The following is a 72,089-nucleotide window of genomic DNA, read 5'->3' as shown; positions in this document are numbered from 1 at the left end:
ATGGGTTGTTACTGAGATGAGGTGATGATTTCATGTCAATAGCGCCTTTAGAAATATATTTACTAAGAAAACTGGTGACGTATTCAATACTTGCACTTAGTTTTACCTGCTGTATGAAAAGATATGCTGTGTTTGGTTGTGATTGTCTCCACTACCTTACAAAGGTATCGACCTAATTAAAAGGAATGACAGTAACATCTCACATCCTCTGGAAAAAGAATGAGCAAACACGCATCCTTTTGCAAAGCTTTTATTTAGGTCTCTGCTGGACAGGTGGGATTTAGATTCTATGTAAATTTACAGGCTTGTGTCTGTTAATGTATATAAATATATAAATTTCCTCTTCTATGTGCAAACCAATAAGCACGCCAAAGCATGAAGAATAATTAGTCTCCAGGTCAGGCCTGAAAAGACAAGGAAACATTAACCATAATGTGTTATTCACACTATTTATATCCAATGAAAAGTAAAGCTGATATATAATGTTGGATCTGGAGACTTTGCTATGTCCAACTGTTTGTATTCACTAACCAGACACTTTATTAGATAAGCTTCCTCAACTGCACATGAAATCAAATATTTAATCAGCCAGTGACATGGCAGCAACTCAGTGACATGTAGGCATGTCAAAAAACCCTCAAGTTCAAACTGATCGTAATTTAAGTGATTTTGATAGTGGCTTTTAGTGCCATATAGGCTGGTCTGATTATTTCACAAAATGCTGATCTACTGGAATTTTCCCACATGATCACCTCGGGGGTTTACAGAGAAATAGCTGCAGTTCACTCTTTTGTTGATGGTTAGGCTGGTTAGACTTCTCTGACTTTCAAAGTGATAAGAAGAGAACAGTGCCTCAGAAAAACACTGAAAATGTAATGCTTCTTACCTGACTGATTCATTCCACCTGTTGGTGCTGAAGTAACAGAGTCTAGAGGAAAACAAATGCGCCTGGTTAGCATTAGAGCTGTTAACACTAACACAGTTGACTCCCTTTCTTTCAGGCCTCAGTTTGTGCCATGATCCCAAAAAGAAATGACTAATTCTCAGGTATGAATAAAAAAATAAACAAGTTTTCCTTTACAATAAACAGGATGGAAATTAAAATGAATACATCCTACCCTAATACTTAATACTTAAAATATTATATACAGGGTGGGCCATTTGTATGGATACACGGTAATAACATGGGAATGGTTGGTGATATTAAAGTCCTGTTTGTGGCACATTAGTATATGTGAGGGGGCAAACTTGTGACATTACCAATAAGTCTGATGTGTCACATGGCCCTCGTCCTATTGAAAAAACAAAAGTTGTTTCCAAGATGGCCGACTTCTAAATGGCCACCATGGTCACCACCCATCTTGAGGAGTTTGCCCCCTCACATATACTAATGTGCCACAAACAGGACTTGAATATCACCAACCATTCCCATGTTATTACGGTGTATCCATATAAATGGCCCACCCTGTAGTTTATATAGCCATTTAAAGTAAATGTATTTTAATGTAAAAATTAAATGAAAATAATAAACAGTGCAACATTTTTTCTAATGAACATCAGGGAATGCCTCCCTTGTGGCAACCCCCCCCCCCCCTTCCCAAAAAACAAACAAACAAAAAAAAAAAACTGTCACAATTATATAAATGAGAATAGTTACTGTGATGTTCACAAAGTCCTGTTTGAGATCAAGAAAAATGACGAGTGGGTCTGACTGTGAAACACTGCTTCTTCATTTGCTAATGAGGTGCCAGTCACAAGTAATTAGTCAGTGAGGAGCATAGAAAAATAATATGACAGATTTTCAAAATACACATGATTCATTTCATTCAACATGACCCTAAACTAGCGGCGAGCAAATGAAGCTTACTGAAGCTTGTATTTAAAAAAGGTTCATCACTCAAAGCTTCCCAATAGCTTTTGGTGCCACCTGGTGGGCAAAACTATGAAGAGCAGCTTGAATCTACAAATTAAAATGAACTGCTTCATTATGATTGCCCACTCTACAGAGCTAACAGCTAATAGCAATCTAATATTGGGCTGCCATTGTGGTGCTTTGAATGTGTATTTTGGGGGGTGCTGCCTGTATGTGCCTCAGGTCCTTGTTTCAAACTGTAACAGGGGATTTGAGGTTTTAATAAGATGGACAAGTGTCATAATGCTGGATGAGCTCATTAACCATTACAACTAAGTAAGATGCAATACAATAACTACAACTTGAAAAAATACTTTAAAACTAATGATAATACATTCAATTAACTTCAGAAGTGTCGGGATTCATCTTTCATGTAACACGTGATGCTCAGTGTCTGAGGTCACATCTGAAATCCAGCAAAGAAGCCGGCGCTCATCAAACAGCATGTTGATGTTGGTTCTATCACCACATTTTGGAGGCGACTGGAAGAGGGAAATAAGGTCTGTTAAGTCCACGCTCCAGGTCATCCTAAAGGATCAAATCAAATAGTGCCTGAAGAAGTCTTCTTCACAGCACTCACTAAAATGGAAGGGATCCTTAATGCTAAACCTCTTGGCTAAATATCATCTGATATTGCTGATCCTGACCCAATTGTACCCATTTTCATGGTCATGGGGCACCAGGATGCCTCGTTCCCACAGGTGGCATATGGACCAGGTTAACTTTATCGCCAGTTAAAGATGGAAACAAAGCCAGATCATTGCTGAACACTTCTGGACCCATTTCATTTCGAGATGCCTCCATGGCGTTCAGCTCAGACAGAAGTGGTGTGATGCCACCTGACCTTGCTGTAGATGAAGTCGTCATGATAGTGGACTCTCAGCTGCCCAGGGCCATGTGGCTAGTTGGGGAAAATCTCAAAATTGTTTCTTTGGGTGGATGGTATAGTGTGGTCAGTGGAAGGGCAAGTAAAAGATCACACTTACACACGACCAAGCTAGTTACCCTGCCTCAGATGCAAGATGGGAAAACCTTATAGACATTTTTTGCTATGATGTGCATTTGCAGTGTAAATACAGGGGTGGCTGTATATATGTCCCTGTTGGTATGGACTACATTACCCAGAACCCCTTGCCTAGCATCACAGGATTGATTAGCCCTTGTTCTAGCTGGTCTGACTCGCTCCTGGGCTGACGATGCAGGAAAGAGCTGTTGGGAACAAAGGCAATAACCCGTCCTTTGTTTGTTATGACTGGTGTCTGTCGCATAAATGTGAGATTATGTGGGTCATGTTTAGGATGCTTCTATTTTGACCTTTTCAAAATATTTGTTCTAGCTACCGTTGGGGCACGTGCTAGTTAGTGAGAACCATGGTGACCCGATTAAATCAGTTTCCGGTCCTGCTTCATCTTTATTTGTCACATCTACGTTCCAATGTGACTTGGAACAGTAGGTGTGTTACCCACTGGCTAACTGCCTCATTATACATATTTCCATCCCTTGTGTTGGAGTTCCATCTAGTGATACGTTTGGGAAATACTAAATGTGAGTGCTCCTGAAGAGCAGACTTTCCCCATATAAAACTGATCATTTAATTATATCTGGTGCAGGTTGGAGTCTTCCACGAACAGCATCAACATGCTGGTGCAGACGTTTTGTTTTGAAAATTACTTCACTACATTCTCGGCTAAAAAATATTTAAAAAGTGCAGGTGGTGACACACAAACAGGTTATTTTAAAACTTAGCTTACAGTTTAGAGTACCACCACCACTGCCGCTTGTGATTTGAAATGCTAGAGACTGCAGTGGCAACATTGGCCCCATCAGTTTGATGTGTGAGGTTTACATGTATTAATTAATTAGTTATTACATTAGGTTGTGTAATATAATAAGTTACATTTAATGTTCCTTGCTAGAAAGGTTTGGTGTCAGCTGGCAGGCTTGGTGCAATGAAGAAGGTGCCTAAAAAGTACAGTAGGCCGTCCAAACAGCCAAGCAAAGACTCACAGCCTCGGCCAGCTGCTTGAAGACGTACACCAGAGAGATAGAAGGCAGGAGAATAAACCAGCTGTTCTCCACAGAACCAGCCACGGTTTACTCTCAGTGGCAGGGGAACAATATGAGCACAGAACCACCGAGGCTGGAGATGGAGCGATACTGGAAGAGCATATGGGAGAAGGATGCAACTCAGTTTCTAGTGGATCTAAGAGCAGACCACAGCAACCTCCCTGAACAGGATCCAATAACCTTCACAGTGGCAGACATCCAAGAAAGCATCTCCAGTATGGAGAGTTGGACAGCACCAGGCCCAGACATGGTTAACGCCTACTGGCTGAAGAAGCTGACCGCACTATGACATCACAATGATGCCAAAACAGGCTGAGAGCAGCATTTTCTAATAAAAATATCCTAAAACAAAGTTTCATATCTCAGCATGGTGTGCAATGTTTCCTTTAAAAAATGAGGAACCTGGACAAGTGGAGGACAAAAACAAAAAGACCTGGCAGGCCGAAAAAGTCTAACTACAGTTGATAGACAATATCTGAAAGTTATATCCTTAAGAAATAAGGATAGGACCAGCGAGATACTCTATTGCCCATGTTTACTGCAGCAATTCAGTTCAATTCAATTTTATTTATAAAACCACCAAACCACCAATCACAACATTATTCCCCTCAATATACCTTACAATAAACCTTATATTGTGAGGTAAAGACCCTACAATAATATGTTAAAACTTCAACAATCAAATGACCCCTTTGAGCAATCACTTTGTGACACAAGCTACACATCTCACCTGTCAAACTCACCTGACATTCTGGCCAGCTCAATGCTGTAGTCAGAGAACTCATGCCGTTTGCTCACCGAGCAAACGTGAGTCCCAAAGTCCTCCAGTCTGGCCTGCAGGACGGTGAGCGTGATGTTGCCTGGGCTGTAGCTGATGGTGTAGCCAGCCGTGCAGTTCTGAAAGGCTTTGTGTTTGATATAGTGACACAGCAGCTCATTGAGAGGACTCCTCCACTGTATGGATAGCTGGAAGATATGCATCTGGTCCTCATAGTGGTATGAGCAAGGCAAAGTGGCACGCTGGCCCAGCAGGCAGAGCAGTTTCCCAGTGCTACCTTGAGACACAAGAACTCAGGGTTAATGTTTTTGAAGATGCTCAAATCAGCATTTTTTAATTTTATACACATACTGTGGTGGTTCATTTACAAACACAAGTCTAACTTACGTGTTTTTAATTAGAAATAATCAAATTGTTACATGCTTACATTTAGACAAAATGTCAGAAATCTGCACTGTCACGAATGTGTTTTTTACCAAAAATTGAAAACCAAATTTTTCATGATTTGTTGGGTTAACCCTTTGGGCTCCAGGATATAATTGGCCATTTTTGTTGAAATTTGGTGTTTTGGTTTTTTTTTTTTTTTATCAATGACTGGTTTCTTCCTGTTAAAAGGGAGTTTTTCCTTCCCACTGTTGCCAAAGTGCTTGCTCATAGGGGGTCATATGATTGTTGGGTTTTTCTCTGTATCTATTATTGTGCGATCTACTGTAAATATAAAGCGCCTTGCGGCGACTGTTGTTGTGATTTGGCGCTGTATAAATAAAATTGAATTGAACACACTCTATTAAGATAAGATAAGATAAGATAAGATAAGATAAGATAAGATAAGATAAGACTTTATTGATCCCACAACGGGGAAATTTTTGCGTCACACAATTGCATTAACACAATTTATCTGTAATCACACAAAAAACAAAAACTCTAGTACATAGGTGTCAAACTCTGGCCCGCGGGCCAAATTTGGCCCGCAGCCTAATTACATTTGGCCCGCGAAGCCAAACCAAATTACTATTAGAGCTGGCCTACTGTTAACCCTAGGATTCCCAAAGTCCAGCTGCTTTGGATTAAGGACTTTCTGACAAACACAAAGGGTAAGGGTGGACCCCCACATCTCCTCGACCATCAGCACTAGCTCTCCTGTGTGCTGAGCCCCCTGCTCTTCACGCTATACACACATGACTGTGCCCCCGCTCACCAAAGTAACACCATAGTCAAATCTACAGACGACTCCCCTTTGGTGTGGGTCATCTCTGGGGAGCATGAGTCCGCCTAAAGGGATGAACTGGAGTGGCTGACAATGTGGTGCAGGGACAACAACCTAATCCTGAACACATTTAAGGCCAAGACGATTAAGACCACATTAAACCACTTTACATCAATGGGGATGGGGTGGAGATGGTGTCGGAGCTCCTCTTCCTGAGAGTTCACATCATGGAGGACCTGTACTGGGGTGTGAACACGACGGAGATGGCAAAGAACTGAACACCCTCGCTGCCTCATGAAAAGCAGGAAATATTATAAAAGACATCGCTCATAATCTGTAACTGTCGCCATCAGGCAAAGATAGAGACGCATCAAAACAAAGACAAATAGACTGAATAGCAGTTTCTACTGTGTAACTGTCAGGGCGCTAAATGACATGTAATCACCTTCAATTTAACCTGACAAGTGCAGTGCAATGGATCACATCCTATGCAATAGTGTTACATGTGCAATAAGGTTTTATAATACTACCTTTGTTTTTATAGTATCCTTTTGTAATCATATTCTACCTCTACTTTGTGACACCACAGGGACTACATTTTGTTGTACTTGTTACAATGACAATAAAGATTTTCGGATCCTGATCACTTCCTGTTACAATGCACAGTGGTGTTTTTGTGCAGCTTATCTGTGTTTAACTAAAACTTACTCAGTGAAATAAGATGTTCTGTATAATCTTCACGTGTTTTATCCAAAGTACACTCTCTGTTGGCTCTGCAGGCAGAGCCAGGAAAACAGGATGGCTGGGTGACAACGAGGAGGACGTGTACTCTAAATAGAAGGCCGCAGTTCACTACCAACCCATCCATCTCCCAATTAATTTTTCCCACTTGCTAAGGAACAAACTCCAGTAACTGGTGATTCTGTTTTGAGACATGTGAAGCTAGAACACCAACAAACTGGAAAAAAACTGGTGTTGTTGGGAGACCGTCCATCCCACTTTGAATGGCGCAGCTCTCATTTCTAGAAATCTGGCCAAATTTATTTAACCCACCAAAACGTCACTATTCAGAGTTGAAACCAGAAAGCTGACCTACCTTTAAAAGCAGGCTCAGACCATCCCCAGCTCTTATTATGCTGCCTTGATGACATCAAACAGTGGATGTCCTTAAATTTTCTAAAGCTAAATGAAAATAAAACTGAAGCTGTCATTTTCAGCAACTTTGTCAATAATCCCATCGACAGCACTCTGGGCCTCCTTTCCTGCTACTGTCAAACACATGTAAAAAACCTCGGTCTCTGCCTTGATGGTTCTTTTAAATTGAATAAGCAGGTGAGTGCAGTAGTCCAATCCTGCTTCTTTCAGTTAAGACAGCTAGCTAAGGTAAAGCCAAACCTCCTAACATCTTTGAACGTGTTATTCACCTTTTCCTTACTTGCAGGTTGGACTACTGCAATTCATTGTGTTTTGGTCTCGATCAGGCCTCCATTCATCATCTTCACATGGTCCAAAATGCAGCTGCTCACCTGCTAACTGGTACCAAACGGAGAAAGCATATAACCCCAGTTTTAGCTTCTCTACACTGGCTTCCTGTCTCCTACAGGATCCAATTTAAATTTGTTTCTAAGTCACTTAACGCTCGAGCCCCTTCATACCTGTCTGAGCTCCTCTCTGTTTATGCTCCAATAAAAACTATGAGGTTTAGCTCAAAATGAATGCTGTCCATCCCACGGACTAATCTTAAATCTCGTGCCGATAGAGCTTTGTCTGTCCCAGACTTTGGAATAGTCTTGCCCTAAATATTAGATCTGCACAAACATTTGCAATTTAAATCACTACTAAAGAGACATTTTTATGCCCTGGCTTTTAACACACTATGACCCAAGCATTTTGGTCTTATTTGATAGTCTTAGTTATTGTTTTAATTCTTTTATTGTCTATCATTGTTTTATGTTGTTATTATTGTTGCACATTGTTTCTTTTTAATGGCATTTTTATATTGTTAAGCACTTTGTGCAGAATCGTCTGTCTGGAAATGTGCTATATAAATAAATTTGATCATTTCTTAATAACATTTGCAATAATGTAAATTATTGTAACATTACAATAACATAATGTTCCCTTACAGGGAGGAGGTCAGCGCCCTGACACACTGGTGCCAAGACAACCATCTCACCCTCAACGTCACAAAGACAAAGGAGTTGATGGTGGACTTATGGACTTCCAGAGTTGAAGAGAAGCACACTCCATTACCATCAACGGCGCTGCTGTGGAGAGAGTGAGCAGCTTCTGTTTCCTAGGTTTACATCTGGTGGGTGATCTCACATGGTCTGTTCACATGAACAGAACAGTGAAGAAGGCGCAGCAGCGCCTCTTCTTTCTCAGGAGACTGAAGAAATTCGGCATGAGCCCCCGCGTCCTCAGGACCTTCTACTACTGTGCCATTGAGAGCATCACTACCTGGTATGGCAACAGCACCGCCTACAACCGCAAAGCTCTCCAGAGGGGTGCGGTGTGACGAAAGGATAATTGGAGGTGAGCTTCCCTCCATCCAGGACATCTACAAGAAGCGGTGCCTGAGGAAAGCGGGGAGGACCATCGAAGATTCCAGTCACCCCAGCCATACGTGTTCAAACCACTTCCATCAGACAGGAGGGGCTGCAGTACCCGGTCCCAAACCAGCAGACTGAGGGACAGCTTTTTCCATCAGGCCACCAGACTGCTGAACACTTCATAGAAACCTCACTTTCACTTCCTGGAACTTTGACACTTATGCACTCCATATTGCACATATATACCATTTCTTTTGCACAATATTCATACTGCTGACCTCTGCATGTTTTATATATATGTATATCCATATTTGGAATACATATTCATTAATGTGGATACATTCTTATATTTGTACATATATTTATTCTTATAATTCTGATATTCCTGTTCTTATATTTGGCTTGTATCTTATGCTTCTTGTATCACTGTTGCTTGTGAAGCTCGCACACAACAATTTCACTCACATGTGCTGTACCAGTGTGCCAGTAATGTGATGTGACAATAAAAGGGATTTGATTTGGTTTAATGGATTGCACAGCAGTGGTGAATAGATCTGAACACAGTAGATGTCATTCTGAAAGTGCTGTTACTAAGTCTGTTATCTTCTTCAATGCCATGTGCCAGCACAGTGCAGAGCAGCTACTTGGATGCTACTCTGACAGAGGCTGATTACCTTGTAATTAATAATATTAATATGAATATTTACATCTTCACTGTGTATGACTGGATACTGTAGCTCCTCTGAAAAAGAGAGCCTCAAATTAGAACTCTCAATGCTCATCTTACAGCAGATAACTTATAAGTTGGAGAGGAAAGGGCGTCTCACTAAATTAGAAAATCGTCATTTAGCCTGGAAAAATAGTTTGCTGCTTTATTAAAAAGCCCTCTGTAAAACTAGAACGTCTTACTATTCAAAACTGATTGAGGAAAATAAGTTCAACACTGTAGGCAGACTGACCAAAAGACATAGCTTTGTTGAGCCAACCATGGTAAAAGACACATTGATGGTAAATGGACTGGTTAAGGTTTAACCTTAACCAGTCCATTTACCATCAATGTGTCTTTTAGACCCGATTTCTACAAGTCTGCTCCTAACATCTATGACCCCTATAATGCCCTTTGTATCATATACATGAGTTTCTGAGACCTCAGTCTCATCAACATGATCAATACTTACCATAATATCAAAATGTTATGGACAAAACTCTTTTTTGTCTAAAATTAACATTGTTGTTAACAGAAAGTTGCATTTTGTATCAAATGTGATACAAAAAAAATATAAAAAATATATAATTAAAATAATACACAACATGACATAGCAAAAAAAATGTGTGGATTTTGTTATAACGGTTATTAAACATCACAGCTCCAAAAAGTCTGAATTGTTTGATTGGGCTGGGTCTTACAGGGTTAATGCACTAATCCTAAATATGATCAGCCTATCTCTATTAATTAGTCTTAGCTAATTATAGGCCAATCTCAAACCTTCCTTTTATCTGATCATGTTTTTCAAGTTAAGTGATATTTGTTTGTGGCTGTGTGGTTAAACCTACCTCCTCCACCCACGTGTGACAGAATCAGTCCAAGGTACAGTGCAGCTGTCCTGCTCTGTTCGAGAGGTGTTCTCCACATTTGTTAACAGATTGACTCCACAAGTTCAAATACTTACAAGATTCTAACACAGAGAACCCTGAGCCCGAAGATGAAAAGTGTTATCATTTTTGTTTTTGCTGTGGTGTCAGTTTACAAGCTCTGGCTGTAGGAGTGCAGAATCTGAAGACTAGGTAGACGCAACGTAATCTGATTCTTCTGGATCACAGAAAAAAAAATCTTGTTGGTGTTTGTGAAAAAGGAAAAATGAACAGACTTTATACCGCATGTTTCAGTAGAATTCAAGAACAGTGTGTATGGACTACAAGATGGCAGAAAAACGTCCAAACTTCTAGTGGGAAGACCTTAAAGAAAAAAAACCCACTACATGAGCAATCCGGTTGTTCAGTGATGACGTGACGAATCCTACTTCCGGGTCTAAAGTAGTCTGCGTTTAATATGGCTTTTGTGTTGTTAACATGTTTAATGTTTTGTATTTTCTTCTATTTAATCTCAAAAAGCTCCTAAAACAGTCAGTGATCACTGTTGACCTCCCTCGGCTTTTATTACCGCTAATCATTTATTTAAGCTCAGTTTTTAAAACCTTAGGATGTAACTACAGCCCAGCCCATGCAGCTGTATATGAATGACTAACCTCGTATTGTGGATGGATTATCTCAGTTGTTCTCCTGGCTGAAGTTTGGTCCTTTTACAGCATCCTGCCATGCGATTAATTTGTTCCTGACCACCGAGAACACTCACGTTAACTTTTATCCAGTGGAAAAAAAGTTAGCTTGTTTATATTATGCTAACATAGCTGTGTCGCTAGCGGTCACGTAGCACATCATTATATACCAGCTAGCCCAACTTCAGTAACCCTACAAACGTCACTGCTGTTTAGTTTTCTGTCTTCATTTATGTTGGAAGTGATAACAGAGCTGTACGTTTTAATTTGTTTCCAAAACCCCGCAGTCAGGACATGCTATATTGTATTTAGATAGAAGCTAGCGAGCTAACTCCCTGCTAACTTCTAACTCCGTTAAATGTCATAAATTCCGTTTTCATGGATGCCTGGATGTTAAACTCAATTGTTACACCTGGTAGAGCAGAACGCTGATCATTTTATTAAAGATGAAAGACTTTAGACAGTTTTTCAACTCTCAGTAATGCCACAGTGATCGTTTGATATATGGACCTGCAGCGGAGTTTAGGCCCAGACACGGCTAGTGACGTCAGACTGAACAACCGGATAGAAACAGTCACCAAATCATACCACAGAAAATACATGAAAACTGCTACTAAACATTGTCCCAACAACTCTGCCACAGTAGAGGAATCATGTTTTGTCTTATGTCAATCCTTTACCCTTACTGTAGGTTTGCCAAGCTAAGAGAAAGGTCACCACTATTGGGCGAGGGCTCAAGTTCCTCAGAGTATGTTTTTCCCTGTCCTTGTGATCCTATGGCATTTCTGTACCATTGGTGTTTTCCTCATACGAGTTGTAAGAAGATCTTCAAATGGACCAGCCTATTTGTTCAGTGGTTATACTGACTTCATTGTTTGTAATGTGATCACTGTTGAGATGCCCAGGATCAGATGATATTTGATTTTCCTTTACAGGGTCAGGATTTGCAGGAATATAAAAAAATGGACTTCATTGAAATGTGAAATATGTCATCTTCAACTGTACCAGTGTAGACGAACATAGCATAGCCAGCAGATGGGCCTGAATACCTGGGAAAACAGGCTGGCTGGCTGACGGTGAAGAGGAAGTGTAGTCCTAAACAGAAGGCCCCAGTAAACTGTTCATGTCTCTAATCGTTTTCCCCCCACTCACCTGCCGAGGAACAAACGCTGGTATTTTCAATTCTGTTTTGAGGCATGTGAAGCTGGAAACACCAGCAACCATAGTGAAATGTCTTCCAGTCGCCAGACACTGAAGGAACCCTGAAACTACTGACTAAAGATACGTGTAAATGATGTCAAATTATCATTTTTGTCAGCATCACACTTGACACCTGGTTACGTCAATTGGAGTTCATTACAATTAATATTTAATCGGTGTGTAACTTTGTGAAAACAATGTCATAGTTTTCTCTTGTCCCCTTCCCAATCGGACCAGGAGGGACATGTTTAGCCACGTGCTCTCCTTAAATTACTGGCTGTCTGAGTGGTGTCCAAAAAATTATGTAGGCTTTATAGATAAAGACTGCATCTGCTCCCAGACCACCAAAAAAAAACCCCACTAACAAACCAAAAATGAAAAACAAATGATTTAAACATAAAAATTCACAAAGAAAAACACCATAATATCCTCAACTGCAGCAAAGAGTACAAAGCTTAAGTGTAAAACTTTTCTCTCTTCTTATCAGTAAATGATTTAATGATTGATCAAAAAATTGATTTACTCTGTGTTACAGAAACCCAGTTTTACAGGTTTACTGACCCAATCAGCACTTGCAAAACGATGGCTCTCTACTGAGACAATTCAAACTGATCAACACAACCACATCGACTGACGGATGACAAATTCTGAAGGATTGAAGGACCCCCTATGAGCAAACACTTTGGCGACAGTAGGAAGGAAAAACTTCCTTTTAACAGGAAGAAACCTCCAGCAGAACCAGGCTCAGGGAGGGGCGGGGCCATCTGCTGTGATTGGTTGGGGTGAGAGAAGGAAGACAGGATAAAGACATGCTGTGGAAGAGAGACAGAGATTAATAACAGATATGATTCAATGCAGAGAGGTCTGTTAACACATAGTGAGTGAGAAAGGTGACTGGAGAAGAAATACTCAATGTGTCAAGTCTACACCTATTGCAGCATAACTAAGGGAGGATTCAGGGTCACCGGATCCAGCCCTAACTATATGCTTTAGCAAGAAGGGAAGTTTGAAGCCTAATATAAAAGCAGAGTTAGTGTCTTTGACACACCACGGACCCACACAGCGTTCAATTATAGTTACACAGTTCATTTTTACAGCGTGTCAAAACACTAGATGCTTTTCTTCATGGCAGCTCAGCCACACAGCTTCCTGTTCGGTGCTTCGACTGCTCTCGACAGCTTTCCAGCTGTCTCTGCAAACACCCACACCTCCTCTGCAGTCACAGGTAATTCCTATTAACCAAAAGCTCAGGTGTCACATTGCTTGATAGAGTGCTTCATACCTTCCCCGTGTGCTCATACACCCTGTAGAATAGAATTTGGTGTGGATGAAGTGTTTGATAAAGATGGAAAAACAAAAGCAAAACAGTGGAGCTGAAAAGCTAAAAGAGAAAAAGAAAACAGATGAAATCGAAACAGATGGAGCAAACCTTGTCAAATTAACCAACATATGTCCGGGTAGCTGCTGCCGAATCACCATTCTCTTCTGTACTCTCTTCTGCTCATCGAGTTGTGGGGGCACTGGAGCCTATCCCATCTACCACAGGGCGAGAGGTGAGGTACACCCTGGATAGTTCACCAATATGATGCAAGAGTCATTCACACCGATGGGCAATTTAGAATCACCAAATAACCAATTTAGAAACATAACCCCCATTAATGACATGTTTTTATACTGTAGCGGGATGTAGAAGCACCCTGAGGAAACCCATGCAAACATGGACATGCAAAGAGAACTGAAAATAGATAGTGGAGTCAAACTCAGGACCTTATTGCTGTGAGGCAACAGTGAAAACCACTGCAGCAATAACATCAGTATCAGCAATGATTGGTACCAAACCCTGGCAGTTCCAGGAGATTGCTGTTATATAGGTGAGGAGGGTGTACTTAATGCGGCAAGAAACTAGACAGAGGGACAAGGAAGAGATTCAAGTGAAATCAATGTTTCCTTTGACCATGGGCCATTCCTCATGGCTTTTAATTGTAACAGTTTTACCATAATGGTTGTACCATTGAAAACATCCTGACACAAAGTTTGACATCTTGGTTTGTCCAATGAGAAGTGACAACTTAATAGGATTGTTAAGACTGCCAGGAGGATTGTTGGTGCCCCTCTCTCGTCTCTGGAGGAGATCTACAAACAGTGCTGCATACGCAGAGCTATCTCCATCATCAGAGACCCCCACCACCCCTGGCAAGAGGTACAGGAGCATCAGCTGCAGAACCACCAGGATGCTGGAAGCGTTCTTTGCACAAGCTGTGAGACTGATAAACACGGTGCCTTGGTTGTACCTCAGGAGGTAGAGCAGGTCATCAACTGATCAAAATATTAGTTGTTAAATCCCTGGCTGCTCCAGCTAACCCCAAGTTTTTCTCCAGTCCATCCATTGTAGCGTGTATGCTATAGAAAGCACTTAAGGAGAAGAGAAATAAAAGGCTGCTTGAATGAATGGGAGGATGAGGTATGTTATATAAAGCACTTTGAGTTATTAAACTATAGATTATGTTAATTTTACACATTAACTTCATATAATTTAAGACCAAAGAGTCTTGCTGACAGATTTCTTTCATTTACTACTGTATTTTTTTTTACCATGTAGGAAAAACTGGCCGAGGGCCGTTTTCCTATTCTCCTGATTGCTCCTATTTGCAATCAGGAGACGCCCCCTGCTGGTCATTAGAATGAATGCAGTCTTTTAGACTGCAGGATAAACTTATGTAGGTGCATAAACAGTCTAATCTAAGAACAACAGCCACAACAATGTTGTCAGAGATGAAGTTCTGAGTTAGAGACATTTAGAGAGCATGAAAAAAAATTTACACTACATTTAAAATATATATATTAACAACATCGTGAGCAACAAGGAATCACACTGAAGTACTGTAATCAGTTTATTGGCAAAATGAAATATGAATCCATTTGTGAGTACATACTTATGACACCAACAAGCTATAATTGAAGAAGGCCATGTACTTCTAAACAGATGTATCCTTTTGTGTCTTAGAAACCATTACAAGGTTAATGGGATGGTATTTATGCGACTGTAAACAAAACAAAACAAAAAACAGGCCACTGAGAAAACCACATACTGGCTTGAAATTAAAATTGTACACAAATGAATGCCAAGGATCCGTGCATCATGTCACACAGTTCACAAGTGGTTACAATTAATGTGCTACTCTTCTCAAACGTCTGGATTAAACAAGGTTCCATACTTCAACCTAAAAAGGCTCTATTTGCTTGTTTAAAAATGCCAATAGTAAACTGCAACACTTTTAGAAGACAAGTATCTTTTTAGTACCTTATTATTTCCTTTATTATTTTCAGACTTAAAAGCAATTAGGAGAATGGGAAAGAACATCGTTTAAAAATTGAAGGAGAGACCTGCTGCCATAGAAAATACTGGAAGGAATACTTTGGGGACTCAAATTCTTACAAATAAACACTTAAATTCCAGACAAACTACTATAACTTTACACAATAACTCAAAACACTGGCATATAAAAATAAAACAAAACATCCACCGAGTGGACTTTCCAGAGTCGTCAAAACTTTGCTTTTCTCGACATTTTTACAGTGCTGCAGGCATCTTATCATTAGAAGTAGATACAAACACAGGAATTCCTTTTTCTCTTTTTCTTTTTCAAATGGCCATCATGTGAGATACATGCATATATATTTTTGTGAATGATTTGCTAACAATAGTTTGTGTTTCATTCGAAATTCAGTCTTTTACAGTATATTGTCAAAAGCATTGGAATGATTAACCATAAAGGGTAAAATCTCTGAAATGATTCCATTGGTTGAATTTCTCACAGCTGTTTACCTAAAACGAACATGATGGCCAAACTGGAAAGTTTTAAAATTTTGAAATTTCAATGGCTAATTTTGCTCATTAATGCCTCCAAAGGAAAGGTGAATCCATTTTCACTTCACTATTACAGATGCACAGATGGTTTACTTTCAGATTTTCAAGGGAAACTAAAAGCATGCAGCAGCAAGTTGGCACTGTGGAAACCAGCAACACTGGCAGGGAAAGAAATCCTCCAGTACGACACCTTTCTTTATTAATCTCCTCTAACCCAGTGTCCTCTCAGCATTTTTCAGCTTTGCGCTTTGATCCAAAGTTCAAAACTATAAGTTTTTAAAATAAAACCAGACTGACAAAAAGCCTTAGAGGATAAAATCGAATAAAATCTAAGGAAAAAAATAGACATATTTCATTATTACCCTTGGATACAATTTCGCCAAATACTTTGCTCCCTATTTGTGTGTTTCTTGAGTTCAGTAATGTAACTTCCTCCGCTGAGCTTCAGTATTTTGGCACTTTGGTATAATCCTCCATGTGGACGTTCCCGCACAGGCAGATGGACAGGATCATCCCCAGCAGCTGTTGACCAGAGAAAGACACTTTGAAATTTCTCATTTTTAAGTTATTTATTCATAAACAACTCAGATTGTTCATCTTGAACAAACTCAATCTACAGTTTCAATACATTGGAATTACCAAGATTTCTCCAGTCTGATATGAGCTTATTCTTAGTAGCAAACATTAAAAAACACAGTAAACTAATAACACAAAGAGTCTTTATTCCACTCACTTTGCATCGAAGAACATAATTGTTGGTGAACTTTGCTTTTTTTTTCTTCTTCAAAACAAATATTTGTGACAAAAAATTGTCAGAAATTTGTGAAAAAGTTCTGCATAGCGTAACGCCACAGAAGTGTATGAAAGTGTGTGAGAGCAAAGAAAACATCAGAGCTTTGTGTCACAACACTGTAAATAGAGGAACTGCTCAGCCTTCACTGAGTGATTACTCGGTGTGTTCAACAATGACATGAAGGTGCAGCTGCTTGTTTTATTAAAATTGTATTTGACTTTAATTAACAACATTTTATGATTAACAAAGAATCCAGACACATCCAAAGGTTTCACAAAAAAAGCCACTTTAGTGATGTTGAACTGTAACAGGTATTATTTTGCATATTGTTTGTTTCTGTAAACTACTTTCATGGAAACCCAGCTAGTTATAGGTGAATGAGAGTTAATGACGTTGTACCTCAAGAAGAGTCACTCCAAGGCAAATGCCTAACACAACCCCAATGTTGGTGAGGAGCCACCTCTCCACGCTGGCGGCACATCCCTGATTAAGACAAGAACCTTATTGACTGGAAATGCATCTAAGAGACAGCAAGTATGTGAGATGAACGGAAAACACCATTTACCACATCGTATACAGGCCAGTCAGGTGTCTTAGCCTCACAGAATCCACTGTCAGAGAAGTTTCCAGAAATAAGTGAGATGTTCTGGCAGGAGCAGGGAAACAGCAGCTGCGAGCTGTTGACGATGACCATGTTACCACTCCAATCTGTACGATCAATCCAGCCACAACACTCCATCTACAGATGGGGAGAGTTAAGCACAGGTTTCATTTGTAACAGCCAATGTTTTACTCTCAAGGACGTTTGACTGGCACGGCTGATGAAGAGGTTGACACATATCATTTTATACTCATTCTGGAACAGCTACTTTTGGCCTGATTTCATGTTTTTCAATTTAACACCAATGTAAACATTTCTGAAGAAAATATCAAAGTATTTTATTTACAAATGTTATTAATCTACTTTCATATTTTGAAATGAAATGAAATTCCTGTTAATGTCAACATGTTGCCGGGGAGGTTCTGACATCACACAAACCTTAGTTCTAGTTACTGTTTCACTTTAAAACACTGGTGTGAACCAGGATTAGACAAGTTAAATGCTCAGTTTGCTCTCATGTAGTGTGAGAATTTTCTGTGATTACAGATGTCTGGAAGCCTTTAAGATCCACACAATGCAGTCAAATGGAGTATTTACAACATGCAGCTATCTTATATTAAACATTATATCGTAAGTGTGTTGAGATAAGGTGACTACACACTAACAGTGCAAAAATTTAAACTCAGGAAATCTGCTGATTAAAATAACTGAGGTTTAGATTACTGAAAATTAAAGGTTGATATTAAGTCATTTTTGCTTATCAAGACTGCAAAGCTATTTTGTCACAAGTGACCGAATCTGTTCATATAAAAATGAAATCTGATTATTTCAGAAGAAACTGGCTGAAAAGAGAAATCTAGAGAGCTATTTTAAGCTACATTACCTTCTTTTGGAAACACATTGATGGAGAAGTGGTAAAAGGCAAAAGTACTGGTCCTTTTATAACCCTTTACTACGTTACCTGAGCACCCTTCCAATGCCCTGCTCTACCTCCTGAGCTCAGTGGAAATTAAGATTGTTATTGCTCAGAGTACAAAATAAATTTTATAATATATTTCAGACAGATTCTTATTAGGATAAAAGATCTGATGTCTCAACAGGACCTGGAAAAACTAGTCCATGCATTCATCTTTAGTAGGCTTGATTACTGTAACAGCATCTTTACAGGTCTACCTAAAAAATCAGTCAGACAACTACAGCTCATTCAGAACTCTGCTGCTCGAGTCCTCACTAAGACCAAAAAAGTGGACCACATCAGTCCAGCTCTGAGGTCCTTACACTGGCTGCCTGTCCGTCAGAGGATAGACTTTAAAGTTCTGATGCTGGTCTATAAAGCTCTGAATGGTTTAGGACCAAAATACATCAATGACCTCCTGACCCAGTATGAACCTTCCAGATCCCTCAGGTCATCTGGATCCGGTCTTTTATCAGTTCCCAGAGTCAGAACCAGACACGGAGAAACTGCATTCAGCTTTTATGCTCCTTATATCTGGAACAAACTCCCAGAAAGCCTCAGATCAGCTGAAACACTCAGTTTATTTAAATCCAGGTTGAAGACTCACCTGTTCTCAGCTGCATTTGAATAAAGCACCAAATCCACACTTTAAGCTTAAATTTCAAAACTTACATTTAACTACTGATCTTATCTATTTCTGATTTTATCTGTTTTGATTGTTTGTTTGTTAATTAGTAATTTTGTTTGTTTGCTTGTTTTAATCAATTTTAAATCATGCTTTTTATTTGTTCTTGTTTCTAATGTCTCTGTAAAGCACTTTGAATCACCTTGTTGTTGAATTGTGCTATACAAATAAATTTGCCTTGCCTAGTCTCTTTAGAAAACGTAAATTCAAGTTAATTTGTCTTCTTTGTCTCATTTAGGTTTTCAATGCATTTTCCAGCATCAGCTGACAAGAACAAGTCTAACTGTATAGTTACAAAGTGTAAAGCATCAAATTCCCCCTGTTAAAAATGGACTTTCCTGTGCTTCTAGTTTCTAGCTAGGACATTTCTGCCATTTTGTACCACTGAAGATATTTTTATTGATGGGTTTGTATTTCAGGTCCATGCTTCCAACTCACGTTAGTCTGGATGAAGTCCCAGGCCTGCTCTGTGATTGAACTGTTTCCAGAGTATTTGTCCAGTACCTTAGTGATGACCTTGGAGATCTGCTCGTTGACCTGAAAGACAGCAGGCTGCCAGAGTTGGTGAAACATGTATTACCATAAACATATAGGCAGCGTAATATGCCCACACTGTATCCATGTTTGAGCCAATGTGTCTCTTTTGTGTCTTCTTTTTGTGAATATATTGTTGGATGGATACCATTCAAATGAACTAAATTAAAACGCCCTCACTACATGCTATGCCAGACGCTAAGTAAAATAAAAAATTTCTCGATGTGGCATGTTTTAAATCTTATTAATTAGAAGGACTATGTGAGTTTTTGTCAATCATAACAACAATATTTACAGCCCATCGTTGTATTTTTACTCAGTTGTATATAGTATTTGTATTCGTATTCTATTTTTATCTTATTGTATATTTATTTTATTTTATTCTACTGTATATAGTATTTTATTCTATTCTGTACAGTTGTGTACTGTATTTATTCTTATTGTATTCTAATTTTTGCCTCATAACTTTTGCACTGTCCACTTCCTGCTGTGACAAAACAAATTTCCCACGTGTGGGACTAATAAAGGTTATCTTATCTTATCTTCATTTATAATATGATGACTAACATATTGTGTAGGTCTTTCTTAGAAATATTGCAGTTCATTTGCAAGAAAGTACAAAAAAGGTTCTTCTGAGAATAATTGGAAAACATAGCTATACTTATTTTACACAAGTTCAAAAAGTTTATGAATGCAAAAAGACAAAAGAAAAAAGAGAAGGACTGTAGGAGCAGTCAGCTTCTTCAGGTCAGCAGATGTTTTATCTCAAAATAAGCCTCTTTTTTTTGTTCAGGCTGAACAGCAGACATTTGCATCCAAACTTTTCACCAGAATTTATATTAGTTTACACTCTTTGCTAACAGAATACAGTTTTGCTCCTGCACCCTACGAGCGTCTGCCAGCACAAATGAACCTGCTGCTAGTTGATCAGAGACATCGAAAAAGGCCAACTGAAGACCGGACAGTCCTGATCCTCAAGGACCCCCAGAAAGGGCCGGTCCCATCCAACTACCAGTCTCAATAACCTGCTTCAGCACCACATGGAAGCTCCTGTCAGGCATCATAGTGGCTAAGATGAACAGGCACATGGCTCAATACATGAGCGGGGCATAGAAAGGAAATGGCAAGAATACCAGAGGCGCGAAACACCAGCAACTGGTAGACCGAGCAGTTACCCAAGACTGCAAAACCAGACTGACCAACCTGTGCACTGCCTGGATTGTGACAAGAAGGCCTATGACTCGATGCCCCACACCTGGATCCTGGAATGACCTATACAAGAGCAGAAGAACCCTAAGAGAATTCATCAGGAACTCAATGGGGATGTGGCGGACAACACTGGAGGCCAACCTCAAGCCCATAGCACAAGTCACCATCAAGTGCGGGATCTACCAAGGAGATGCTCTGTCCCCACTGCTGTTCTGCATAGGCCTCAACCCCCTCAGTGAGATCACTGACAAGACTGACTACGGATACTGACTTCGGAGCAGTTGTCAGCCACCGGCTTCCTGGATGACAAAAAGCTGTATGCCAAGAGAGAGACATGGATTCGCTGATCCACACCACCAGGATATACCGCAACGACATTGCAATGTCATTCGGACTGGAGAAGTGTACTTGGATGATAACAAAGAGAGGGAAGGTAGTCAGAATTGAGGGGATCGAACTACCAGAAGGCAACATAAAGCGCCTTGAGGTGACTGTTGTTGTGATTTGGCGCTACATAAATAAAATTGAATGGAACTGAACATTGCAGACATTGAGGACAGCTACATGTTCCCACAGGCAAATGGGAACCATGAAGCTCCCCCTAGGAAAGCTGCAGTCACCAAGTACCTGCAGAGGACCAGGCAAAAGAACAAGATCCAGGCTATCTACACCTACACCCTGTGGGGTTAGGTTAATTGGTGATTCTTAATTGCCCATAGGTGTGAATGTGAGTGGTTGCCTGTCTCTCTGTGTCAGATTGGTGATCTGTCCAGTTTGAACCCTGTCTGTCACTATATGGCAGCTGGGATAGGCTTCAGTCACCCGATGACTACAAACTCCCAAGATGTGAAGTTAGTTCAAGTCTGATACATAAAGATTATGAGGAAGAATAAATCACCAACCAAAACAACGTCTGTAGAGACTGAACTGCAGAGGTAGCAAAAGTACAAAAATTCTGCACTTAAGTAGAAGTACAGATACCTAAAAAGTACTCCAGTAAATGTTGAAGTACTGAATGAAATGCACTCAAAGTAAAAAAGTAACTCTTTCAAGGATGTTTTTTTTAAACAGCTTATTTGTGTAAAGTTAACTGAACCTGTTATGTTAATGTAATAACAAAATAGCAAGTGGGAATACAAACTTTATTTTAGTCAGAGTTTTTTATTCTAATTGTCCTCAGCTTGAACCAATTAAATAGAAATGAGCAGAGAAAAAGAAGGAAATCTATTAAAATCTAAAATCTATTTTCTGCTGCCTACATTGTAGAGGGTGACTTTGCTTCTAAACAGGAAAATGAGTACAGGGTTAAAGTGGGATACAGCAGGTGGGGGAACCCTAAAACTGATTGTAATGGCTCAGTGTGGGGAAAACAACTCATAACTGACGATCATTTCTAATGTGAGCTCCAGTAAACTCTTGGCTCTGACGGAGGCGGTCGCATCTTTCCCCGTGTCCCTCACCTTATCTTTCCTGCTTGGCTTCTCATGTCCTTCTCTAGTCTCAACTAACTTTAAGAGAGAACCTCAGAGAGCTTCTCCATCTTGTTCTCTAAAACCTAAAGAATTATGGATTTGATTAACTGGTCCCTCAACCCAATTGACACCCTTTTGTCGACGAGAAGCCAGGATTCGAGAGAGCCTGATTGTCCTGGAGGGACATTTCCTGCCGGATAAACGATGGATGGGTGGCAGCATTGGCACAGCGTTTTCCTGGCGGGACTGTCGATTGAGGACATAGAAGATTTATACCTATTTGGAACCATGATAACAGGGTTCTTGCTGATCAGAGCTGGCTCGGCGCTGGCTTATCAAAGATTAAAGAAAGCGATTACAGCTGGTCAAAACCCCACAAGGCTGGCCACTATGATCGAAGCGACGGGAAATACCGCTTATGACCTGCAGTCATGCCAGCATTGTGCAAAAAACAAAAACAAAAAATCCCCCAAAAAATCAAAACTCTCAGCCACTTTCAACTCTAACTATAGTGCATGGTTTTGCCTCCTGTTATGTGACATCCTCTGGGATTTACACGTACAGCACTGCCTTTCATGTGTTGCTGTTTAGGATCAAATCGGTTTGATGTTTGAAGCCTTAAATCTGTCAAATCAAAATTAACGAGCCTGTTCTGAAAATGTAAAGAGTAGGAAATACAGATATTGGTTCAAAAATGTAGGGAGTCAATATAAAGAGAACTACTCAGTTAAAGCAGAGATACGTGAAAATTCAAAGTACAGTAACAAAGTATTTGTATGCCATTATTTAACACTTCACATCAGCTAAGCATTTATTGTTGGACCAATGACTGAAATAACTCATAGCAGGAAGGAGGTTTGGCCTGGACTTGAGCAGCAGACAGTGGCTGAGAAGACCTTCCAGCAGAAGTTCAGATACAGTAAAAGCTGACGTCCTTTTTCTTGTAGTGTTCTGCTTTCATTTGTCTGTGTGAACACAATCTCCTGGCTCTCTGAGCAAAAGTATAAAACGCTTTGACACCCAGTACCCAGCTCGTATTTGGCAAAAGGACTGACTTTGCAGTTGATATAAACTAAAGAAAACCTCAACCCTCATCTCTCAAAATAAACCAAGAAAAAACAAATAGTAAACACTTTAAAAACTATTCTTAACCATGAAGCTTTCACTGTGTTTTACTTCTGGCTGAAATACCTCAAACTAAATAACTAAGTCTGAACACTGCTACTGTAGATTTTTTTCTTTGCATGGTGGGTACATTTATCACAGCATGTGGATGAACTCAAGCTTGCAATATTTGAAATGCCATCACTCACCACATCCTTCTGAAAGTAGATGAGGGCACCAGCTGCAAACTGAGTGATGAGGATGAGCAGGATGACGCTGAAGTACTGAGGAGGATCACAGAGAACAGTGAATACAAAAATTTAGGGGCATGTGAACAGCTGTATAAATAAAACTGAATTGAATTAAATTGAAATTGAACAGTCAGACCCACCTCTATATGTTAGTTAGTGGTACATACACAAGCATATCCCTCTATTATGTTTTACTGTTGTCAAGAGGGAGAGCAGCAAATAAACTCCATATCCAAATGCAGTTTTCCCCAGGCTGCCAGCCGTGCCAGCGCCATCTTACCCTCCGACCATACATACATTACACAAACATCACATGGGGAAGACAGGTCAGAGAGGTATAGCAAAGGAAACGCACGAGGAAAGACGAGGAGAAGAAAGAACTCCCCCCAGACTGAGCTCCAACAGGGAGATCAGTTTGAGAACAGAAAAAGAGAGAAAGTGTCCCTTCACCCGGTTAAGCAAAAGTCAACAATCTTCGATCAACGCGGACGGCCTTAAAGGAGGAACAAAGAGTCCTGACAACAATCCTGTTATCATGGAGATTTTTGTTGTTCCAGTCAGCTTAGACCTTGGCAGGTCTTCAGCTGGCGCCAGTGGGATAGCCGCATGAGTGAAGATGAATGAGTTCAAGTTCAAGTTCAAGGTTCAAGGTTCTTTATTTGTCACATGCATAGTTATACAAGTATAACACACAGTGAAATGTAGCCTGACACGCTCCTCGACATGTGCAAAAATTGGGGGGGGGGGGGTGTAGAGGAAGAACATTATATATATATATACATATATAGTATATACACTGGGTGAATGTGCAGTAGTAGCAGCAAGCAGGTGAATTCTGTACATTAATATGAATAGACATCTGACTATTTTACAGAATATTATACAATGATTGGGTTTAGTGCAAACAACTGCATCCAATTTTTACAATTGGTCTAATGTCCGTCACTGGTCACCAATTCTCTCAATTCTTTTTGTTCTTCTCCAAGATCTTATCTATATTGCGTTCAAAACACAGTCTGAGCACTCACAGTCCTGCCAACCGTCTGTCATGTCGGCCAGCCTTGTGGGATTTTAAACAGCTGTAGCCGCTTCTTGTTCTTCGATAAGCCGGGTCCGAGCCAGCTCCAATCAGCCAGAACTCTGTTATCATGGTTCCGAATTGGTAGATGTCGTTCAATGTCCTCCATCGAGAGCGTCACCAGACACACGACGCAACCGACCATCCAGTATCCGGCAGCAAACGTCTCCGCAGGACACTCGGGCTCTCCCAAGCCCAGGAAGGTGTCAATTCCGTTACGGGACCAGTTGATCAAATCCATAATTCTTTAGGTTTTAGAGAACAAGACTGAGAAACTCTCTGAGGGTCAGAGAATAAGCAAGACTATACAAAAGATGAGAAGCCAAGCAGGAAAGATAAGGGAGAGGGAGAAGGAGAAAAGTGCGACCGCCTCCGTCAAGAGCCAACAGAGAAAAGAGAGCTCAGAGAGAGCTTTTGTGCTCAGAGCTGTTTGTTTGTTGGTCTGAGGCAGCCATTCTTTAAGTTAAGAGCGCTGTGGCTCACTTTAAAAAAAACAGAATATGAAGATAAAAAGTCTTTTCCTCCTTCCTGTTTTTTTTTTTTTTAATATATTGTTAAATTTCAGATCCATCCATCTATGCAACCATGTTTTAAATGTTTGATTTTTAATGGCAACAAAAACTAAAATTAAGCATTTGTGATAATTGGCAACGTGTGTTTCACATCATTGGGAAGGAATTCTGGCCCACTCTTTGCAGAATTATTTTAATTCAGCCCTGCTGGGGTTTTCAAACATGAACAGCTTGCTGAAAGTCCTGCCAGTGCATCTCAAGCTGATTCAAGTCCAGATTCTAACTTCAGAGGTGAACCTGCTGGTGTGCTTTGACTCATTATCCTAACCCAAGAGCACTTGAACATCCTGTCATTCTCCTTCAGAATTTTCTGGTAGAGACCAAAACTCATGGTTCCATCGATTATGACAAGTCACCCAGCTCCTGAAGCTGCAAAGCAGAACACCACACTACCACCACCACGTTTGACTCTGGCATAATATTCTTTTTGTGCAACACTGTGTTAGTAACCAGATACCAGATGTAACACCAGTTGTAACAGGACACAAACCTTCAGTCCAGAGAATATTTTCCCCCAAAATGTTGGGATCGAGATGTTTTTTTGACAAATACACTTTTGTGTTCTTTTTGCTCAGCAGCGCTTTTCGCCTTGGAACTCTCACGTGAAAGCATTTTTTGCCCAGTCTCTTTCTTACTGTTGAATCACAAATGATGAATAACTGACCAAATGAGGCCCTATTTATTTCCCCTAATAAATGAAATGACAATTTTGAATTTATTCAGGTTATATTTGTCTTATATATAAGATATATTTAGTTTTATAATCTGAAACATTTAAATATCACAAATAGATGGAAAAAAAAAAGAAATCAGGAAGGGGGAAAAACTTTTGACAGTATTGTAAATAAATGATGTACAAAGTCTGCTTATTGACAAAGTCTCCTATCATCAAGAAGAATTGGCTGTGTGAAGCCTCAATCACTACTTTCACAACACTTAGAAGAAACATTGTAGAGATGCTAGAAAAAAAGCCACAAAAATTTACAGTGGACTGCTGAACACTGGATAACAACGGTACTGATAAAAGGGCACAAGTGCTCACTGGAAAACACGGTGGCATGTTTCAAGTATGCAAGACACTAACCCAGGTTTAGCCTTACTCTGGCCTGGGTGTAGCTGCTGAATGATGATATTGGATAGAATGGAAGTTGGTAGATAGTTTGGTAAGCGCACGTGCAGATACCAAAGTCCAGATCTCACTGTTTTGATGTCCTTTCTGTTTGTTTCTCTTCAGCTATCTTCTACCATGTCTCCCTCAGTAATGTATTTGCAGCTATTACTCCACAAGGGTGTGATGCACAATCTCCTCTCAATAGCTAATGCCAAGTTGTGTCTTCTATTTGAACTCTGGGAAACACTGATGTGAACTTCTCTCCAGGTGATGGAACCTCCCTTCCAGGTGAATTGTCAACATATCGTTTGATGTGTTTCTCTGTGTGAAAGTAACACAGCTAATGGTCTTCAGTAGTGGTGCAACGGATCACGGTTGATTCATAATCCGAACCGATCCCACTCCACGGTTCGGTACGCACGTGATCCGAAGATTCAAAAACGAAGGAAAAAAAGTATGTGTATGGTGCGCGTGGTGGGTCTGTCAAGCGGTTGCGCCAGCGGTCCAAGTGGAGGAGCAGAGGAGGTTGCGGCATTTAAGCAGCCCTTTGCTGCCCAGTCCGACCGGGCTAAAGCTGTTACAGAAGCTACTGGGGTGTTAGCTGCAGACGGGAGGCCGTATTCTGTTGTGCAAAACAAGGGGTTTAAACGGTGATGAATGTGCTTGAGCCATGCTATGATATCTCGTTGTGCGTCCACTTCCGTGACAAGATCGTTCCAAGCATGTATGAGCAGGAGAAGTTTAAAGTTATGGCTGAACTGTCCCAGGCATCTTCTGTTGCCCTAACTACAAATGGGTGGACCTCCAGGGCAACGGAAAGCTACGTGACCGTGACCGCTCATTATATCACAGCGGAGTGGTAGATACAAAGCCCTGTACTGTATTGCATGGATTGAGTCTTGAGTTGAATGTTTTTAATAGGCAAAAAATACTTAAATAAGTTAATAAGTTATGTTAAATTTGCTGATCTGAAAATTGATCCGATCCATGACTTAAAACCGTGATCCAATCCGAACCGTGAGATTTTTGATCCGTTGCACCACTAGTCTTCAGTAAGGATGCAAAAGTTAACTATTGACAGGAAAACCTTTACATCATTTATATTTTTTCATTATCATGTCTAAATGGGGACGGTACACACACATACTCACCAGGCTCAGCAGAGAGCGGACCTCATAAATGGCCCCCAAGCAACCGAAGAAGCTTATGAGAATGGGGAAAGCTCCAACTCCTATCAAAATGTAGCATGCCAACTTCACATCTGTGGAGTTTTCTGAGGATCAGCAACAGAGATCTCAGGTTACAAACTGCAAGCTGTCAGAGCGTGTGACTATGGCTACCATACTGTTAGGATATACATTATGCTTTTTGTTTAAGTAGCAAAGCACATTGGTCACACATGCATGTTTGAGTTGTAACTTGTTTCTAAGGCGATTTCATCACAGTGGTAAGTTTACATTATTCAACTATAACCGAGCAACGTGATCAAATGTCAGACTGAATTTAAGAATGTTACAGCTGACCTACCAGATCCCGACATCCATGGATTGGAATTACACAGTAATTGTGTAAATGTTTTTTTCCTGTATGCCATGAAATGCTAGATATTTACTAAAGTGATTTTTATGTCGTGTAAGATTCAGAAAATCATCTAAGAGACTTTCGATCTTTCTAAGCCCCATTAATTAAACAAAACAAAAAGAGTGAGACAAGAGTTAGTACTTTCCCAGTCCTCCTAAATCTAGCTGTAGGGAGTTATACAAAATATACCTAACACAACAGTTAGACATTAAAGTAAAACAGACTGTGTGGACTTGTTATCAGTGTTGCAATTGATCAACTTTCCCATTAACTGAAGCATTTTGACATTTCAACATTGTATAGTACAGAACTGAGAGAAGAACAAACAACAAACTACATGAAGGTGATTTGAAGTAGATGACTGCACGTCTTCATTATGAACACATTTCTAAAGTTTGACTATAATATCGGAAACACTGCAAACCCATCAGGTAACTTTAAAAAAAAAATTGATTCCCAGTCTGCTTTTGTATTGCGGTTCCCATGTGAGCTCTAAAACAAAATCTAAATACTTATTTGAGTATGACCTCAATAATAACGGAGCCCACAGGGCAGATTTAATAATGCTCTGCACAAGTAACGACGTTACCTTTTTCAGTAACGAGTAATCTAAATAATTACTATTCCTATAGTTACAACGCCGTTACCGTTACTAACAAGAAAATGCGGTGCGGTCGTGTTACTATTTTTCAACAAACAGGCGGCTGAAGCTGTCTTCAGCTTACTGCATCTTATATCAGTTGCACGGAAGTAGCTGTAAGTAATCTGGGCGATAACTTTTTGGCACAACACGAGATAAGGCGGCAAAACAATCGCATGAATGCTGCTGTTTGGCTGAGGTAAAACCAGAGTCATGATAAACGATATATACGCGTTTTTTTCTCAATAGTTTCGTCATGTTTAACGTCTAAGGACAGCGCAGCGAGCACTCTCTGCATATGACCAAAAAAATAAAAAAACAAACAAAAATCAGCCCTTTCATGTTGGTGGAAAAATGTCAACCAATCAAAAAATGATATGGCACCATGACATTTGGTTGTTTAGGAAGAGGGGGAAGTTTTAGGAGTGACGGAGAGAGAGAGAGAGTTTTGAGATGTGAGAGATTTGTGACGTTTAGCGTGTTTGGAGTGTGTACTTAATGTGTTGTCTTGTATAGTTAGTGTGTAGTGTTGTGGATGATATATATCAAGCTCAGGTCCTCTACCAGAGGCCTGGGAGCTTGAGGGTCCTGCAGTATCTTAGCTGTTCCCAGGACTGCGCTCTTCTGGACAGAGATCTCCGATGTTGTTCCCGGGATCTGCTGGAGCCACTCGCCTAGCTTGGGAGTCACCGCACCTAGTGCTCCGATTACCACGGGGACCACCGTTACCTTCACCCTCCACATCCTCTCGAGCTCTTCTCTGAGCCCTTGGTATTTGTCCAGCTTCTCGTGTTCCTTCTTCCTGATATTGCTGTCATTCGGAACCGCTACATCGATCACTACGGCCGTCTTCTTCTGTTTGTCTACCACCACTATGTCCGGTTGGTTAGCCACCACCATTTTGTCCGTCTGTATCTGGAAGTCCCACAGGATCTTAGCTCGGTCATTCTCCACCACCCTGGGGGGCATCTCCCATTTTGACCTCGGGACTTCCAGGTTATACTCGGCACAGATGTTCCTGTACACTATGCCGGCCACTTGGTTATGGCGTTCCATGTATGCCTTGCCTGCTAGCATCTTGCACCCTGCTGTTATGTGCTGGATTGTCTCTGGGGCATCTTTACACAGCCTGCACCTGGGGTCTTGTCTGGTGTGATAGACCCCAGCCTCTATGGATCTTGTGCTCAGAGCTTGTTCTTGTGCTGCCATGATTAGTGCCTCTGTGCTGTCTTTCAGTCCAGCTTTGTCCAGCCACTGGTAGGATTTCTGGATATCAGCCACCTCCTCTATCTGCCGGTGGTACATACCGTGCAGGGGCCTGTCCTTCCATGATGGTTCCTCGTCTCCCTCCTCTTTCTTGGGTTTCTGCTGCCTGAGGTATTCACTGAGCACTCGGTCAGTTGGGGCCATCTTCCCAATGTATTCTTGGATGTTCGTTGTCTCATCCTGGACTGTGGTGCTGACACTCACCAGTCCCCGGCCCCCTTCCTTCCGATTAGCGTACAGCCTCAGGGTGCTGGACTTGGGGTGAAACCCTCCATGCATGGTAAGGAGCTTTCTTGTCTTTATGTCAGTGGCTTCTATCTCCTCCTTTGGCCAGCCTATTACCCCAACAGGGTACCTGATCACGGGCAGGGCGTACGTGTTGATGGCCCGGATCTTGTTCTTACCATTCAGCTGACTCCTCAGGACTTGCCTGACCCTCTGCAGGTACTTGGTGGTTGCAGCTTTTCTAGTGGCCTCTTCATGGTTCCCATTTGCCTGCGGGATCCCCAAGTACTTGTAACTTTCCTCTATGTCTGCAATGTTGCTTTCTGGTAGTTCAATCCCCTCAGTTCTGACTACCTTCCCTCTTTGTTTTATATATATATATATATATATATATATATATATATATATATATATATATATATACGTGGGAAAGCTTTACAAACATTCAGAGATGAACTTACACACTTGCTTTACTTCTCTCTGGGATAACTTCCTCGGAGATGAAATGCTGGTTTGGTAGCGAGACTACAAATACACACAGCCGCTCTATCACGTGACCACACTGCTCCGATGTGCTACGGTTGTGAGCCGAGTTACGTGGTGTTGCAAGTTTTGTGAGGTGCTTTTTTGATATTTAATGGATCGGATTACATTTTTTATTTTTCTCCGATATCTGATCCAGTAATTTACGTCAGTATCGGACCGATACCGATACGTAATATCGGATCGATCCATCTCTAATCTGTACATAAGTGAGACATTTCATACGGTTTGCGTTGTATGACCACATTCCTGAGCTCAACTCTCTGGACTTGTGCTATCAGGCCATCTGTCTATCCTTTCAGCTTTGTCCAGCCAGTGATGTATTGTGGGTTGCGAGTGTGGAGTCATGAGTAAGGGAGTGAGCGCACTAGGCTGATGTGATGCATACTGATGCTGGACAGAGCTGAAAGAGCCCTGTGTCTGATGAGGGCACCTGCTGAGCAGCCATGGCTGACAAACATCCTCAGTGATGTGCGCTGTTCTATTCTTTCTCTATTACACTTGGTCACTGTCTCTATATGTTTTCACTGAACCCTCTTCAGTCATGTCTGTACCTTTTCCCCCCTCATGGACACAACTCATCTTTCTCTTTCTCTTTATCTCTTTTTACCATCTTGACATATTATTACTGCAGGTTAACCTTGTAAGTTTTAAAGATCTTTCTGATGTTAGATTTACAATCTGCTATGTCATAACCAACAATGGCTCTTCAGTTACTGAACAACTACAAACAGATGCGTTTCCAAACTGAAACTTTTGGTATATGACTTTGGTTTAAGATTCAGTTTAGTCATGAAAATGTTTCTGTTTTAGTCAGACTTCAAACATCTGACATTTAACCTCCTAGGACCTGGCGTCCACATATGTGGACATCACATTTTGGGTTATTTAGACCAAAATACTAAATCTTGCTCTACAAGGGCCTGATATCCACTTACGAGGACACTATACTGCTACTCTTCTATCGAAATTTTAAATGAATATCCTCATATGTGGCAAAAATTAGGTAAAAAAGAAAAATCTGGTAATTCTTTGTTTTTATATTCATCAGGTCCCAATCAGCCCAAATATCAAAGAGAAATTAATAATGCATGTCATGGAAGAGTTCGGGTCTTAGGAGGTTAATCCAGTTTTCCTCTTTGACACTTTAGTATTCATCCATGGGCTTTAATTTTGTATCCCTCAAGAATTTTGATGTCCCATCAAGTGTTCTTTTGATCTAAAGCAAGGTTATTGAGATTCCTTAGAGACCATGTCCCTCTGGTCTGTACTGCACTGACACAGTCCAGATCAAAGTTTTAAGTTTTGATACCAGTATTAAATCTTTATTTCTATTTGGAAAATATTAACTATTATTGTTAATAATAACTGTTATGTGTAAGGTAGTATCATGCCCAACTTGAACACCTGCAGAAGCAAATATCTGTGAGGAATGCAAAAAAACCCTTCCTAATAAGTATTAAAATAATCATAACCGTTGTTTGTTTTTTGTGATTTTTCCTGACTGACTGAATTCATTAGAGGGTCCTTTGTCCCTCTTGGGGGGAAACTCCCACTAGGTTTATATCTGGGACTCTCCACCATTTGACCTTAGAACTGAAGAAGCTTCTCGGATGAGAGGTGAAACGTCTTCAAGCAAGTTAAAGAAGTCCAGACGCTTTTCTTTCCAAGCTCCTTAGTTGAAAAAAGCACTTCACAAAAACTTCATGAGAAACTTTAAAACCAATGTCACTGACTGTTATATCTTAATTATCTCATTTAATCATGGCTCAAGGTGCTTTATATCTTAAGGTAAAGACCCTACAGTAATTGAAAGAAAACAGAGAAAACTCCAACAATCACATGAACCCCTATGAGCAAGCATTTTGGCAACAGTGGGAAGGAAAAACTTCCTTTTAACAGGAAGAAACATCCAGCAGAACCAGACTCAGGAATGGATGGCCATCTGCTGCGACCAGTTGGGGCTAGGAAAAGGAAGATGGGACAAAGACACACTGTGGAACAGAGCCAGCGATTAATAATAACTAATAATTAAATGCAGAAAGGTGTGTAAACACGTAGTAAGGGGAATCCCCAAGCAGCCTAGATGCACTGCAGTGTAACTAAGGGAGAATTCAGGATCACTTAATCCTGCCCTAGCTATAGAGTACAAAAACTTCAGTTTTATCTGAATTTAGAAGCAGGTCATCCAGGGCTTTACATCTTTAAGACATTCAGTTTAACTCATTGGTGTGTGTTATCTGGCTTCATGGACAGATAGAGCTGGGTGTCATCTGCATAGCAGTGTAAATGTATGCTATGTCTTCTAATGATGCTGCCTAAGGGAAGCATGTATAATGTAAACAGAATTGGTCCTAGCACTGAACCCTGTGGAACTCCATAATTAACCTCAGTGTGTGAAGAGGACTCTCCATTTACATGCACAAACTGGAGTCTATTAGATAGATATGATACAAACCACTGCAGTGCAGTACCTGTAATACCTACAGCATGTTCTAATCGCTCTAATAGGATATTATGGTCGACAGTATCGAACGCTGCACTGAGGTCTAGCAGGACAAGCACAGAGATGAGTCCACTGTCAGAGGCCATAAGAAGATCATTTGTAACCTTCACTAAAGCTGTTTCTGTGCTGTGCTGAGCTCTGAAACCTGACTGAAACTCTTCAATAAGCCTCTGCAGATGATCTGTTAGCTGTTTGACAACTACTCTTTCAAGGATGTTTGATATGAAAGGAAGGTTGGAGATTGGCCTATAATTAGCTAAGACTGCTGGGTCTAGCCCTTGTGTCATACTGGGACCTTTTTGTGCCACTTTTTTCATTCGTATGAACGCCATTTCCACTGTGTTGGGTGTAATATAGCGAAACTTGCCACCCGGTTTCGTTTTTGTAAAAGATTCAAAATTTCAGTCTGATTTTCTTAAATCAGCCTAACACGGCTGAGCAGCAAAAATACTCACACTGATCACCCTAGGGACCGTTTTGGGCCCATTGACTTCCATTATAAACGCTATTTTTCACGCCAGAAAAATTACGGTCAAAGGGATCGTCAGGTCTCCAGCTTAGGTTTCGTTTTGGACTACAGGCCTTAGAGTTGTAATTTTTTTATTTGTCCACCGGGTGGCGCCCTTGCTTCACATTTGACCTCTGCTGGAAAACAGCGGGCTGCTTGGACAGACCTGCCGGAAATGACGCCTCTTTTCCGGCGTGCAGCAGCGGCTTCGCCCGCTGATCGGGCGGACCATTTTTTGGTCCCTAGGACCATGAGAGGGTGCATTTTTTTTTTTTGGTCAACAGGAAATGACGTATTTGTTGTCACGTGGTACCGGAAGTGTGCGCTGGAAAAAGGAGTCTGACGCAACATGCCCCGATCATCGTCGCGAGTTAACCCTGGAGAATGCACTCATTTCGGCCTCGACGAGCAGCATTTGCCGCCTGGAGACCATTTTCTGGTTCTGGAAAAAAAAATAAAAGGCGATCGAAATGACTCTTGGTGCCAATCTTTAGTCCATCTAAAGGCCTAATTATAATAACAATCAAATATTACTTCAAATGTTTTTTTGGGAAAATATTTAGTTTTTTAGTTTTTTTTTTAGTTTTTTTGTAATTTAAAGGGTTAAAACAACGAAAATATAATTAAAACTTTATATGAATATTTCAGGGAGAAGTAGTTTTAAAAGACTGACCAATTTAAAGTGAAAAAAAAAATTAATATTTAATATTTTTATTGCACTTTTTGGGCGTGGTCGATAGTGTGCATTTTATGAAATGCGCTCCTGGAAAAAAAATAAAAGGCGATCGAAATGACTCTTGGTGCCAATCTTTAGTCCATCTAAAGGCCTAATTATAATAACAATCAAATATTACTTCAAATGTTTTTTTTTGAAAATATTTAGTTTTTTTGTTTTTTGGGGCTAAAAAACAGGGCGCTCATGTAATAAAACTGGGATTTAAAGGGTTAAAACAACGAAAATATAATAAAAACTTTATGTGAATATTTCAGGCAGAAGTAGTTTTAAAAGACTGACTCATTTAAAGTGGTAAAAAATATGAATATATAACATTTTTATAGCACTTTTTGGGGCGGGACCCTTTTGGGTCCCCAGGGTGTTCAACGTAAGTTTTTTAAAGGATGACACAATGCTTTTTGAGTAAAGGTTTAACTACAGCCAGCTTGAAGGCAAAGAGCAAAACAAACAAAAAATTAAGAAAAGTAGCTGGATATATTGGTTTAACTCAACATACTTACAACATATTTTTTAAGATCAATTACTGATAATCCTGTTGCTAATGGAATAACCACATAAAAAAAGTACACATAGCCCATACTACTACTTTGAGGAAGTTTAGGAAACAGACAGTTTGTAGCACATACTTCATGTCGATTAAATTATTATAGATTATATTTGACCATCCCCCCAAAAATCACAATCTAAAACCAAAATCTATAACTCATCAGTGTCATAGGCTGTAACATAGTTTCTCTGCACCGGTTTAATGTCTATGATGTATAGTCACAGAAGTATCAATACATTGGATGTAAAAAACATAGATTCATTACTAAAATAATTACTGTAAAAGGGATTTCATGGTAAGCTGTCTCTAAAAATAGATTCTGGTTTTGTTTTACAGATTTTAACCTTATTTTAAATAGGATTTGATGATTGTTAAAAAAAACAAAAATCAATTATCCAGAATTCGCTAGAAAGTGTTAAAAAAATGAAATCCTTTGACAAAATAAGAATGGTATGCTTATGTCTGATCATATATTGATACAGTTTTGAGTTTCATAGTTTGTGTTTTAACAATTCAAATAAGTAAACCATAAAATCTGAGGTTCCCAATGTTTGCATTTCTTCTTTTTTCTTCCTGTCACACAAACAAACAGTGATACTTGGAGCTAGAACATGGCCACATTTAGGCTCTTAATCATAGCTTCTTGTTTTTTTGGCCTAAATGCAATCCACAAGGGGTTTAGTGGGAAGTATCCACTGGAGAAAATACAATATAGCATTTCTGTTTTAGTAGGACTCACACCAAACGCTGGTCAAGACAGCAGGTTGTATTTTTATACTCCTATTCAATAAGAGCAGGAAAGTGACTTAAGTAAAGTTAAAACCAGAGGAGGAAAAAGTACAGACTTTCTTACTTAGAACTATAGATACCTGTGTCTAAAAAAATACTCCAATAAAAGTAAAAGTACTGAAGCATCTTTTTTACTCAAGTAAAAGTGAAAAAGTAAAGGCTCTGAAATGTACTCTAAGTAGGAAAGTAAAAAGTAGCTCCTTGAAGGACATTTCTAATTCTGTACAAAGGAAACTGATCCCTGTGCTATATTAATATAATAAAATAATATTAGTACATAATAATCCAAATATTTAAATATAAATTCTAATTCAATTGAATGCACTCAGTTTGAATCTGTTATGTAGGGATTCAGCAGGTGGGGAACCCTTAGATCTGTGTAGTGTCTCCGCATAAGGAAAAGAATCACAACTCAAAATGTCTTGGCCGATTCCCATTTTCTAAACTGACTCCACACTGTATATTGTGTTGTTACTAAACTGTTGGTACAAATGTGGATTCAGCAAATTAATCTAACCATGATGGCCCCAAACAGCTGGAGGATACATATGAGAACTGCATGAGAACTTAAATGCAAAACGTAAATGAATATTAGCATATTACAGTTGATTTAAACCAACACTGACCATGGACACCACAGCCACTGTGCACCAGTCCAGCACAGTGCTTTACAATAAATTAACCACAGTACGACAAGCTAACATCTTTATCTCATACAAACAACTATTTTCAGCAACACACGCGTCAAACTGCACACAACAGTTGGTATGTTTATTTATGTTTGTTAAGCTTGAATTTCAAATTACCTGACACTTAAAAAATGTAACTCCCTTCATGTTTTCTCCATGTAATGCTAGCTAGATTTGAAGTACCGCAACCACAACATACGGACACCTGCACTCCTTTCTACAGTGGCTGGGAAGTGCAAATCGCAACAAATTACAAAAACCCACAACAAATTACAAAAACCCACAACAAATTAAAAACCCACAACAAATTACAAAACCCCGCAACAAATTAAAAATCCTTGACGGAAAGGGATTGTCTGAAATACCGGAAGTGACGCAACGATTAGCCTAATAGGGCTTTTGGAGCGTGATGTCACGAGAGGGGGCGTGGCCATGGTTTTTGGTTGTGGTGCCATGTTTCTGGGCCAAACAAAGCGCTAGCGAAAGAGGAGCGAAAGTACACGGATAACACCAGCTATGGTTCGTACTTGCTGTGCGGTCGGTTGTAAAGTTAGATCGCACGACCGGCAAGGGAATAAGGTTGAAAACGGTTTATCTTTTCATTCTTTCCCCATCTGGAAGCAACATGAGGCAGCTCTTGTATCGGATGTTACCAAAAGAAGGCGTCTAGTCTGGATAGCAGCTGTGAGACGAGCTGATATTAATCAATGTATTATAGTAAAAAATGAGACACAGGACACAAACATGGAAGCAAGATATATAATTAGTATTATTTATAATAAATATGAAGAAATAATTGCAATTTCTTTAACCATTGAGAATAACTAAATCCTTCAGGACAATGTCACATCAGTGCACTGAACTCACTATGGCTACGTTCACACTGCAGGTCTTAATGCTCAATTCCGATTTTTATATTTAAATCTGATTTTTTGTGTCTGCTTGTTCACACTACAAATAAAATGTGACAGCAAAAGCGCTCCTTTGTGAACCCTCAAAGTGGCCTGCATGCGCAAAAGCAGACGTCACACACAACACGCTCTGTTCAGACCCAGACCAAACAGTAATGTTTGACTGATGGCCCTTAATATAAAGACTTGTTTCAGACTTTGCGTTCTCCAATTTTGCTTTAAGTTATTTTGTTATTTATATATGGCCTAATAATTATCCTTATTTTTAATTTATTGCGGGTTTTTGTAATTTGTTGTGGGTTTTTGTAATTTGTTGCGGTTTTTGTAATTTGTTGCGGGTTTTTGTAATTTGTTGCGGGTTTTTGTAATTTGTTGCGGTTTTTGTAATTTGTTGCGGGTTTTTGTAATTTGTTGCGGGTTTTTTTTAATTTGTTGTGGGTTTTTTTAATTTGTTGTGGGGTTTTTTAATTTGTTGTGGTTTTTGTAATTTGTTGTGGGTTTTTGTAATTTGTTGTGGTTTTTTAATTTGTTGCGATTTGCACTTCCCAGCCACCGTACCTTTCAGCCCACTTTGACTCCCAAGTATACATGCTCTAGATAAGCAGCCCCCAACCTTTTTTGGTCCACGGACCGGTTTAACGTCACCGGTTTAACGGATCGGCCTTTAAGGTGTCGCGGATACATACAACAAAATAAAATGATACCAACAAGACAAAAACTGTTGTATTTTTTAAATATATTAATAGACACGAATTCACTGTGTAATTGTGTAACTTTATTAGCAGCGTCCGCCTGAAATGCGCCAACAATATGAAGAGTTAGATCCTCCTATCTGCCCCTTAATGCTCTCTGGCTGCTATGGTAACGTGTAAATACTTCTTTCAAAATAAGACACACAACTACAACATGGGAAAAGACTCAGGGAAACCATGTCAACAATAAAAACCCTGAAAACCATCAATTTAAATAAACACTGAAGTACAGATACCTAAAAATTCATTCAAGTACAGTAACAAAGTATTTGTACCTCGTTACTTCCCACCACTGGTTCAAACACACAGAGAAGTACAGATGACCTCAAACCTGATCAAGCACTTACTCAGGGCAACGATGAAAGTCTGATTGTCCAGGAGAATCCAAAATCCAAAGCCAACGATGACGGCCCCAAACAGCTGGAGGATACATATGAGAACTGCATGAGAACTATCAGAATGAAAGGATGTCACAAGAAATTTGATAGTTACAAGCACCACTTCCTTTCCATGATTTTCATGTATTTAAAAAAACACTTTGATCAAAATGGGTTCTAAAAACTCACTAATGAGAAGCATGAAATTATGTGTTTTCAGAAGTATCTGTCAGAACAAATAGGAACACAGTGGAAGCTGCAAATGCAGAGGGTGAAATGCAGGTACAATGAAAACCCACTCTATTAAGAGTTTTAATGCAACAGCGCAAATTGTCCTGAGTTGATTAATTTCTTGACATTTTACCTTTATTTTGACTAAAAGTTGCTGTATTGAATATTCCTAAATATTAGCCAACAAGCCAACAACATGTTTGTCTATGTTTGTTTGGAATTACATTTACATTTACATCCCACTTTCTCAAATTTTTTATTGAAAATTATGCAGTTTAACATCACATTGCACTCTGAAAAGAAAGCATAGTACAAATAAGCCATTGGAGTTAAAAAAGGGAATCATGTAATCGACTTATAGCCCAAAACGTATTCTAAATCTTTGACTCATCAAAGTAGCCACCTTTGGCAGATATAACAGCTGAACACACCTGTGGCATTCTTTCCACAATAGAAATCCAATGCAACTCGTCCTGTCAAACCTGCAGCTCAAAGTCTTGTCTTCATAGTTGAAACTGAGACTTGCTTACGCATATCACACAACCTGTTAACTCTCAGAAACTTGTCCTCTGATTCAGTTGTGGCTTTAGATCTGCCGGACCTCTTCCTGTCAGAGTTTGTTTCTGAGTGGTGAATGAAACTGTACTCAATGACACCTTGACTTTTTGCTATGATGGTCTGTCTCCATTGATAATGGCCCTCTCACCATTTTTGCAGCAACGCACTACTTTCTGCAGTACAAGACTGTTCAGCTGATTTTTACAGTGCGTTCCAACACTGCTAATATGCACACAGAGGGGGTTGTAAGTAATCTAAAACAGTTGAAACAGCTGTAGGAATTAGTAGCACCAGCTCTCAAGGCTTGATGAACCTCCATTGCTGCAGAACAGCTTTAAATTGTTAACCCATTTTGAAAAGCCTTTTTGTATAATTCTAACATGTAGATTACTTTTCAGTTCTGGGTAACCTTACCTTTTTTTTTAAAAAAAAAGGTCTGGCAGTTCACCCACTTACCTTTGTATCATTTCGAGCTATTCGTTGGACATGAACGGCTTGAATTGCAATAAATAAATGGACAAATTGGGGTGTTCTAAAACTTTTGACCAGTAGTGTATGCCAAAAGTTCAGTGCGCGAAAACCACCCCCAAACTATTGCAAGCACAATTAAATTCCTTACATGTTAATTTTTATAACATGCATGCATAGAACTCACAGCCACTTGCACAAAAAAGCCATCATGCATATGAGAGTGTCTGCGTTGCACTCACTGCTACAGTTTTGCGCAGACAGGTTGCTTAATGTGCTCAAAGCTGAATCCTGCTTGCATAAACTAACTTAACTTTTCACTGTTTGGAGGGCAGAGCCCAAAGGAAGATTGGTCACTTTGGTGGACTGTTAATGTTAGTGCCTTAAACTGCCTTACACTGTCAGAGCAAAATAAGCGCTACTTTAAACCATATTTATATATCCATCCTTTTTCTTCTGCTTATCCAATTTAAGGGGTTGGAAAGTCTATTTCAGCTGTCACAGAGCAAAAGGCAGAGTACACCCTGGACAGGAATGCCTTAAATGCCTGGGCCCTTGGTATCCCAACATAACATTGCATTATCTTCTTACAAATCAATGTAACTGACATTGACACTGCACTGGCAGTCTTCATAAAGTTGAAGGAAGGATGAATGGCAAAATGTACCAAGACATTCTTGATAACAATCGGCTGCCATCCACCAGGATTATGAAGACCAAATGAGGGAGTATGCTTACAAATCATTGTAAGAAGATGATCTGTCCCTAACCACCTGTCAGTGGTTTAATCTTTTGTCATTTTAGTTATATTTACATGTTCAAAATAAACTCTATTCTATTCTATTCTATTCTATTCTATTCTATTCTATTCTATTCTATTTAGCACCATTTGACAAAATCTAAGATTTATAAAATTCTTCTAAAAAGTAGATCTTAGGCCAAAGCATGATATTCTACAATACAAGCTGGACAGTTTCCCCATGCTTACTTATGTGTTATCAAATGTACTTTGTTATTGTCAGGTTTTTATCTCACCATATTAAGCGCCTTGAGGCGACTCCTGTTGTGATTTGGTGCAATATTAAATCAAACTGACGTGAACTGAATGGAGTAATAAACTCAATCACAAACATACAGCTGCTCTAACACCATCCTAAAGGTGCATTTTTCTGCAACAGAACACTTTTATGAGTCACTAGTAAATTTAAAATACTTACAAAGAAGATGAGGTTGAAGAAGAACAAGAAGTACTTGCTCGCTGTCATGCAGCCTTTTCCCATGGTCATTTATCTGTGAACATGAGACAAATGAAGAGTCATAATAGAAATTTACATTAACAGCCCCAGAAGCAGAGATTATTACAGGATGCAGTTTAATTGTAACAGCTTTAGATCAGGGATAATCTTGATGTAAAGAAGTGGCGACAGATGCTGTAAGAATTAGAGACCACTGTGGATCATGATGATCAGATCAGGACCAGGGGCTCAAATCTAAAAGATTACAGCAGCAAAACCAGTACGACCTCAATCTGTGAGCATGGGGAGACTGCACTGGCAGTCAGATGTCTATTCATATTAATGTACAGAATTCACCTGCTTGCTGCTACTACTGCACATTCACCCAATGTGTATGTATGTATATATAAAAAAAAAAACACCCAGCACGACCCTGCGGGCGGTTTATCCTTCAAGCTCGATCTTTCGATCTTTCTAAGCCCCATTAATTAAACAAAACAAAAAGAGTGAGACAAGAGTTAGTACTTTCCCAGTCATCCTAAATCTAGCTGTAGGGAGTTATACAAAATATACCTAACACAACAGTTAGACATTAAAGTAAAACAGACTTGTTATCAGTGTTGCAATTGATCAACTTTCCCATTAACTGAAGCATTTTGACATTTCAACATTGTATAGTACAGAACTATGGAACGCCAGGACTGCCATAATGAATTAATTAAATACACCATTAAATAATTAATTAAATGTGGCAATAATTAATTAAAATTGGAATTAATTAATTAAATAAATAGTTATGACACATGTAATTAATTAATTATTGACACATTTAATTAATTATTTATGTATTTCACATTTTAATTAATTATTGACACATTTAATTAATTAATTATTGACACATTTAATTAATTATTTATGTATTTCACATTTTAATTAATTATTGACACATTTAATTAATTATTGACACATTTAATTAATTATTTAATGATATATTTATTTATTTCATTTTGGCAGTCCTGACGCCTGGCTCTCATCATGAAATAATTTTATCTGTCAGCCTCACCCATCAAACTCAGGGGGCGGGGTTAACGCTGATCGAGTCAAAACCATTGCTTTGGCCTGGTGGCCATTGTTTCTAGCACACAACAACCGGCATGTGGAAGCTAACAGAACTGAGCTTTGAAAAACCCTGTTTGTGTGTTACCAAATACCGTTTTAATATTTTTTTAGCCGAGAATGTAGTGGTTTAATCTTCATGTGTCTGGTCGGTTTGTCAAGATACAGCCTCTTTGCAAAAGTGTTTCGATGATTTCGGAGATGTCTGCCCAGTCTCACGGCAAAGCGTGGGATAGACCCGCTCGCCTCGCAAGCAATCCCACCGACAAAGCGCAGGCCCCGGTACATAGCTGTAGTAACCCCCGCTGACTTCTTTTACTGAGGTTATATTTATCGATGTTTTATTTCCTGATGTTCTTATGTGTCCTACGTGTTTCAGTCGCCAATTCTGAATTATAACTAACATTAAAAACATGTTTAAGGAGGAGAGAGAGCAAATAAATCTGTTTAACATCTGATCTTTGGGTTTTAGTTCAGTAATCAGCGTGACCTGTGCATAAACGCATAAAAGAGATAACGTTGGTGTTTCCGTCATGTAGTAACTGCTGGCTTTAACTGTACAAAGGTTGTTCGACACTATGAAACACATACAGACTTCATGATGTTCGGCTAATATTTTTATTGTGAATATTAATCATGCTGACCTCGCTCTGTACACCACGCAGCGAGGTCAGCATATCCACGATATCCTCAGCTCCATGAGTTAACACAAAGTTTCCCAGCTGACTATCTAACTGCCAACTATTCCAGAGACGTGAAAATATACAGCATAAAGAAAAGTGTAAGAGACTCAGCAGCAGATTAGAATAACAGTTATACATTTAATAAATCACCAAATGAATCCAAGAAACGAGCAAACCTGTTCCGACAATTTGAATTTGTATTCCCTCAGCTGCAGACTCGCTGCTGTTTAAATGTTTGAAAAGGAAGATTAGATATAAAAAACGTCAAACATAGACTCAGTCTGCCTTCACATTTGATATGAGGCCAGCACGTATAGTGGCCTCAGCAGGCTATTACTGAAATACACGTGCTATATCATAAACTATGATATAAATAGGGAGGTCCTATTAACATGTTTAGTTTTAAAGGACACCTTCCTGCCCTTAGTCTCATTCATGAGCAGTATTAGTTTTCTTCTAACATCCAGAAGTCTGCACGATGTGTTTCATAGTTTGTAACAAGCCTTTGACAGGTAAACATAACATGACCGAAAAAGCAAAAAAAAAAGAAAAAAAAAAGAGAGAGAGTGTTGACATAAGAAGAGAAAATTCTCTCAATTATGGAGACAGACAAATGGTTCATTTACGTTTGATGTGTGTTTATTCCTCCCTAAATATCGTCGCTGAAGTTTGCCATGCATGTCAGATTTTCCTGCGCATTTTTATACCTCTGCCAACAGAGAGAGAAAAAAAATCACATTCTAACAGACAGCTGGTGCTTAGAATACAGTTGAATAACTATTAAAAAACAGATGATATTTAGATGATAGTTCAGTCTAACACATGTGCCAGTGAACCATTAAACGTCTGTGAAACTATGCAGTTATGAAACGTAACTTTAACCTCAGCCAAACCGATTTGCTCAGTTGTAAATAAAACAGCGAAGTAAACGTGACCCGACAGACAGAACCTGAGTGAATGAAGTCCAGCGTTTAACCACTGAGAGCTAAAACTCAGCTGAGGTTTGAAAGCTGTGTGCCGGTGATTGGACATCAGCCGCTGATAAAGCTGTTCGCCTATAAAGTGCTCTGTAAGGAAACGAGCTCCAGCAGCTCTGCGCTCGGGGAAAACACTATATTTACTTATCTTGTGCAGAAAAATGCGCTGACATTGCGTTATATCGAGCACCGGCTGCCCAGTTAAACTGTGACTATCATCAGGTAACTAGGCGTGTTTCTTGAATTAGCAGCAGGTGTTAAACAGCTGACAGATGAGGAGGAGGATGCATGCAGGTAAACTGAGGGTCTGTTGAGCTGATCGCTGGTTTCGTGAGAAAAATGTCAGCTCGTTCTTTATGTTACAGAAGCACAGAGACACAAGACCAGGCGGAAAGAGACGATCGTTCGGTGAAAATGAGAATCTGCGAATGCAACATGTGGAACACGGAGAGTGGAATATGTAAACAAACCGGTTAACGTAACCCCCTCGGTGCACTCTGCATGCTAACTGTTAGCAGAGCTAGTGAAATCTCTGAAAACATCTGAGCACTTTTGCAAACATGTTCTATGTTGACAACCTGACCAGACATACGTCGCGACATTCGCGGCTAAAACACTGTTAAAAGTGTAGCTGGTGACAGAAAAACGGGGTATTTTAAAACTACACCACCACCATTGCTGCTTGTGATTTGATCTGCATTCTGGGATACCTGGCTGCCCCAAGTCTACACAAGCAATCGATTTTCTAGGATCGACCTGTTTTGACTTACTTTGCACGGCAACCAATCAAATGTTAGAGAAGCTGCATGGGCAGCGTTAACCCCGCCCCCTGAGTTTGATGGGTGAGGCTGACAGATAAAATTATTTCATGACGAGAGCCAGGCGTCAGGACTGCCAAAATGAAATAAATAAATATATCATTAAATAATTAATTAAATGTGTCAATAATTAATTAAATGTGTCAATAATTAATTAAAATGTGAAATACATAAATAATTAATTAAATGTGTCAATAATTAATTCATTACATGTGTCAATAATTAATTAAAATGTGAAATACATAAATAATTAATTAAATGTGTCAATAATTAATTAATTACATGTGTCATAACTATTTATTTAATTAATTAATTCCAATTTTAATTAATTATTGCCACATTTAATTAATTATTTAATGGTGTATTTAATTAATTCATTATGGCAGTCCTGGCGTTCCATACAGAACTGAGAGAAGAACAAACAACAAACTACATGAAGGTGATTTGAAGTAGATGACTGCACTTCATTATGAACACATTTCTAAAGTTTGACTATAATATCGGAAACACTGCAAACCCATCAGGTAACTTTAAAAAAAAAATTGATTCCCAGTCTGCTTTTGTATTGCGGTTCCCATGTGAGCTCTAAAACAAAATCTAAATACTTATTTGAGTATGACCTCAATAATAACGGAGCCCACAGGGCAGATTTAATAATGCTCTGCACAAGTAACGACGTTACCTTTTTCAGTAACGAGTAATCTAAATAATTACTATTCCTATCGTTACAACGCCGTTACCGTTACTAACAAGAAAATGCGGTGCGGTCGTGTTACTATTTTTCAACAAACAGGCGGCTGAAGCTGTCTTCAGCTTACTGCATCTTATATCAGTTGCACGGAAGTAGCTGTAAGTAATCTGGGCGATAACTTTTTGGCACAACACGAGATAAGGCGGCAAAACAATCGCATGAATGCTGCTGTTTGGCTGAGGTAAAACCAGAGTCATGATAAACGATATATACGCGTTTTTTTCTCAATAGTTTCGTCATGTTTAACGTCTAAGGACAGCACAGCGAGCACTCTCTGCATATGACCAAAAAAATAAAAAAACAAACAAAAATCAGCCCTTTCATGTTGGTGGAAAAATGTCAACCAATCAAAAAATTATATGGCACCATGACATTTGGTTGTTTAGGAAGAGGGGGAAGTTTTAGGAGTGACGGAGAGAGAGAGAGAGTTTTGAGATGTGAGAGATTTGTGACGTTTAGCGTGTTTGGAGTGTGTACTTAATGTGTTGTCTTGTGTAGTTAGTGTGTAGTGTTGTGGATGATATATATCAAGCTCGGGTCCTCTACCAGAGGCCTGGGAGCTTGAGGGTCCTGCGCAGTATCTTAGCTGTTCCCAGGACTGCGCTCTTCTGGACAGAGATCTCCGATGTTGTTCCCGGGATCTGCTGGAGCCACTCGCCTAGCTTGGGAGTCACCGCACCTAATGCTCCGATTACCACGGGGACCACCGTTACCTTCACCCTCCACATCCTCTCGAGCTCCTCTCTGAGCCCTTGGTATTTCTCCAGCTTCTCGTGTTCCTTCTTCCTGATATTGCTGTCATTCGGAACTGCTACATCGATCACTACGGCCGTCTTCTTCTGTTTGTCTACCACCACTATGTCCGGTTGGTTAGCCACCACCATTTTGTCCGTCTGTATCTGGAAGTCCCACAGGATCTTAGCTCGGTCATTCTCCACCACCCTTGGGGGCATCTCCCATTTTGACCTCGGGACTTCCAGGTTATACTCGGCACAGATGTTCCTGTACACTATGCCGGCCACTTGGTTATGGCGTTCCATGTATGCCTTGCCTGCTAGCATCTTGCACCCTGCTGTTATGTGCTGGATTGTCTCTGGGGCATCTTTACACAGCCTGCACCTGGGGTCTTGCCTGGTGTGATAGACCCCAGCCTCTATGGATCTTGTGCTCAGAGCTTGTTCTTGTGCTGCCATGATTAGTGCCTCTGTGCTGTCTTTCAGTCCAGCTTTGTCCAGCCACTGGTAGGATTTCTGGATATCAGCCACCTCCTCTATCTGCCGGTGGTACATACCGTGCAGGGGCCTGTCCTTCCATGATGGTTCCTCGTGTCCCTCCTCTTTCTTGGGTTTCTGCTGCCTGAGGTATTCACTGAGCACTCGGTCAGTTGGGGCCATCTTCCCAATGTATTCTTGGATGTTCGTTGTCTCATCCTGGACTGTGGTGCTGACACTCACCAGTCCCCGGCCCCCTTCCTTCCGCTTAGCGTACAGCCTCAGGGTGCTGGACTTGGGGTGAAACCCTCCATGCATGGTAAGGAGCTTTCTTGTCTTTATGTCAGTGGCTTCTATCTCCTCCTTTGGCCAGCCTATTACCCCAGCAGGGTACCTGATCACGGGTAGGGCGTACGTGTTGATGGCCCGGATCTTGTTCTTACCATTCAGCTGACTCCTCAGGACTTGCCTGACCCTCTGCAGGTACTTGGTGGTTGCAGCTTTTCTAGCGGCCTCTTCATGGTTCCCATTCGCCTGCGGGATCCCCAAGTACTTGTAACTGTCCTCTATGTCTGCAATGTTGCCTTCTGGTAGTTTAATCCCCTCAGTTCTGACTACCTTCCCTCTCTTTGTTACCATCCGACTACACTTCTCCAGTCCGAACGACATTCCAATGTCATTGCTGTATAGCCTGGTAGTGTGGATCAGTGAATCGATGTCTCGTTCACTCTTGGCATACAGCTTGATGTCATCCATGTACAGGAGGTGGCTGACAACTGCTCCGTTCCGTAGTCGGTATCCGTAGCCAGTCTTGTTAATGATCTCACTGAGGGGGTTCAGGCCTATGCAGAACAGCAGTGGGGACAGAGCATCTCCTTGGTAGATCCCGCACTTGATGGTGACTTGTGCTATGGGCTTGGAGTTGGCCTCTAGTGTTGTACGCCACATCCCCATTGAGTTCCTGATGAAGGCTCTTAGCGTCCCATTGATCTTGTACAATTCTAGGCATTCCAGTATCCAGCTGTGGGGCATTGAGTCATAGGCCTTCTTGTAATCAATCCAGGCAGTGCACAGGTTGGTCAGTCTGGTCTTGCAGTCTCGGCTGATTGTTCTGTCTACCAGTAGCTGGTGTTTTGCGCCTCTGGTATTCTTGCCAATTCCTTTCTGTGTCCCGCTCATGTATTGACCCATGTGCCTGTTCATCTTAGCCGATATGATGCCTGACAGGAGCTTCCATGTAGTACTGAGGCAGGTTATTGGTCGGTAGTTGGAGGGGACCGGTCCCTTCTTGGGGTCCTTGGGGATCAGGACCGTCCGGCCTTCAGTTAGCCATTCCGGGTGTCTCTCGTTAACTAGCAGCTGGTTCATTTGTGCTGCCAGACGCTCGTGGAGTGCAGTCAGCTTCTTCAGCCAGTAGGCGTGAACCATGTCGGGCCCTGGTGCTGTCCAACTCTTCATACTGGAGACCCTTTCTTGGATATCTGCCACTGTGATGGTTACTGGACCCTGTTCAGGGAGGTCGCTGTGGTCTGCCCTCAGATCCTCTAGCCACTGAGCATTGCCGTTATGGGTTGCATCCTTCTCCCATATGCTCTTCCAGTATTGCTCCGTCTCCAGCCTTGGTGGTGCTGTTCTCTTATTGTTCCCTTGCCACTGAGAGTACACCTTTGCTGGTTCTGTGGAGAACAGCTGGTTTATTCTCCTGCCTTCTATCTCTCTGGTGTACCTCCTCAAGCGGCTGGCCAAGGCTGTGAGTCTTTGCTTGGCAGTTTCCAAGGCCTCAGGTATGGACAGCTTGCTGTATTTCTTAGGCACCTTATTTGTCTTAGTATTTAGTATTTATTTATTTATTGTCATTGTCAAGAACAATGAAATTGCGTTTGGGGCTTCCATACAACTCCGTTAGTTGGCTAACCTCCCTCCGTGCTACTTTGATCTTGCCCTCTAGCCTCCTTCTCCATGGAGGGTACTGCCCCTTGTCGCTGTTCAACTTGTAGCCAAGCATCTCACTGATCACTGCTGCCGTATTGTAGATCAGCTTGTTAGTGTCGGTAATCGTGGTTGTAGGTATTGCCCGTAGTGCTGCATTAACATCATCTAGCAGACCTTCTGAGGGTACTTCACGTAATCTTGGTAACCGGCTACGGGGGATCCAGGTTTCAAGCTTGGCCATGATCCTATTTTTCAGGTCAGTTCCTCTCGCACTCAACGATCCTTCTCCTATCGCACTTGGGGCTATGTACCCAATCTCGGGTGGGGGTGATGATATCGCCCCCCTGACCTGGCGTCCTGACTCCTCCTTGCCGTAGCATTTGTGTTGTACCTCGTCAATCTCTAGAGCAGTCCCTTCTTTCGAATGTTGGAACACTGAGCTACTAGTTGTTTCGCCGTCATTGTGGATGTTGGGTATCGAAGAATCCATAGGTCCCTCATCCTATTCATGTAGCCCCTTCCGCCGGGGTTACTTGCGTAGTAGCATTCCAACATTTACAGCAGAAACATAAAATGTACAAAAAAACAAAAAGAATAATAACTACAATAATTAAACAGCAATTAAATAACTGTCAGTTACCCACTGAGTCAAAGGCCAGTGAATAAAAATGAGTTTTTAATCTGGATTTAGAAACCAGCACTGATGCAGATTGCCTAATGTGAAGAGGAAGATCATTCCAAAGCTTTGGGGCAACAGTAGAGTCTCCTCTAAGTTTCAGCCGTGATCTACTGACTGAGAGCAACAGCTCAGCTGACCGGAGTGAATGAGGGGGGACAATGAGGTGCCAGACCATTTAAGGATTTTATAACCAGTGAAAGGATTTTAAAATAGATTCTAAATTCAATTGGAAGCCAATGTAAGGAGGCCAGAACTGGAGTAATATGCTCAAATTATCTTTTTACCAGTTAAAAGCTGTGCCGCAGCATTCTGCAACAGTTGCAGGTGTGACAGAGTGGATGCACTCAGATGGAGAAAACAACAGCCATCGCATCCTGCCCGCGTCCCAAGACCAAAAAAGGTTCTTGGGGCTGGCTGGGTACTACTGTTGGTTTGTGCCTGGGTTTGCAGAGTTATCCAGTCCCTTGACTGAGCTCACCCAAAATGTGGAGCCAGATCTGGTCCAGTGGATGGAGCAGTGCCAGAGGCTGCGGGCCATTTTGTCCCAGCAGGTAAGGAGGCCATTGTGTACATCAGTTGAAAGCTGTCAGAGAGCGTAAGGCCACATATATCACGGAGGAGGAGTGTCTGACCACGTGGTGTCCAGACCACTCCCTTCGTTATCTGGTCGTTAAGTGATGACGTGACGAATCCTACTTCCGGGCCTAAAGTAGTCTGCGTTTAATATGGCTATGTGTTAACTATGTGTTGTTAACATGTTTAATGTTTTGTATTTTCTTCTATTTGATCTCAAAAAGCTCCTAAAACAGTCAGTGATCCCTGTTGACCTCCCTCGGCTTTTATTACCGCTAATCATTTATTTAAGCTCAGTTTTTAAAACCTTAGGATGTAACTACAGCCCAGCCCATGCAGCAGTATATGAATGACTAACCTCGTATTGTGGATGGATTATCTCAGTTGTTCTCCTGACTGAAGTTTGGTCCTTTTACAGCATCCTGCCATGCGATTACATTTGTTCCTGACCACCGAGAACACTCACGTTAACTTTTATCCAGTGGAAAAAAGTTAGCTTGTTTATATTATGCTAACATAGCTGTGTCGCTAGCGGTCACGTAGCACATCATTATATAGCAGCTAGCCAAACTTCAGTAACCCTACAAACGTCACTGCTGTTTAGTTTTCTGTCTCCATTTATGCTGGAAGTGATAACAGAGCTGTACGTTTGAATTTGTTTCCAAAACCCCGCAGTCAGGACATGCTATATTGTATTTAGATAGAAGCTAACGAGCTAACTCCCTGCTAACTTCTAACTCCGTTAAATGTCATAAATTCCGTTTTCATGGATGCCTGGATGTTAAACTCAATTGTTACACCTGGTAGAGCAGGTGCAAATCGTCATGGCCAATTTTCTCTCTATTTGCAGGTGTAACTTACTGGATTGCCGTACCAAACTGCAAATTACTTCTGTGTGGTGGCTCATATCTGTGGGGGAAAAAAACAAACCAACCTGAATGGACCATCAATCAGCCCTCACTCCACAGAGTAGTGGCATTTACTGTCCAATAAATCTATGGAAATCTGGGTGAGATATGGAAAACTTGCTCAATGCTTCCCCTGGCAGTGGAGCCCTGTGGGCGACCCACTTTCCTGTTACTGTAAATCGGTTACACCAGTGTTTGTTCCAGCTTGGAAAGGGTGGTACCTGCAGTGATGGCAGTGGGAAGAGACTATCCAGTGAGAAAAATTTTGGTGACTTCCTGTAGCAAAGTCAGATTGAAGTGACTGTCTAACCACACACACACACACACACACACACACACACACACACACACACACACACACACAATTAAGCCGATCTTCTATGGTCTGATTTCAAACTTTGGATCTTTTAAGGACAAATTGTTAGCGGGGTTGGGCGATCTAAAAGTGAAAGTCAAAAGCATAGACATTTTTTATGAGCCACTCAAGTAACTCTGGCATTCAATATATTTGGAAAGGCGCTACTGAGATGAAACTCTCACCGGTTGCTGGTAAGAACCCATCCAATCCACACATGCAAAGAAATCAAACAATAGATGTCCATAAATTATGTGTCATTATGAGAAATGGCACAAGGAACAATATTGAACACTGTTACTGAAATGTATTTATTACTTTGTACAGAAGCCTTTGTTGGTGACGACAGCTTCAAGACTCCCGTACGGAGAAACTAGTTGCATGCATTGCTCAGGTGTGATTGTGGCCCATTCTTCCACACAAACAACCTTCACATCCTGAAGGCACCTTCTGTGAACTGTGAGTTTTTCAATTGGATTCATGCCAGGTGATTGGCTGGGCCATTCTAGCAGCTTTATTTTCTTTCTCTGAAACCAGTTGACAGTTTCTTTGGCTGTGTGCTTTGGATCATTGCATTGCTGAAAGATCCACCCTTATTTCATCTTCATCATCCTGGTAGATGGCAGTCAATTTTTATCAAGAATGTCTGGGTACAGTTTTCCATTCATCCTTCCTTCGATTTTTAGAGGACTGCCAGTGCCATATGCCAATAAACAGCCCTACAGCATAGTTCCACCTTCAAACGTCACTGCTGGTATCGTGTTTTGGGGGTGATACGCAGTGGCTTTTGACGTCCAAACAGGATCTGTATTGTGGCATCCAAACAGTTCAATTTTGGTCCGATCTGATCAGACTCTCCCCAGTATTTCACAGACAGTCTAAATGTTGTTCAGCAAACTTTAAATGCACTTGAACATGCTATTTCTTCAGCAATGGAGTCTTAATTATACAAAGAGCTGACAAAAAAGCTGAAACACAGTCAGCCTTTGGTTTTATTCTGAAACGTAATAAATGAATAAAACTAAGACACGACAAGCAGACTTAACTCTCCTCCTGCCTCTCCTTTTCTACCCCCTCCTCCTTTTTCCCAGCCTCTGCTAGTACCAGGCACAACCCTACATAGCTCAGCAGCTCTCAGTGACGCAACACACTGTGAGATTAGGGCACAAGGGTATACTATGAAAGAAGCTCAACACAGCGAGGCTTTCTTTGCATTAATTGACTTGGCAAGCCCAGTCGAGACAGTAAGTATCACAGTGGTGGTTATCAGCTATATCTGTTAAACTAGGCTTTTTGGTCCAGGCTCTGTGCACACTCACATATAAATGAGCATTTCACATGTCATATGCCTCTTCTTCCACACAAAATTATCCCTAGTGAGTCACGCAGGAGGAGGAAGCAGGATAAACACGCTGGCGTAAAGTTGCTCCTGAGAAAACACCCGGCTTCCCCTGCTCTTGGTTATCATGGCCAACGTTCTGAGGAGCAAACTGAGTGTGCTCCAGGGAAACATTGATTCTAAAAGGATTTTAGAGATTGTGGCATTTTAGCCTTTATAGAGACATTGCTTAGTGGGGCCAAAAAGGATTTCAGACCTTTTTCTGGAGGGATTCAGATTACCCTTTTGTCTAGATCGAAAGGCCGAGGTGACCCAGAAAACTCAAGGAGGCGACGTATGTCTTTATTTTACTGAATGAAACTGTAACTCTGTGACTGTCATGGAACTAATCTGCACAGCAGATGTTGAACTTTTATCAGTATCAGTTTGTCCATTTTACCTGTTCCCACAGCTTTTTATAACAGCAGTGATGTAGTGAATAAACGGCAATCACTTTCACCAGAGGCACCTAACTTCATTCTAGATGATTTTAATCACGTCTCGCTTAAAGACTATTTAACTTCTATCAGTATTCAGTTTTATTTTATTTTATGTATACAGCATCAAATCACAACAACATTTTCTTCAAGCCACTTTACATTGTAAGGTAGACCCTATTATAATACAGACAGAGAAAAGCCCAACAATCATATGACCCCCTATGAGCAAGCACTTTGGTGACAGTGGGAAGGAAAAACTCCCTTTTAACAGGAAGAAAACTCCAGCAGAACCAGGCTCAGGGAGGGGCGGGGCCATTTGCAGCGACCAGTTGGGGTGAGAGAAGGAAGACAGGATAAAGACATGCTGTGGAAGAGAGACAGAGGTTAATAACAAGTATGATTCAGTCCAGAGAGGTCTGTTAACACATAGTGAGTGAGAAAGGGGACTGGAAAGGAAAAACTCAATGCATCATGGGAATCCCCGGCAGCCTACGTCTATTGCAGCATAACTAAGGGAGGATTCAGGGTCACCTGGTCCAGCCCTAACTATATGCTTTAGCAAAAAGGAAAGTTTGAAGTCTAATCTTAAATTAGAGATAGTGTCTGTCTCCTGAATCCAAACTGGAAGCTGGTTCCACAGAAGAGGGGCCTGAAAACTGAAGGCTCTGCCTCCCATTCTACTTTTAAATACTCTAGGAACAACAAGTAGGCCTGCAGAGCGAGAGCGGAGCGCTCTAATAGGGTGATATGGTACTACAAGGCCATTGTTGGACAAATGTATGTATGGATGTCTCCTGTCCTACCAGACAGTCCTACTAGACAAAACGTTGCCTCACTGTACAAGTTAGTCCCACTACCCGCTACCTCCACTTGGTACTGCAGACCACAACCGTGCCCACTTATAAAGCAGTCTTAAAAAGACAGAAAGCACAGATGAAGGAGATAAAGAACTGGACAGAACAATTTGTGCTCTGCTTGCAAGAGTATTATGACTGCACACACTGGGATAAGGGATTTGCTGGAATGATTTTGACACACTTACTCATGTCATATGTTCTTATACTGCACTTTGTAGAGACATGATTATTCCTTCCAGGCAACTTAAAACTTATCCTAACAATAATAATACTAACAATAATAAATCTGTAAAGTCAAGCATACAGAAAAGAGTCAGTAAGAACAGCAAGGACTTCCTCCCGATGTCTAATGTCAGTGTGCTGCTGCCTACCCTGTGGAGGTCTGTGCTTCCCTCCATGGATATGCCTCCCCAGACCATCACTGACCCACCACCATGTTGAACGACATTAAAAGCAGCATAAATACTCCACATCTTACCCAGAAGCTTTCATGTTTGTCATATGTGCTCATAGTAAACAGGCTCTAATCTGTAAAAAGCATAGGATGCCAGTGGTGGACCTGCCACTTCTGGTATTCTATGGCAAATGCCACAAACATCAAGACAAGAAGGCTCCTTACCATACATGGAGGGTTTATCTCCAAATCCAGAACACTAAGCGGAAGGAGGCCGAGGATTACGGTAGTGAGTGTCAGAACCACTATCCAACAACATGAGCACATCAGACAGATGGCCACAACTGATTATGTGATTAATGAATATCTCAAGCAGCAGAAACACGAGAAAGAAGAAAGCAAGAAGACGAACCATCATGGAAAGTTGGACTAAAAGACACCCCAGAGGCACTAATCATGGCAGCACAAGAACAAGCTCTAAGCACCAGACTGATAGAGGCTGGGGTCTACCCAAGGGCGTAGATCTGGTTTTGGCGTTGGTGGGGACGGATGATTCAACCACCGAACCCTGCCGTGTTTCCTTTCTTTTTCCTTTTTGTCTTTGCTTCTTGATAAAAAAAAGGAGAAATATACTTGCCTACATATGCTATTCTACATGCTTTTAAACCATTTAAAATCACAATTCAAAGTTTTATATTTGAATTATATAATGTTAAATTACTATTAAACAAATGACTGAGTATTTTAGGCTTTAGTTTACTTCAGCCATATTCCATATAAATCAGGTATCATTCAAAAATAGCTTCAAATACAGTCATGACAATAAAAGAATATGACCTTAAGGACTTAACAACATTACTTCAGTTACACCAACATCTCTGATGCATTAGCACTAAGCGAACACTGAATGACCTGGTGGGTTTTGTCCATAAAACTACTCATCTAAGATGACCACAAAGTAAAAGATCTCTCAGCAACATTATGCAACAATTTAGGCACTACTGCCCCGATCAGATCAGTGAGCTGGGATTTTTCATTCTAAACATGAACTACTGTTACAGCAACAGACATGGACTACTGGTTCCCCACACAACAACTCAATGTCCACTATGTGAAGGAGCCAAACACATGCCTGCTCCTCTCGTTAACTGAGGTAAACTGCTGGCATATTTGTTTTACATCTATACTGTCCAGTCTCTGCTGGTGGACACGGCAACACTTTTTTCATGGTTACATACAATTTTAGACTGATGTGGGCCAAAGCCTAGCACATACTTGCCAACCTTGAGACCTCAGAATTAGAGAGACATTCAAAAGGGCTGTTGGGGGGGTATACATATACATACCAAAAGTTTTTACAGTGTTTACTTATCGGATAAAATAAATTAAATGTCACCGTTATTATTGTCCGGCCGGAAACAGGCCAGGGGTGTCCAAATACAGAAGCTGCGTCCACCTGAGGACCCGGCCTTCGCGGTCTAAGTGGGCCGGGTCGTCTGAAAGCCGGGTGGACCGGAAATGAGCGACTGTGAAATTGGACGGTCTAGCCTTCAGAATTACGTCACCTCTGCCGCCTGCTCCTTGCTGTCTAAACTATAACCGGATGCTGGCGTAGATTCTCGACCATCTCACACTTCTGTTCAATCAGTTTTCTGTTTAATCAGTTTTCTGTTTGACGTTTATTCAGCTGTGTGAAAACCCCGGAGGAACTCTTCCGAGGGATTAATAAAGTTTTATTTAATCTAATCTAAGATAATAACTTTAATCTCAGCCAAACCGATTTACTCACAAACAAATAAACCACTGAAAAAGGCCAAACAACAACATGTTTAGGTATTTGAAGTTTACACAGCTACATTCTCGCCTGAAAATATGTTAAAAGTTTATTTTGCGACCCTGAGAAATTTATAAGAGTAATATTAAAACTAAGTAGCTGCAGCAGTAGCCATTGTTGGAAACTAGAATTAGCTGGGCCAACCTGAGATATGGTTTTTCAATGTTGTTGTCCGGGTGGAAAATCGGGAGAATGGTGGCTCTGGGAGATTTTCGGGAGGGGCACTGAAATTTGGGATTCTCCCGGAAAAATCAGGAGGGTTGACATGTATGGCCTAGCATAGCCTGTAACGTTATTATGACGGACACATTTTATGAGTGAACTTGACTTTAAGTGATTTACAGGTTTGTTTGAAAAATATTTTTTTTATATCCAGGTTCTTCCTTTTTGCTGCCATCCTCCTCTCCTCATTGCAGCGCAGGCTTGCCGCTGCTAAAACTGAACAGAGCTCCCTGAAAGGCTCAGCCAATCACATTGGCCATATTTGTCACATGAGGTAGGACTCCGGTAGAGAACGTAATTTAACTCTTTCTGCACCGCTGGGTGAATGAGACGTTGACAGATCTTTTTTTTTCTTTCTATCGGGTTTGTTTGTCTTTACTCGAAGAGATCAAATTATTGGTGGGGAAAATTCAATAATCGCTGGATATTGGTGGGGACATGTCCCTTCCGTCCATGCCAAATCTACGCCCTTGGGTCTAATCAGGCAAGACCCAACCCAGATAGGAAGAGAGTCCAGGGCCAATGTGCCGTCAGGTCAGCAGATCTGCATAAATTTCTGGCAATCTGGAGAACGCATTGTTAAACAGCAGACCCTCCAGATAACATGTCTTTTCTTTCTTTTCTTTTTGTTTTCATTCTTACCAGCTGTTCTCACAAAGAAAGTATTGGACAGGATACTTTTCTAAAAGTAGTACTGTAACTATCGTATCAAACACCATTTTAGTGAAATTATACTGGAATGAGATAATTACAGTTACGGGTTATATTCAGAAACGTGAGAAGATTGTTGCGAGTGGAGTTGGGTTATAGCACATTAGCTTATGTGCTCATGCAGGTGGATGGCAATGGAGGAGAAGGAAAAAGGAGGATGAGGCTCCATATCAGGGCTCATCATCGTCTTCTTTCTCTCTCTCTTTCTTTTTATTTGAAAAGCATGATTGGTCTGCCTATAGTTAGAGCACTGAGTCTTTGTTACCTTGTCATGCATTTTCCTTTTGTTTCTGGCCATTTGACAATACAGAAATGTTTTTATGCTTGAGTAAATTAAAGCCCCATTTTAAAAAATCTGGGTAAAAATGTTTTTTATTACAATCTTCCTTTGATTGGAGGCCAAAACCTGTTGGGATGGGTACCAGATATTTTTTGCATGCAGGAAAAACTCAAAGCAGCAAAAAACTTTTTAAAGCATACTATAAAAGCAGTTAAAATACAGTCAGACAATTTTATTATGACTCTTACATGTCTGACAGACTAAGGAATGGAATGATACGATATGATATGATATGATAGATTTCCTCCCTGACCTTCATGTATTTGATTGTTACCACTGCACTGCATAGGCTGGGTTCCAAAAAACTAAAAAGTTGAATCAGACTAAAGTTTTTCTACCAAGCAACATAAGCACTTGGCAGCAGAAGAGCTTTAAGTTGGTCCTGATATTTGCATGTGCATATTTCAGGTGGACGCTGTGGCTTAATGTCAAACTTAGTATTACTGAGAAACTGAGGAACTGACAAGGAGACCTCTGGGCTGTAGAGTGGGGGTTAAACAGAGATCGAAGAGGAAGAGGTTTAAACCCTGTGTGCTGGCAGTCATTGTGGGGAATGTAAGGTCCCTAGCTCACCCAGACCCAGAGAAAGTTCAGAGAGTCCAGCATAATGTGCTTCACTGAAATGTGGCTGAACGATCAGATACCGGACTCTGCTGTTTTGATCCCTGGCTTCTTCACGGTTCGGATGGACAGAGATACCGACGCCAGCGGCAGAAAAAAGGAGGTGGGGTGGGTGTGTTTGTGAACTGCAGGTGGTGTAACCCGAGACATATCTCTGTTAGAGTGTTTCTGCTACTGCGATGTCAAGCTACTTGCCATCAGACTTTGCTTGTATTATCTGCCCAGGGAGTTTACTTCTCCTTCCCTGCTGAAGGAGAAGTTGGAGGACATGCAGGTGGAGGCTCCACTGGTCTAGTGGATCCGCGACTACCTGACAGGCAGACCACAGTTTGTGAGACTGCAGAGCTCTGTGTCAGAGAGTCTGAACAGCAACATAGGCGCACCCCATGGAACTGTTCTGTCTCCTTTCCTCTTCACCATCTATACAGCCGACTTCAAGTACATCACAGAAACTTGTCTCCTCCAGAAATTCTCTGATGACACAGCCATAATTGGAAGTGTGGAGATGCGATGGGAAAAGGAGTACAGAGGACTGATTGATCGTTTCGTGAGATGGTGTGAGGTGAATCACCTGCAGCTGAATGTGGCCAAAACAAAGTAGCTGGTGGTGGACTTTGGCAGAAACAGATCCCGACCCGACCCTTTGTGCAACAGTCACATCCTACAAGTATCTGGGAGTTCAACTGGATCACAAGTGGTCTGCCAATACGGACGCTGCCTACAAAAAGGGTTCGAGCCGGCTTTACTTTCTACGAAGGCTCAGATCTTTCAATGTATTCAGCAGGCTGCTCGATATGTGTTATCAGTCTGTTGTTGCGAGCACCATCTTCTTTGCTGTGGCGTGCTGGGGTGCACGCATCAAAGCAAAGGACACAAACAGACTGAACAAACTCATCAGGAAGGCAGAATCTGTTGTTGGCATGAAGCTCACCTCGCTGGAGGTGGTGATCGGTGACAGAAAGCTGGCAAGACTGCTGGCAATCATGGACAATGACTCCCACCCCCTTCATAACATGCACAACAATCTGAAGAGCAGTTTCAGCAACAGGTTCCTTCAACCTGGCTGTCTGAGGGAACGTTACAGGAGGTCGAAATCATAAACGGGACCTTCAGGATTTGAAGACTGTGAACTATAAGTGGCCAAAATTACACCTGGGCAATGCATGCAACTGGTTTCTCCATACAGGAGTCTGTCATCGCCAACAAAGGCTTTTGTACAAAGTATTAAATACAGTTCAATAAATATACATTCTCCCTGTGTCTTTACTCATTATTATACATAGTGTAATGTATGGACATCTATTGTTTGACTTCTTTGCAGGTGTGCATTGGATGGCTTTTTAGCAGGTATAGGTTATAGGTTTGATTACAATTACTACCATAATGCCGTTAAATTGGGATGCAACGTCATCTAAACAGCTTTGACAGGCAGAGACGGAGAAACTTGCATATCTCTGTTGTGCAAACGCTAAGAGGAAGTCCAGCGTTTACTTTCCCGCAAAACAAAAACTGACTAAAGAAATCACTCTGAGGTCAAACATTGATTAAGGTCAGTGCCGTAGACGTCACCCAGTGGAAATTTGTATTTGTTTTAATGATAATAATAATGATGGATTGGATTTATATAGCGCTTTTCAAGGCACCCAAAGCGCTTTACAATGCCACTATTCATTCACTCTCACATTCACACACTGGTGGAGGCAGCTACAGTTGTAGCCACAGCTGCCCTGGGGCAGACTGACAGAAGCGAGGCTGCCATATCGCACCATCGGCCCCTCTGGCCAACACCAGTAGGCAAGTAGGGTAAAGTGTCTTGCCCAGGGACACAACGACCAGGACAGAGAGCCCAGGGATCGAACCGGCGATCTTCCGGTTACAGATACGCTTCCCCCTTTTATAGGGCGACCGTTGTTTATAGAGAGAGACTGGAAACCTCCATCATCTCATCTTTGCAGCTCTCCTTTTAGTATATAAGGCTATATCTTTCTTAACAAACAGCCCACGTGTCAGCTGTCAGGAGAACTGAAAAAAATGTAAGAGCAGAACTTAAGATCGTGAAGTGTGCGAGGAAAGGATCCGCTTTATTTGAGATCTGAGTGACAATCATCACATTTCAGTTTGTGATGATTCTGTTCTCTTTGTGATTACAGAAGTTACTGCCAGATTAGACCTCAGCACCACCCAGTGAGAACAGACAAATCATCCCATATGCTCCCTGTTTGTAGTAACTCCAAAATTAACTGATGAAAAAGGCACAAAGGCCATATTACATGCATACTACTACACCAACAAGCAATATCTCTACTCAAAGGAGACATCTCACAGATGCCAAACGTGCAAGTTTTGTCACCCTCAGATCAAAATTCACTGAACCAGCAGCAAAACATGACCAAAACGATGCTTCAAGTTTGAAAAACATTAGTATGAATTCTTTCATACCCGTGCTGTCTTGCTTCCAAAACTTAAATCCACCGCAATTAAAAGGCATTAACTGAATAACTCGATCTCCCACAATGCCTCAGAGCAGTTCCTTGCCAAAAAAACAAAACAAAACAATTTTATGCCCGGTTACAGAGATTTGTGTGTGGGTAATAAAAAAAAATTCAAAAACAAGCATTGTTTGGAGGCATGTCAATAAAGTTAAATAACTTCTGCTATTCAGTATTTAAGAAACAACTCTCACAGATTGTGCCAAATGTGTTGAGTAAAACCTCTGTAACTTCGCTCTGTTTCACTTCAGCAGCATCAGTCTGTGCAGACATAATGTCAGTATATATGTCTACTGCAGCATGTTTTCAAAAAGGCTATATTCTATAAGATACAGAAAGAATTAGGCGAGGAAAAAATTTCTATGGCTTTATTTTGATATACAGAGTTTTTAAATTGCATGTTGGTCGTGTCATTTTCAATCAGGAGCCTCAGAAAGGCTCTTGGGTTTTAGAGGTTAAACTCATGTTCACATGTTGTTAGCTGTGGAGTAGAATTTTAATGAGGGAGCTAAAAATGGGTAATCCCATAATTAGCTCTAAGGCAATTCCAAAAAGGAAAAACAAGTTGTGGACTCACTATGGGTTAATGTTTGAAATACAGCCCTTCTGTTATCATGCAACACTGATTCGGGAGACAGACACTATCTCTACTTTCAAGATTAGGCTTCAAACTTTCCTTTTTGCTAAAGCATATAGTTAGGGCTGGACCAGGTGACCCTGAATCCTCCCTTAGTTATGCTGTAATAGACGTAGGCTGCCGGGGGATTCCCATGATGCATTGAGTTTTTCCTTTCCAGTCACCTTTCTCACTCACTATGTATTAACAGACCTCTCTGCATTGAATCATATCTGTTATTAACCTCTGTCTCTCTTCCACAGCATGTCTTTATCCTGTCTTCCTTCTCTCACACCAACCGGTCGCAGCAGATGGCCCCGCCCCTCCCTGAGCCTGGTTCTGCTGGAGGTTTCTTCCTGTTAAAAGGGAGTTTTTCCTTCCCACTGTTGCCAAAGTGCTGCTCATAGGGGGTCATATGATTGTTGGGTTTTTCTCTGTATCTATGAAGCGCCTTGAGGCGACTTATGTTGTGATTTGGCGCTATATAAATAAAATTGAATTGAATTGAATTGAATTGAACACCGAAGAGGTGTAGTACTGAGTTAAACTGTGAGCCCCCCAAGTCTTCTCATCAAATCTTTCTAGAATGGAGCCAAACTGTTGCAGAGCTCGAAGAGATGAAAACATTCTTATCTAACAGTCATTTAGACTTTTAACCTCCAGCTGTATCCAGCGCAGTCCAATTTATCCAACAAGACAGGCTTTTCTGTTCGTGGTATATGGAAAGTCACCAAAGTGAATCGTGGAGCTGGCCCTGGAGCTGAACCGATCTATTGTCTCACATTGTGAGAAAGAGATGAAGGTCCTCTGATGAGCAGGCAGCTAAAATATTGGCTGGGCATTGACGCCACCGTGGAAAAAACAAACTGACCCACATTTTCATCTATAACAGAAACATGTCCTCAAACAGACGGCCCACTCTGCTTTCAGTGAGAGTTAGAGTACACTGTGAACATTAATTTATTATTTATTAATTTGTCGGTGTTTGCTGAAGTGTGTAGCATGATTGCAAAACATCCTAAACATCGTAATATAGTAAAGATGGAGAACTTGGAGAATTAAAGTGAAAGTGCACTGAAGCTTCTGGCTACACGTTTCAGTGGTCAGTGTTTATCTGTTTTGTTTGTCCTTTAGTTTAACTCCTGCTGAGAAGATCACAACATACAAGCACCTTCTTTGTAGTGAAGTGAAACAGTGTGAAAATCACACTGAACTCTGCAAACACTGTCTATACTTGTGCTGCTTTTCTGATCTCTGATTTCTTCATGCTTGTTCCCTTTTGCAGTGAACATGCTATTGTTTCCTTTCCTGCCCAAGCCCATTTTCAACTAATCCAGCTATATCATACTTGCATATAGCATCACCATCATCCACCATTAGACTGGACAGGACTGGACACAAGAATGTCTAAATACCCCAAATCAAGTACAGCATAATGTGAAAAGATGCAGTATTGGTGGCTTGTTCACTGTAAACTTAATTATCCACAAATGGATATGATGATGTCACACATTTCTTTTGTTTAGTTAAAAAAAAATTAATTATTTTTACCAATTTGCTTAAATACACTTCTCAGTAATTACCTTGCAAAACTACTTCTATTTACCTACAATATTAATGGATCAAGCATAAAAGCTGGTGTAAAAACGTATTTATTCTTTAATTTAAAGTAGATTTATTATAAATGCAGTATCCTGTTAAGTACACTGTATGCATACTATAAAGGCAAGTTTCTTCCTCAGTTTAAACCATTAAATAGTAAGCCGTGCATTAGCGAATATTGGGAATAAATGCCTGGCCATGAAAAGATCCCAGATATTGACTGTACCTGATAAATAAAACTGCACTTCAACAGAGTCCAATGAGTTCATCAAGCCTGCCTTCTGTTTCTCTTTGGACCACATTTGCTCAGGCTTTAAACAGATCACTGCATTTCTGAATGACAAACTTTGCAGCAAGAAAACTTCTGACGTTTATTTTTTGTATTTTATTTTACTTCATTTTTGTGGGGTTTACTACAAGAGACTCTAAGAGATGAGTTTCTAAGCAGTGTAAAAGGAGACTAAACTTTAGCTGTAGAGCAAAGAATGGTCCGACACACAAATCCTCTCCAGAGGCGCCATATCACCAACCCCTCCACCTCACAGCATCCACAAAGCAGCTGATATGTGGCCGATTTTGCGAACTTCCACTCGTGATCAGCTGAACTCAATCACCATAGCTGCTACAGACGCGCACAGGTAAGGAGAACAGGGCTTTAGAGAAGCTGTTTCTCTAAACGCACACAGTCGGAGCAGCGGTTACTCACGTGTTTCGGTGTAAATTGTGAAGAAGAAAAGGTTGAGCGCGACTTCTGTTAGGATCCTGTGCCCTCTGAAAGACCCGCTGCTGGGACTGAAGCAGCGTGCCTCGGCAGCAACAACTGTCAGATACTGTCCCCATCATCCCCCAGGAGGAGGAGCTACGCCGCGCTGTAGCTTGTCGTGTCGGAGCGCAGGACTCCTCTGTCACAGTAAATGCTTCCATTCTTCTGTAGAAACGGCTTGTTGAACCCAAAACGTCATACTGTTACACTTATAATCCCATTTTAACACATTGCTGCCCGGTGAATTCTGCTCGAAACGTAACCGTGTGGAACAGACCTCAGCACGGTGACTATCTTATTTACTCACCAGCAGTGTTGGTCAAGTTACTTGAAAAAAGTAATCAGTAACTAATTACTGATTACTTCCCCCAAAAAGTAATCCCGTTACTTTAATGATTACTTATTTTCAAAAGTAATTAATTACTTAGTTACTTAGTTACTTTTTAAAAACACGATTTACAACCTGAGTAGGTGATAAAGCGATAGATCTCTCAGCCCAATTCTACTTTTTCTACATAATCCATCATACAAAATGTAATCAGATGGAAAAGACTCTTTTTAAAACTTGTTTTATTAGTTTTAATCTTTTAACTTTATGCATCAAGCAAAAATTTAATTATATGCAACATTCTCTGACTGGAAGAAATTAGTTTAACATTTAAACCTATTTTCTGCACATTCCAGCTCATAAAATAAAATATTTTTTGTGTTTACACTCAGTCTTTCAAATAGATGCAAGTAAAACACAGCAGAAAATAAATAAAGTCAAAGACTCAGCGGTCCTGTTGCTCTATTTTCACCTGTATAGCAGGCGGAGGTTTACCCTGGTGCAGGTGTGCCGCGGTCAGTGGAAGAATCCGCGAGTTTCTCTGTGAGTTTCCCATTACGTCGTAGCTACTCGGTGCTTGCTCGGAAGTTTAGGGGTTTTTTCGCTGTAAAAAGAAGTTTTCTTCCCACACACAGCGGACACTAATGTTTTTGTCACTTTTTATGGAATCAAACTCAAAGTAAGGTCAGTACTTCCACGCTTTAAACGCTGCACGCTCATACTCTCTCTGCACTCGATATATGATCCATTGTTGATCTGCACACAGCTGCTGTCACTAACGTCGCACTCGCTTACGTCACTGTCGTGAGACATTCTCGCAAAAAAATCACGGTTTTAGTAACGCAGTAACGCAGCGTTCCTACGGGAAAGTAACGGTAATCTAATTACCGTTTTTGCAATAGTAATCCCTTACCTTACTCGTTACTTGAAAAAAGTAATCAGATTACAGTAACGCGTTACTGCCCATCTCTGGTCACCAGTGCAAATAACAGCCCCCTGCCCTTTCTAAAATGGCAAATGGTGGGCAAAATGTTAATAAAACTAATAATAAAAATACATTTTGTTTATACACCTGTATTGTGTACCTTCAGCATCCTACTGAAGTACCAGACTGGACGGGGACTGTTCCCGTCCTTTCACAAAGTGTTTTACTTCATCTGAAATAGAGCTTGTTAAACTTAGCAAATATGTTGGTCCAACTCAGCATATTATGCTGTAAGAATTGTGTACAAATATTAACACATGACATCTAATGTCTCTACAGAACATGCTCATCTCTGTTAGCGTTTGGAGTGCTCAGTCACTTTCATGTCACTGACATTACAAAGTGTGTTATGAGAGTGTTCATAAACAAGTAATATCTGAAAAAAAGTCTGAACTATTTTGAAGAGGAATGTAATTTTAAACCAATCTAAAGATTTCTTTTGTTGTTGGAAAAACGGTTCATTGTACCACTTTCAGGGTTTTTTTCTCACATTAAAATCTGGCAATTTTTGAACATGAATGTCTCAAAATGGCTCCTGTACGGAGAAACTAGTCACGTGCATTGCTCAGGCATGATTTTGGCCATTCTTCCACACAAACAAGCTTCAAACGCTGAAGGCACCGTCTGTGAACTGTGAGCTTTAGTTCTCTCCATAGATTTCCAATTTGATTCATGTCAGGTGATTGGCTGGGTCATTCTGGCAGCTATATTTCTTTCCTTGAAACCAGTTGAGAGTTTCTGTGGCTGTGTTTTGTCATCATTGTCTTCATCATCCTGCTACATTTGGTACAGATTTTTCTCAGGAATGTTTCAGTACATTTTTCTAGTAATCCTTCCTTAAATTAAATGAAGCCTGCCAGTGCCATATGCTAAGAAAACAGCCCCACACCATGATGTGCCCGCTTACTCTTTGCAGGGTAATTTTGGGGGTGATATACAATGCGCGTTGACCTCCAAACATAGTGTTTATTATGGAGTCCAAAGAGTTCAATTGGTGAATACCTCATTGTTCCTCATGTATCCAAGTTTTGACTAACGGAGGACCTTCCCAGGGAGCCTGAGGAATGTGATCCCCCTGTCATTGAAGCACACCCTCCAGTCCCCCATCTTAAAAATGGAGACCACCATCCTAGTCTGCAAATCCAGAAGCACCACCCCAGATCTGCACATGATGTTGCAGAGGCTTTATCTAGAGCAGGGGTGTCCAATTCCATGCCAGTGTCCTGCAGCTTTTAGATGTGTCCTCATCACAGCTGATTCAAATGGCTAAATGACCTCCTCAACGTGTCCTGAAGTTCTCCAGAGGCCTGTGAATGAACTAACTATTTGATTCAGGTGTGTTGACCCAGGGTGAGATCTAAAGCCTGCAGGACACTGGCCCTTGAGGCCTGGAGTTGGACACCCCTGATGTAGAGCCTTTAGGAACTCAGAGCCAACCTGGTCCACCCCAGGGGTTTGGCCACCAAGGAGTTATTTACAGATAAAGCCACTTAAAATAGCCGCCTCGTCCCTGACAGGACCATGTTGGATGCCCGGACGATTCCTGACTGATTATCAGCTGATGATCAGCGGTAATAATATCCTCGCTCATGATGTAGATGACGCAACTGTGAGTAGTAAAGCTGCTAAGTATCTATGAAAATCGGTGGTAATGTTTTGGATATCCACCAGGGGGAGCAGTGTGGCAGCACATTCATTTACAGGCTTCCTACACAGTAATAACTTGCACCAAATAAAATAGATAGAAGACATAAAGTGACGCTTGCAATCTATAACTTAAAGCATAAAATGATTATTTAACTGCACCGCTAATGTTCTTATATGAAATGTAAACGTGAACGTGAATTAATTAATGGCTGGATCATGCAATACCAAAGGTTTTTGGTTGTTTGTTTGTGTTTAGCCTGTCCTGTTCGGCATTGTAGCAATCAGAATTTATGCAGCACCAAATCACAAAAACTATTGCCTCAAGGTGCTTTGTATTGTAAGGTAGACCCTATAATACGGTGGCCCTGAGAGGCCAAATGGACTGCAACTTAAGAAAACACCAGCAATAAGAAAAATGCTGCAGAGGCACACAAAACACAACGGAAATAGGAAAAACAAAAACTGAAACGGGAAAAAACTGATTTCCAACAGCACAAGGGAAGTGTTTCTGGGAAGACAATAACCCGGCGGACCAGTTGCAGGAACCAAAATATGCTAAGAATTGCACTGGGAGACACAAGAAGTGGAGGATCTATCGCTTTTGTGAGGAAAGAAAATATGAGAGGTAAGTGTGTTAGCCTAACTATTAGCCTAAAAATCCGTCATCAGTATTATATGAATCATGAGATCAAACACACTTACCTAGCATGTTTTTGTTCCTGCAAACTGGTCCGTCGAGAGGCATGAGGAGACCTGGGCCCCAGACACCCTGAGGCCCGCCAGAGAATGAGATGTCTAAGAGAGGTGGAGTCGAAGACCCGACCTGACACATGGACATAGACAAACAGGCACACACAGAAACAATTATGCATTTCCACCCTCATGCACACATATACATATACTCACACACTCGCCCAACATGGAGACACACGTACACCTGCAGCAGCAGGGAAGCCCACCAGTCCAGACCCCGACCAGGTGGTCAGCTCCTCCTCCAGGCCCTCTGCGAACAGAGAAAAGGTTGTGAGATGACTCCATGCCTCCCTCCGCCTGCACATATGTGGAAAATGGAAATATAATCTATCCACTTTTATCTTCTTCAATGCCAGGTGCCAACACAGTGCAGACCAGCTACCTGGACGCTACTTTCAAAGAGTTTGGAATGAAAATTATAACGGAAATTAGTTTCAACTGTGACAAACAGACTTTTAAAAAGTAAAAAATATCCATTAAGTTAATCATGAATAGTGATTTTTTGCATATAGCCACTCAGTGCACACACGCTGATCAGGGGGCTCGAGGGTTATGGTGAGATCAGAGCCAGTTTGAAGAGAACAATGCTTCTCCACAGACCACAGCATATACAATAGTGTAGAACATGAGCTGCGTCCATCTGCCTGTAAATGGTGTCATTCTGTAGCTGAGACACACAATCATGACAGTTGCTTGCTCGCTTCAACGTCAAGCTGTACGAGTCACTTGTGGATCTGTAGGCGTCGCTTGGTTCATGGCAAAGCGTGACATTAAAAACTGGTGACAATCTCTGAGCGCTAAAGCTGAGGACTGACCTCAGAATCGCAGCTGGGACCTCTTCACTCATCGGGTTTCAAAGAGGCTTCATTGATTCTTTCATACATAAGATGTTAAGAGACAAAACTTGAATTTGGATTCTTGAATCTACAAAATGTACTAGGTATCTTGTTTTAACACTCTGAGGCTAAAGATATACAATGATACGTGAAACTTCTGGAAGATTTCCGTTGGACATTCATAGAACATCTTTAAGTCATACACAATGTGACTGCAAAACAAATCATTTTAGCAGCTTGTTTAACTCTATCCATTTACTTTGGTCAGACAGGTATATGATTTCAGTGACAAACTCCTTATTTCATACCAAGTCCTTTACGCAATGCAACAAAATCTTAGGTAGTGACAGTAAACAAGTGAGTTTTCAGTAAGGTTCATGATTTGGGTTTATGAGGTTATTTATTTTCCGGTTATTCAGTGTTTCATCCTTGTATTTATTGTTGATCTTAGTTTCCTATCTAGCCTTTAGCTTTCTGTTATCATTCCTCCCTGTGTTCCCCGTCCGCTTGCGTCCTGCGTTAGTTCTTTGTACCTCCCTGTGATTTCAGTTTCCCCAGTCATGTCTCAGTGTCTCTCGCCCTCTCGCTCTCCGTGTCCCTCTTTGTCTGCGTCATCCTTTGACAAAGGTCTGTCATGTGCTCCCATATCTGTTTATCCCCTGTCCTAATGTCAAGCTTACGTGTCTTTGTACCCTCTTTATTTTGAGGGTACCTCATCTCATGTGTGTTATGTTCAGTTTTGTTCCAGCTGTGTTTCCACCTGTTGCCCATCCTCTCATTATCATGTGTATTTAAGTCCTCGGTCTTCCTCTGTTCCAGGTAATGTCATTTAATCCTGCATTTGGGGTCCTAACCTTGCCTGCCACACAGCAAACCCATAATCCTTACACATATACAGTGGGGCAAAAAAGTATTTAGTCAGCCACCGATTGTGCAAGTTCCCCCACCTAAAATGATGACAGAGGTCAGTAATTTGCACCAGAGGTACACTTCAACTGTGAGAGACAGAATGTGAAAAAAAAATCCATGAATCCACATGGTAGGATTTGTAAAGAATTTATTGGTAAATCAGGGTGGAAAATAAGTATTTGGTCAATAACAAAAATACAACTCAATACTTTGTAACATAACCTTTGTTGGCAATAACAGAGGTCAAACGTTTACTATACACTCAGAAAAATTATGGTTCTTAAATGGTTCTTCAGATGTCTTCATGGTTCTTTAAAGAACCATCATGCGTCAAAGAACCTTTTTATTTTGTGGATGGTTCTTCAGCTATTACAAATGGTTCTTTAAAGAACAAAAGGTTCTTTATCCTTAGCAATCTAAGTTTGATGGTGTAAATGGCATAAATATTTATTCACTATAATGAGGCTGTGAATTATACTGTGTGTTTTCTTTGTGTGCATGTGTGTGCGAAGGGGGAGGGCGGGATACCTGGCAATTACCCTTTAAGAGAAGATGGTAGGAAGCTGAATATTCAAATAAAAGTTAGAAATATTTGCAAACAGTAGACACAATACACACATTCAAATACTGTACTTTAGTTTTAAATTTTAATAAAGCATTACTATTTTCTACTCCAAGGCATTGCTTTTGAGATTATTATATATTTTTGAAAATATAGCATAATGATAATACTAGTTATTGTAAACTTTACAAACCACCCAGCAGTATGTAAAGTCAAATTATAAAATACAAGTAAATAACAATTGCAGGACAGAATGTCAGTGTAATGAACACACACTTCGTTTTGACAAAGCACACTGCTTAGGTAAATGATCTGAGTAGTTGTTCATCACTGAGCAATTTGTTAATATGTGTTTCGAGCCAAATAAATGACAGGGAGAGAGAGTGACGTCAGAACACGTCATACTATAACCTCCCGGGAGCGGACGGAGGGGTCCGTCGTTGGGATGCGCATGCGCAGACAGAGTGTGCGAGCGGCGGGCCTTGACCTTTCGGGAAAAAAAACCTCACGGACGGTGACAGCGAAACGGATAACAGTCTTCAGTACCTGCTGGACTTTGAAGCTGTGGATTCTGGGACTGTTAGAAAAGGTAAAACATTTTCATTAAAACCTTATTACTGTTTTGTTTTTGTTACTCGTCATTGTAGCTTGCTGTTAATGTTATGCTAACAGTAGCGATTAGCTAGATACGTTAGCCGTTGATGTCAGCGCAATTTAGTATCCAACTGTTTTCCTAACAAAACCACTGTTATAATTAAGTGAAGCTGCTCCCAGCTAATTTGAACCTTTGGCTTCTAAAATATGTGGTTCAATTGCGTGCTGCGTACATAACCTAATGTCAGCTAGACCGAAATTAAAATGTAATATATTGTTAAAGTCACTAAAATGGCGCCTGAAGCCTGTTGTGGCGTGAGCTCTGTGTCTGCTCTAGAAACTCTGAAATTCTGTAGATCTCAGCCGTACATTAAATACTCACATGAACCTCTACTTTGAATTCTGTATGAGCTGTATAAAATACAGCTATGCATAAGAGTTTTGAATGAATAATTAGATTAGATAACTCTTTATTGTCTAATCAAATTATATAGAAATGAATAGAAATGTGACATGAGAAGGTGTGTCTTTGACTGTTCCTGCATAACTTAGTTTCGGACTAGTTGACAAGTTATGCTCCGGTCATTTGATGTTTCCAAGATAGATGTTCTTTTGTAATATAGTTAATTGTTTTTTATATTTCATTTATCTACCATCATACATACAAGCTAAGAAGAGGTCGTTATACTAACAAGAGGTATCAACGCTGGGCCAAAGTTCAGCACATGGTTAAAGTTTGTAATCCAGCCAGGGTGTAAATATCACTCAGCTGAAGCAGGTAGCATCAACACATAAATCTACTCTACCCGGCTTAAATCACAAGAGCACCTCTGACCAAAAAGCTGTAGATTTTTCTTGTTTGCACAAATTAATCCAGATTCACATTAATTGTGTTCACAGCTCCAACAAAATCAGGAAGAGGAGGGGGAGAAACACAATTAGGTTGAATTACAATTGGATGGAAGGCGAGGACAAGGAGAAGGAAGCTTAGGATGAGGAGGAAGAGAAGCAGCAGGAGCATCTTTAGGGCTCCCTATGATGAGGTTTGTTTCATTAATATGGTCCTCTCACAAAGAAAGATGACTTGTTTTAGTTCACCTACTTCCTGTATTAAATAGTGATGTGCAAAATGTTGTGAAAAACCATGGAGTGCATCTGCAGGTAAATGAACATCAAATCTCTAAGACAGACTGAAATCTGTATATTTATCACCCTTATGATAAAACCCACGTCAGCCATTGGTTTATGGACTTTGTATTTTGAAGCCTCAACATTTACATTATTGCTGTTGCTATGTTGGGACCATATTAGGATGAGGGATCAGAATCTGGAGTCATGCACACTATTGTTTCATTTAGTGTGTATCCATAAGATTCGTACAGCAGATCCAAGTTGTGCCTTGAAAACAGGAAAGTCGTCTGCATAGAGGAGAACTGTAATAGCAGGCTTGTAAAAAGTGAGGCTTTGTGCTCTCGTTTTACTTCTGTCACCCTGTTTTGATGCAGATTTCACTTGAAATCAGGCAAGAACTGGACTTATTTTTTATAATGTGTTCTTGTGAATTAATTGTGTATCGCATATGTTTGATTTGACTTTCTGCAAGACAACAGTCGTCCACTGGCCAAAAAAGTTTTTCAAATACCTCCACGTGATCTAGCCTGGATTTAGAAAAGAATAGCACAAAAAATCTGCACCTCCTGCTTCAGATGAAATTTGTGTTTCTGTGTTCAGAGGCAGCAGCGAGAGGGGAGACCTCGGCTCATCCAGCTGGAGAGCCTGACCAGGAGGAGTCGAACATTAACTCAGCTCTTCCAGGGCACCCTGCAGACTCGGCTGTTGGCAACAACGAGGGATGACGTGAACGCCAAACAGGAGTCCATCACAGGTCAACTGCAGGTATGCGAGTCAGACCTTCTGAGGAGGGTTTCACTTCTCTCTCTTCTTTATAATTGACTCTTTTCTCTCTCTTTCAGCTCCTTGTCTCAGAGTGGGAGGGGTTTGAAGCACAAAGGGAGGAACTTGTCGTTTGGTTGGCTGATATGGATGTCCGCCTGAGTGAGGTTGACCAGCTGACAGGAAACACCAGTGAAAAACTGAAACAACTGCAGGTGTGGGCTTGTTTTGATATGACATATTTGATATGATACATACGTCAGAGACATTATCCTAAACTGGACTAACAAAGGACCATGAGTACAACATGAAACGTACATTACATAGCGTAAGGCTGAAGTTCATTGATCATTTTAATCATAAACTTGTTGAAATATTTTTACTGAACATGCAAACATCTGCTGATGAAAATGTGTTGATTTATTGGTCTGTTATGAAGCTATTGCTATTTCTAATGTGTTTTATCACTTTCTGATGTTTTATTAATTAAACAATACATGTATTAATTGTTGTGTTATCTGTAGC

General features: G+C 40.7%; 2 protein-coding genes across 4 annotated transcripts in view; one reads left to right on the top strand and one right to left on the bottom strand.

Moving 5' to 3' along the window:
• Nucleotides 1–14,870: 14,870 nt before the first annotated feature.
• Nucleotides 14,871–63,140, bottom strand: LOC113033514 (CD82 antigen-like). Its single transcript, XM_026187428.2, has 9 exons — nt 63,001–63,140; nt 40,770–40,842; nt 38,266–38,338; nt 27,377–27,498; nt 23,423–23,497; nt 19,333–19,431; nt 17,219–17,392; nt 17,053–17,136; nt 14,871–16,382 (listed from the first exon to the last, which is right to left on the bottom strand). Exons 2-9 carry the CDS (start codon nt 40,836–40,838, stop codon nt 16,305–16,307), a joined length of 774 nt encoding a protein of 257 aa, XP_026043213.2. The 5' UTR covers nt 40,839–40,842; nt 63,001–63,140; the 3' UTR covers nt 14,871–16,304.
• A 6,208-nt stretch (nt 63,141–69,348) lies between these two features.
• LOC145429760 (uncharacterized) overlaps nt 69,349–72,089 on the top strand; it is a 2,906-nt gene continuing 165 nt past the window's right edge. Inside the window, exons 1-4 of one of the 3 annotated variants that reach the window (XM_080303780.1) lie at nt 69,360–69,666; nt 70,572–70,714; nt 71,403–71,567; nt 71,645–72,089. The exon at nt 71,645–72,089 is cut by the window's right edge and continues 165 nt beyond it. In XM_080303780.1, coding sequence (XP_080159906.1) covers nt 70,664–70,714; nt 71,403–71,567; nt 71,645–71,815 — 387 coding nt within the window. In that variant the 5' untranslated portion in view covers nt 69,360–69,666; nt 70,572–70,663 and the 3' untranslated portion in view covers nt 71,816–72,089. Of the gene's footprint in view, nt 69,667–69,695; nt 70,715–71,402; nt 71,568–71,644 lie in introns of those variants that run through there. The other 2 variants (XM_080303778.1, XM_080303783.1) reach the window with 2 other exon arrangements.

Source organism: Astatotilapia calliptera, chromosome 1, assembly GCF_964374335.1.
Source record: "Astatotilapia calliptera chromosome 1, fAstCal68.1, whole genome shotgun sequence".
Lineage (NCBI taxonomy): Eukaryota > Metazoa > Chordata > Actinopteri > Cichliformes > Cichlidae > Astatotilapia > Astatotilapia calliptera.
Note: the sequence above shows the minus strand (reverse complement) of the source record. Positions and strands in the feature narration are given on the sequence as shown.

Bases quoted from the DNA above. Each gene is read 5' to 3' on its own strand.
- LOC113033514 (XM_026187428.2), bottom strand. From the start codon at position 40,838: ATGACCATGGGAAAAGGCTGCATGACAGCGAGCAAGTACTTCTTGTTC. The intron at 27,499-38,265 runs GTAAGTGCTTGA...GCTGATCCTCAG, and splicing joins GACTTTCATCGTTGCCCTGA to AAAACTCCACAGATGTGAAG. The intron at 23,498-27,376 runs GTGAGTATGTGT...GATCCTCCTCAG, and splicing joins TCCGCTCTCTGCTGAGCCTG to TACTTCAGCGTCATCCTGCT.